We start from the raw sequence: 71564 nt of genomic DNA on the forward strand, positions 1-71564 counted from the left end.
AAAGACCCGAGGCAAAGAAGAAAACTACAGAGTGAGCAAAAGTTACTTTCCATGTATAATTGGATAAAATTGAATGCGTCTTGTTTGGCAAGCCCTTTATTAAAAAGTTTTCCCCAGAAACTTCTTGCAAACAAGTTTGAGAGAGAGCCAACTTCTAAGTGCTGGGATGCCTGTGTCCCTGGTGGGTAGGGGGCAGCTTAACTTGGCAAATAAAAATGTTTACAGGACTGGATTTTTCCCCCCCTTTGGTTTTATATGAAGCAACAATACTGATTTAGGGAACAAGCACTAAATCTTCCTTTAGTTCCCTGCAACTCTCCTCCTTAATCACGGGGAGAAAACAAGAAGGAGAGCCCTGCATTGCCATAACCGAGAATATTCAATGGAAGATTCGTGGCTCACATGCGGTATCTGCAGTCAGCCTAAAAGGCAGCTTAGCTGTGTTTATAGGCGTGCATGGCGGGGCTGCTCCGAGGCAATTACAGTGTGGCCAGGAAGCTCATGGAAAGCTACCGCCTCCAAAAAGGTCAGGCAGAAATCCTCTTGGGAACACACCCAGGCCACCCCAACCCCAGTGGGATCTTGCCTTAAAAATAGTCAATGTGACACCAAAATCCACAGGAAGGGCTGTGTGATAACAGAACAGGTTCCCTAAAGACCTTCCTGCAGCAGGACCCAATTCAGGAGACTTCAGAGCCCAAGCTGTCCCTCTGATGCTGAACAGAGAAGGGAGAGTGAGGGTCAGAAGAGGGCGGGGGCCTGATGAGGCCCCAGGACCAGAGAGCAGCTAAGCCAGGACAGCCTGCAGCCACCTCAGCTGGCCCGGCTGGCCGGAGGCTCCACACTGCAGGAGTGAAAAGATGTGCAGGGTCGCACTCCCCAGGAGGAGTTTTCAGCTCAGCAGGGAAAAGTCACGTGTGCAATTATCTACAGTAAAGGCAGCACCGCGGTGTTCAAAAATACCACAGTAAACATGGCATTTGTGATGGGCTTCGGAAGAAGGTGAGCCTTTCAAAGGGCTCTTCAGACCAGAAGGACAGCCAGAGGAAGGCCAAGAGGTCTGGGGACACACAACCAAGGTCTGCAGAAGGTGGATCGTTCACTCCGTGAACAAAAAATCAAAATGAGGCCAGTATTGCTAAGCAAGCACTCCCAAGGGCAGCCACTAAGGAAGGGGCTCAGCAGGGATGGAGTCTGACTTGTTGACCTGATGCAGTCATCCAGAACATCTGCCAGAAACTCGTGACAGTTTATCTACTTGTCAGACCCACACCCTGAGACAGTGCATGATTCCTTGAGGACAAATATTCTATGACTGGAGTCAGTCATGCCTTTTTGTTTTCTTAAACCTCTGACTCTTTCTCTTCCTTGGAATGCTCCTTTGGGGTTACTTGACTCTTGTCTCCCGAATTGCAATTCTTGAGACCCCCATAAACTCTTTTCTTCTTTGCACCCCTCCGCATTATTTTCTTGGTTGACAACTCATTCAATTAGTATTTATTGGGCAACTACTACAGCCCTGGGAATATAGAGATTAAAATGCCCAGGCCCCTGAATTCCAGCACTTGGTGGCCTGTCCGCTGACAGAGACAGTAAACAGTCATTATAACACTCCATGACTCTGGTGTCTAAGACAAGGATTGATGGTCAGTGGGGCTCCATAAACATTTGTGGAATGAATGGTAACCCCATAATGAGGTCTCTGAGGACCCTGCAGGTGTACAGGAGATTTCCACTAAGACAGAATGTCCTATGGCTAAAGGGACAGCAAGCTCTGTGAATTCAAAGTGGGAGGGGTTATCGTGGGGTTGGTGGGGGTCAGCCAGCCCCCATGAAGGTCATCAGGACCTTGGGGAAGGGTAGAACTGGGAGAGATGGGGATGGAGATGGATAGGAGGGCTGACAGAAGCAAGGGGTCTAAAACCAGAAAAGGTGTGATGTGTTTAAGACCATAACAGATCGTTGGGTGAGGCCAAGACACATGCAAGGTTCATGGGGGATGAAGTTGGGAAGGAGCTTTTATTTCCTCCCGCAGGAAGCCGAGAGCCACTGAAAGTGCCCTCCAGCGGTTGGTGTTGGCATCAGAATGGACTGGGCATGAACATGAGGAGATATTCTGGGGTGATGGACAGAGTTTATATTTTGATAGAGGTGTGGGTTCAGTGGATGTTTGCATTTGTCAAAAGTTGCTGAATGGTACTAGGCTTTGTGCATTTCACTACATGTAAACTTTACCTTAAAATATAAAAGAAACATAATAAAATTTTAAAAATTTTAAGTGCCCTATAACTAAGATCAACTCAGAAAACAGTCAACATACACCCATGATTCTCAATTGAGGGCAATTTTGCCCTCTCCTCCCCTGGGGTCATTTGGCGATATCTGGAGACTTTATTGGTCGCGATAACTGGACAAGGGGCAGGGGAGGGAGATGTCGCTGGAACCTGGCAGGTAGGGGCCAGGAGTCTGTTAAGCAACCTGCAATGAACAGCCGCCCTGCGATGTGAGACCTAAAGTTTCGTGTTTGGCCTTGACCGCTCCGAGCCTCACAGGGCCCCCAAGGCCTAACCTCGATGCCCTTGCTCTTGCCTGATATGCCCCCCACCCAGCAGGAAAGTATCCCACCTGCCAGACCAACTGCACCCGCCTGGTCCTCAAACTCTGCCAGCTGTGAAATCATTCAAAAATATCCAATCCCATCCTCCCCCAGGAGCAGGGGTTACCTACCCTCTCGTCACTGTGAAACCCCTGCCAGTTCACCCTGCTCCCAATTTGGTGGTGGGGGGAGTCCCCCCCTCCCAGGCTGTGGGTGTGACTAATAAACTGGTATTGAGCTCATCTGTCAGGTTGGGTGTTGTGAGTTCAACCATCCTATACCGTTCAGGGCAGGGGTCCCGCCTCTACCGGGGGTGACCAGGAGGTGATCACAACATCCTCCCCCCAGCTGCAAAGAGGTATCCATCACAAAGCGCCCACGGTAGACAGTGCCAGGTACAGCATGAGCGGTCAGAGGGCTCCTTGGCTTAAAATCTCCCTCCCAGCTGTGTTCTCGGGACCTGACACCTTATCACTAGAGGATCATTTTATCTGGGCTCTTCTTACCCAGGTCCCTTAAAAATATTTAAGTCTCTGGGAAGTAGAAAATGTTAAACAGAAAATTTTCTTTGCTGAGAATGGTCAGTAGCCCCAGGGAGTCTGAGCGCACCATGGTCGGGTAGCATCCGAAAGGCGAGACCGTGACGGCAGCAAAGCCTGGGACCCCCTCTGCTCGCCTTCCCAGGTCCAGGCCATGGGCTGCAGAAGGATCTTTCAGCTGGTGAAAGACTTGCATCATTGCACTAACTGGTCAGATGGGTGTTTTTGTTACCAAGTCCAAAAGCATACTGCTCACCACACAACAGGCCAATAAATCGAGAGACAAGTTGTTGGGGAAGGAATAGCAACCTTATTCAGAAAGCCAGCAGACTGAGAGATGGTGGACTAGTGTCCCAAAGTCACCTGAGTTAGAATTCAGGCTTGTTTTTTACTAAAAGGGGAAGGGGTGTGGCTGCTTGTTGCAAACTTCTTGGTGCCAGAATCCTTTGTTTTTGCAGCTGTCCACAGGTCAAGTCACGATGTTCCTGTAAATCTCCAACAAGACAACTGTCTCTTCTGCAACTTTTTACCTCTGTATGAATGCAAAGGTGTTTTACCTTTAAAGGTCAGAGACAGGTGCTGTCTCTCTTGGAACATTAGGTCATTAGGATAGAATGGACTATCCTGTATATTTCAGGCTACAGGCAACATTCTTTTGCAAAAGGTGCAGAGCCTGCACTACTCAGCACAGGCAGCAGAGCGCAAGGGTTAGAGCTAAAGGAATAGATCTGATATGGAGTCAGGTTTGTTCTTCTGTGTTACATTTTCTCCGTGCTGCTGGGGCTGAAAGATAGAAGTGCAGAGGCTGCAGGTTAGGAAGGGGTGTGCACTGAGGCCAGCCACTCCTGACAGCTTCACAAGCACAGCCTCCTGGGGCTCTCGGGCTGCCTGCAGAGAAGCCAATCACTCTGTCCCAGGAGCCGTCCCTCCAGCCGGTCTCTGTCATGTTTCCTCGTTGGTTTCCTTCGTGGCACCACCTCCACCTGTACTGACCCACTTGCCTGTCGTCTGCCTCCTCCATGAGAATGCCCCCTCCCCCAGGACGGGGGCCTCACCTGCTGGGGACTGGCTCAGTGTCTGGAAGAGACGCCTGGCTGACCCCACCCTGAAATCTCCAAGGCAGCCCCTTGTCTGAATTCACGGTGTGAAGCTTCTCCTCATTTCCACATAACACAGAGCTTATGGAAGATTAGAAAGTAGGGATGCTTCCTGAAGGAGAGGAGGCCCAGCTGACTACTTGAGGACCAGGTTAGGTCCTCAGTGATCTCCAGCCTCCTAGTGTCTGCCTTTGGGAGACCCCTCCCCTTGAGTGGGGTGGGGGACCCATGCCCACCTGGCCAGGGACTGTGGGTGGCCTCGAGGACCTGAAGGCGGCCACCAGCCTCCAGCCAGCAAGAAGCCAAGCCTTCAATCCTGCGGCCACCAGGAAGTGACTTCTGTCAATGACCGAGGAGCTTGGGTGCAGATTCCTCCCCAGTTGATCCTTCAGGTGAAGACACAGCCCAGCCAACATCGTGATGGCAGTCTTACATGAGACCCCATGCAGATGACCCAGCTAAGCCGTGTCTGAGCCCCTGACCCACAGAAGCTGTGGGATAACACATGGGTCTGTCATTTTAAGCCATTAACTGTGTGGCAGTCTGTTATACTGCAATGAAAACTAATACAAAACCCCACAGATCTGAAATGCTAAGGCCACAGCTGGCCGTGGGCCTGGGTGGGAGGGCCAGTGCATCAGCTGTGAATGACACATAAAGTCTCCTGAGCCGGACCCGGGTTGTGTTAGCAAACAAGGAACCACAGCTCCAGAAAATAGGCCTTGAGGGTGGCTCTTCAAACTCCCTCTCTTTCCCTTATTCCACAACACTTACTAGCATTGAAGTTGGCCTGGAGATACGGTGATGAATGAGTCAGACATGACCCTTACTGGGGTTGCAATCCAGGGTCCTTCTTTAAGTGACTCAAGTGGCCAGCGTCCCTCACATTCCAAGGTTAAACTTCATCCAGGTCTGACACCTGCTTATTTTTATGTCGTGTAGACAAATGTAGGTGGTGAGGCTGAACTATGCTCAGTACATATTTGTTAGACGGAGCAGGAGGGGCTCACAGGCTTCCTGCCTATGGGTCGGTTTCCCGTTTTTGCTTCAAAAACACCTGCTCTCTGGGGCCCCCTCTTTCACCACCATCTTCTGCTCCCCTCCGTCGCTCCTCTGCCACCAAAAGTTAGTAGAAGGGAAGCGAGACAGGGAGGAAAAGGCAGAAACAGCCCCAGCACTGACGGTGTTCCTGCTGACGTTCCCATGTGAAATTTCTCTGAGAAATGGTGAGTCCTCCATTATAACAAATGCTTTCTGATTATCTGTAATATCCCAGAGATTTCTTTGGAACATGAGGTCAAGGCTACTCTGCAGTTTCATATAAGTCCACTGATTAGGGGAATATACCCAAGATCTGGAATGTGATGATGATTTATGATTTACTGATAGATGTGACCACAGACAACCTCAAAGATGGAGGAAAAAAAACACGTAGATTTTTTTACAGTGAAAGGCAAGTACGTTTCTGCAGGAGAACAAGGGCACCAAGTGGAGAGAAAAGAAGTTTTGAGAAGCAAGAGAGACAGAGGTGCTCTCATGGCAGTAAAAAAAAAAAAAAAAAAAAAAAGCCTAGGTGCTCAAGATGCCTTCAGAAGTCTCCTCCTGGTGCAGCAGGAGAGGCAGGCAGACTGGCTGATGCTGACACAGAAGGAGAAAAAGACTTTTTGCAGATGGGAAGGGCTTGAGAACACCCCTAAGCCTGCATCCACAACCCCCCATAGACTGGTGTCCTGACCAAGTGGCCCGGTAACAGTGGAGATAAACAGCTATCAAAATCCATTGACTTTGAGCATAAGCCAACCATTCTCCTTGTTTGGCCCTGCAATAAGCCTTCCTCTGCTAAATAAATAAATAAATACATGCATACATACATATATATATATATATATATATATATATATATATATATATATACACACACACACACACACAGAGATATATACACACACATATGTATGTACACACACACACACACATATATATATACACACACATATATATGTATTTACACACACATATATATATACACACACACACATTAGGAAAAAGTGGTAAAAAAAAATCCATCAAGTGGACAGGGTCCCACGTGGCCTCTCCAGGTAGTGTCCCCAACAGAAACCCTCCTGGGCATATTCCCCAAAGGGATGTGTCCTCTCAGTGACTCTGGACTGTGAGCTCCTTCCTAGGAAGCCAGGTCAGACACGCTTCTTCTAAGATCATTTAGCTCCACACAGACCTGGGCCTTCGAGGTATGTGAGGCTGCTTCTGTCTGATGCTGACATCAATGCTTGCAGGGGAAAGGGGAAAGGGTCAAGGCCCTCGAACCAGTGATGGTGGAGGGAAAGTCCCCCAGAAACTCCTTCTCAAACCCTCCAGAGCAGAGAGCTCTTTCCTCCAAGACACCAGTGCCGTGCCAAGGAGCTTTCACCTGCTCCAAGACCGTCACCTGCAGTTCTGACGCTTGAGTGACATTTTGAGGTTGTTTAAAGGAGAAGTTACAAATAGAAACAATTTGGGCCTCTTGACACCCATGAAATGATTGGTACTTTCTACAATTATTTATGGGAAACTCGGAGATCATTTGTGGACTGTTTTCTTGGCTGACAGTCAAGTGAAGTGAGAGTTTTGCAACTTGTTTTTTTTTTTCTTCTCTCTGTCTCTTTCTTTTTTCTTTTCCTTTCGTTAGTTTGCTTCTTTGGGATAGCTGGCACTAAAAGTGATGAGACATGAAAGTTTCCAAATGGGAAGAACTTGTCTTCTTTATGGTTTGGAATAAAACGAAGGATGATGGATGGAGAACAGCTTTGCGACACTCACAGTGCTGATGGGTTGGTCTCACTTCGTGTCCTCTGCCCTTCACTCCATCAACCACAGCCTCTGCCTGTCAGGGTCCCCCTCCCCATGCAGGAGTCTTTGACACGTGTCACTTTACCCATGTGCATGATTTTAGTCTACGGACCCTTTCACCCCCAGGCTGTTATTCACGAAGGGTCTTCATGAGAACAGTGGGCTTTCCAGCAACTGAGGTGTGCACTTTGGCTCCTGCAACCAACCCCAGCCCAGAGCACCTGGTGCCAAACACACACCGGAGAGGACCCGATCCACAAACAGAAGGACCATGAGGCTGAATAAGGGAGAGGGCTGGGTGGGAAGAGGGGCCTAAGCTTAGCCTTGCGTACCTTAAATGTGCTCAGAACAGTTACATTAGCCTACTGTTGCGCAGAATCATGTAACCCAATCCCTATTTTATAATAAAATCTTGAATATCTCATGTAATTTATTGAATACTGTACTGAAAGTGAGAACAGAATGAGCACAGAATGGTTGTTTATCCTCATGATCTCAGGGCTGACTGGGAGCTGTGGTCCTCTGCCTCTGCCCAGCATCACAAGAGTATGGTACCACATATCACTAACCTGGGAAAAGATCAAAATTCAAGATTTGAAGTACAATTTTTACTGAACTTGTATCACTTTTGCACCATCTTAAAGTGGAAAAATCATAAGTCGGACCATCGTAAGTTGGGGACCATAGAACAAGTTCAACAAGATGGCAAGATTTAAAAAAATACAAAAAAATCAATTGTATTTCTGTACACTAGTGATGAACAATCCAAAAATGAAATTAAGAAATCAGTGTTATTTACAATAGTATCAAAAAGAATAAAATACTTGGGAATAAATTTAACAAAGAAGCACAAACTTGTGCACTGAAAACTGTAAAACACCACTGAAAGAAATTAAAGAAATATTTAAGTGAAAGACATCCCAAGTTCATGGATCAGAAAACTTAATATTGTTAAAATAACAATAATCCCCAAATTGACCTACAGATTCAATGCAGTCCCTATCAAAATCCCAGCTGCACTTTTGTTTTTTTGCATGGAGTGACAAGCTAATCCTAAAATTCATATGGAAATACAAAGAAACCAGAATAACCCAAAAAATCTTGAAAAAGAAGAAGAAAATTGGAGGACAGACACTTCCTGATTTCAAAACTTCCTACAAAGTTACCCTAATCATGACAGTGTGGCACTGGCATAAGGATAGACATACAGATCAATAGAATAGAATCCACAGTGTAGAAATAATCCTTTACATTTATGGTCAATTGATTTCAATAAGGGTGCCAACACCATTCAGTGGGGAAAGGATAATCTTTTCAACAAACAATGCTGGGACAATTGGATATCCACATGCACAATAAATAAAATTTGACCCCTACCTCACATCAGATACAAAAATTAACTTAAATGGATCAAAGACCTAAATATAAGAACCAAAACTATAAATCTCATAACTTGGGTTAGGCAATGATTTCTTAGATACAACACCGAAAGTACAGGTGACAAACAAGAAAGCTAGGTAAATTGGATTTCATCAAAATTTTAAACTTTTGTGTTTCAAAGAACACTGTCAAGAAGGTTAAAAGACGAACCAAAGAATGGAGGGAAATATTTGCAAATGCTGTATCTGATAAAGGACTTTATCCAGGTACGTAAAGAACACTTCCAACTCAACAATGAAAAGATACCAATTAAAAATAGGCAAGGGTTTTGAACAGATATATCTCTGAAGAAGATACACAAATGGCCAATTAGCACAGGACAAGATGGTCAACACCATTAGCCATTCGCGAAAATGCAGATCAAAGCCACTTCACACCCACACACAGGTACCCGACAAAGGTTGTGGGTTCAGGGGACAGCCTTCAAATCCCTATTACTTGGTCACCCCAGTGAAAGGTAATGGGGCGGGGGGTGGGGTCACAGGGGGGTGGGTCAATAGGCCTTCAACCAACAGAAAATAGCAAGTTAAATAAAAGTACAAACAAAACAAAGATGTCTGCTCTCACCACTTCTATTCAACATTGTACTAGAGGTTTAGCACTAATGGTGACCATCATCATCTGTGGACCCTAAAGGAAGTGTGGATGACCCCATGTGGGTGCCTCTCTGCTCCCGAGGGTGGGCAGCAGGCATTTCAGGACACAGCTCTGGACGTGATGAGGAGTCTCTTTCTGCCACATGCTCCCTGCTTGACCTTGGCAAGTCCTGTCCCTCCTGGGGCTAAGGCCAATTATCTGTGAAAGACAGTCTTGGACGAGGTGACCCAGGGCCCCCTCCACCTCAAACACCATCATCCTGCATTTGCCGCTGCTCTTGGTGACTCAATCCATCACTTGCAGCCTGCAAAGTGGTCATCCCTAAGTCCCCAACGGCAAGGCACAGCTAACTAAAGGCTGGTGGTGTCAATATACTTTGCAAACCAGAGCCACGCACGGGTTATTTTTGAAAGATTCCATCTCTTGTGATTCACAAGAGCTTCCTGCCAGAATGTCAGGACAATAGCAAAACCGCATACTCCAAAGCCCCAGAGCCGGACAAGGCCTCCCTGCTTGGTCCTGGGGCCACACTCTGGAGTGGGTGGGCTTCCGGAGCAGGTGGTGATGGACCGCCGCGGCCCGGCCCTGGGAAACAAGCCATCACCTAACTATTCGTACTCAGAGACTCATCTATACATCCATTACCCCGCAAGCCAAAAACCCTTTCTGGCAAAGAAATATTTGATACTGACTTCATCCACCCCGCCGAAAGCTGTCGGATGTAGTTTCCAGCGTCTGGGAGAAGGGGCAGGGCGACTGAGGCCGGGCGCCCCCAGCTGACCGGCCATGTGACAAATGCTCCCTACTAAGGTTCGATCCCTGAGAATGAAAAGATCAAAGCCATTTTTGTGTCATCCCGGCACACAGAAAAGAGGCTTTTTATCAGCTGCCTCCGCCTATGTGAGTTCATTTACACTCTGCAGGTGTCCCGTGGAGAACCCAGGGGAAGAAGGATGCCGGCTGGGTGACTCGAGTCTGAGTGGGGTTGAGTCACCTTGCTCAGTTTGTCAGCGGGATGACTTCTCTGATTGGGGTCGTTTGCCACCTCCAGGAAGATCACACTCCATTTCAGACGACATCTTTTATTATCTCGCTTTCCTGCGCTCCACTGTTCCACCAGGATACGTGAAGCTAATATCTCATCCGGTGTGAGATCACAAACTCCAGAGGGGCCCCGGACTCTCCAGGCGGGGAGGACCGTGATAGAAGGAAAAGGAAGGGCAGTTTCTTATGGATGTCAATGATGTCTGCAACCCTCAGTGGATAACACTTTTAGAGCATCGCCCTCCCGCTCAGCTGAATTCAAGCAGCTGTTGAGTGCCCAGGCCCTGGCACATGCACGGAGGCAGTTAAACCCACTCATCTCCGAAAGGACCCAAAGTGAGGGAATTAGGTCTATGTTAGCGGCCACAGGAAAGGAATCTGCTCAACACAGGGCTGGGGTCTGTACTCTGGGTGCCGCAGCTTGGCAAATGCCTCTAACAATAGCCGTGCACCCTGGCAGGGGGGCCACTCTGTCCCAAACCACAGAGGGGAAATTTTCTGGAGGCAGGTTCATCAGAGGAGGAGGAGGCAGATGTGGGAGACCTTTGTTTCCCTCCCCCTGACATTTCCGGGGCTCAGTCATTTAGAGGCAGAAACAGCAGGGTGAAAGGAAGGTGCAGGTCCTGCCCATAATAAATGCATTCTCGACGTGTGCCGGGAATATAATCAAATCATCTGATTTTATTTTCACAGCAGCCCCGAGAAGCAGGTCTCCTGCCCCTCTTCTAGAAGCAAGGCAGCTGGGTCTCAGAGAAGTGAGGTACCAGCCACAGTCACACAGCAGCGACGTGACGGGGCAGGAGCCAACTTGGATGGGATTCTAGCACAAACTTCCATTCATGCTGTCGGCAAACCATCACCAGTCACTTCCTGTGGCCACACCGGGACAGACACTAGGCGTTCCGCTGGTGTGCTCATCGCTCCCGGGGTTGTGAGTGCAGGGGTTTGACACACGCTAGGCTGCAGGGGACCCAGAGGGGTTGAGAGAGCTCCGTCCTCCCTCACAGAGGTGCAGCCTCGCAGGGAAGACAAGACAGAGGCCACGAGGTCAGGGGTGTGTTCCCGGCACCTGATCCCATCTCAGAATGAAGGAAGGCTGCCCGGAGGAAGTGGTGCTTCCACTGAGACAGCCGCCCAGGAGTTGACCAGGAAAAGGATGGCGAGAGGGGAAGGCGGGGTGCTCCCTCCAGGCTGGGGACCAGCGTGGGAATGGCCGAGAAGGGAGAGTATCATCGTCCATCAGAGAGTGACGAGAGGTGCCGCCTGGGGCAGAGTAGACGGGAGTGCGGATGGGGCTCAGAGGTCAAGGGCATCTGAATGCCCACGGGAGGCACTGGGGAGCTGGCGGGTTCTTACATTGTGGGGGGAGGGGGAGAGGCGATTAGATTTGTGTGCTCCTGCCATTTCTGTCGGTGGCACCACCACCACCCCCAGCGGCCAAGAGCCCAGAGGCCCCTCTGGCCCTCCCCCTGCTGGCCTCTACCCCATCTGTCCATCAGCCCCTCAGGGGCCATAAAGGGCAGCGACCCTGGAGCCAGCCTGCCCCAGGCTGGAATTCCGGCCTTGCATGGTTTACACGGACAAATGTTCAAGCCTCTTTGGGCCTCAGTTTGCTTACCTGTAAAATGAGGACAACAGGACCTATCTCTTAGATGGGTGTCCAGCAGGTAATCAGAACCTCGGGGAAGCGAGGAGCATAGCCGATCCCCGTGTCACCCCATCCAGCCACTCCTCACCACCCACACGGCTGCGCCATCCAAGTTGCCCCAGGATGCTCTGCACGCCGGGTAGCGTTTCTACAGTCCTTCCCTGAAGATGGCTGCCCTCCCAAATAAACAGGAGAACGAGTCCAATCAGACCCACAGAGCCTTCCCATCATGTCTGAAATCTGAATAAACTATAAACTCCTCCTCCTGCCTTCCTGGCCTCAGACACCCAATTGTCCCTCCTCCATCTCAACTCCTGCCCCTCCCAGGATCCTGCTTTGTTCCCAATTCAGGGCTTTTTCTCTTTCTGTCTCCGCTGCCTGGGGAGCTACCCACCCATTCCCAGAGAGGACTTTCCTGACACCCTGAAGCCCCTCCCCGCTCCCACTAGTGCTCCTCTCGCCCTTCGTCCTGCCTTACTTTCCCCGGAGACAAGCCACCACTCAGCACTATATGTTGTGTTGATTTGCCAGCATGTCAATCACCCCCATGATGGGGAACTCAGAGGTCACTTCTCAGCCTTGTTCTGCCGCATCCCCAGCTTTGAGCTGCATCTGGAGCACAGAGATCCTCTAAATAGCTTCACCTGAAGTAACCTCAGGAGGAGATGGTGGCAGTGATGTGGGCAGAGTGGTGATGAGGACCTGGATACAGGGAGCAGGGGGAGAGGGAGGTGGGGCTGGCCGGGCGTGGGGACTGGTGGGAAATGAGGGATGAGGGGAAGAGAGAGATTCCCAGGCTCCTGGGTGGAGCCACTGCACAGAGGCCGCTTGTTGTGGGTTGAAATGTGTCCTCAGAAAGATAGGTTGGATCCCCCATACCTGTGGATGGGACCTTATTTGTAAATAGCATCCTTGCAGCTGTGATCAAATGAAGATGAGGTCATACTTGATGGGGGACGGGGGGAGCTTAATCCAATAGGACTGATAAGGTCCTTATAAGAAGTAAAAATAGAATTACACAGAGAGGGACTTCCTGGCAGTCCAGTGGTTAAGACCCCATGTTTCTAATGCAGGGGGCGCGGGTTTGATCCCCCGTTGGGGGACTAAGATCCCACATGCTGCATGGTGCGGCCAAAAAAAAAAAAAAAGGAAGAATTATACGGAGAAGGGTTTGTGGCCACAGGGACAGAGGTTGGAGTGATGTGTCTACAAGCGATCATCACCAGGCGCTGGAAGAGACAAGAAGGGAGCCTCCCCTAGAGCCTCTGGAGGGAGCACGGCCATGTTGACCCCTTGACCTTGGACTTCTGGCCTCCAGAACCAGGAGTGAATAGATTTCTGTTGTCTAAGCCCCCAGTTTGCGGTGCTCTGTTTTGTCAGCCCCAGGACATGAACACGGACCACCCTTCACTGAGACCAGAAAAGAAAGGGGTAAAGACGGTTTGTCGGGCGGGAGGAGGAGGGAAGAGAGAGGATGCAGCCTTGGCTGAGTTTTGGCCACATCGCGTTTGGGGAGCAGGAAGCACCCCATGGAGCGCTAAGAAACCTGCTGACCACAGGGGTCGGGGCTCAGGCTGGGCGGTCAGAGGAGAAACTGGGTCCAAGAGATCAGCTCATCCTGAAACTCTTCAGCCAGGAAAGCCCACAGCACAGGGACCAAGCACAGAGGCAGCCCACTTGACCATCAGTGTGAGTCTCCGGAACCTCTTAAATGAGTGAGAATGATATACTAGCCCCCTACAGGGTTGTTGTAGGATCAAATGTGTTAATCTGTGTAAGTGCTTAGCCTGGAACCTCATACAATAAGAGCCCCATAAATACTATTTATCATTGTCATTGTCATTTTCATGATCATAAATTCCCAAACCAAGATGCCCCAAGATCAAAGTGATGTATGATATAATATAGGCAACATCCCCCTTTTGGAAATTCACGATGCAAACATACATGTGAAAGGCTCTGAATTCCTGCACTGAAGAAACTCACTGGAACCCAGAGGGTCCCAAACAAGTGACATCAGTTCAGCCTTTATCTGAGCCTTTGATGAGCCTGTTGTGACTCTCTAAGAAGGGGGGGCACAGAGAGATTAGGCAGCTTGCCCCAGGTCACACAGCTTGCAAGTCTTACTGGTATGGGATGCCAGGCTAGCTTAGCCCAACTTTTTGCTGCCGTTATTGATGATAGAGTCTTGTATAGAATAAGCTCCATCTGGGATGGATCTAATTGCTGCTATTAGTTGGGCAGGGGAGAGGGACACAGAGGGAGGTATATAATCCCATTTCCCTTGACAAGTGACAAAGAGGTGACTCCATGTCCAGGACAATGTAGATGTTATTTTTGGTTGAGCGGGACACTTGCTACTAAGGCATCACTCTTGTGTTTACATGTGTCACATGCTACCCAATGCTTCTCAGCTCTTAATCTAAAATGTGAGTACCCTCACTTTGTTGCCACATTCATTCACCTAGTCCCTGAACATTCACTGAGCCCCTCCCACCTACCAGGGCCCATGCCAGGTAGAGACTGAGCAGGACCCTGTGGGGCTCCTGGACACAGAAGCCTTTCTGTGTCCCCCATTTCTTATTTGTAGGGAATAGACTCCAGCCTCCATGACCTTCCCTGAGCTTCAAAGGGCAGGTTCAAACAGTTCCTAATCAGGGAAGGGAGGGGATGCAGAGACAAGGGAGAAGCAGTCAAGAAACAATGGTGCAGCCTTGGGGCAGGGTCCTGGTTCTGCCTCAAGGGATGCACATAACAATATCTTTGAGCTCTTTATAGAACTAAAACCCTCAACAAATGGAAGATGTTAATTACTTGATGAAGCATTCTTCATTCAAGAGAAAAGGTCACAGTTTGATAAACTTGAGAAGCTCATCAGGAGACCACCTGAGGCCAGATTAAAGGGAAGCAGGCCCTGCACACACCCTGATCCTTATTGGCAACACTGCCTTTGAACCATTGCTATAAAACCTCTCAACAAATCCCTCTGGGTTGGGACACACAGTTTTTCAAAGCACAAGCCTGCTGCGTCCCCCTTTGTCTGGCAAAGCAATAAAGCTATTCTTCTGTGCTTCACCCAAAACTCTGTCGCCAAGATATGATTCGGCACTGGTACACAGAAGCTGAGTTTTCAGCATCAGGTGGAGACTGAGGTGCAAGGAGGCTTAGATGTAATGCTGCTTCATGAGCAGTGTCTTCAAGGCCATTGAGGCCCCTGCTTCAAAGTCATGACTGAGTGACTTCCTAAGGGTTGCGTGGAAGGGAGAAGAGGTGGAACCCAGTGTTACAGCTGGGGCAATCAGGGAAGCCTTGCAGGAGGTGGTGCCATGCGAGCTGTACCTCACAGATGAGCAGGAATGTTGAGTGAAGGTGAGGAGGGAGCTCCAGGTGAACAGAGGATCACAGGAAAAGCCCAGCGACCCGAGGGAGCCAGGCCCACCAAGAGGAGGGTGTCGTGGGTGGACTCCAGGGAAGGGGGCTGCCCTGTATGGGGGTGGGGGTGGACAGAGTGAAGAAATGAGACTAGTGAGACAGGTCTGAGCCAGGCTGAATTTCCTGCCAAAACCTGTACCTCCAGGTGGAGGTGGCACAATGCCACGGGGCCCCCAGATGCCCTCAGGCCAAGGAAGCCTCCTTTTACAAGGTAAGAAATACCTAACGTCTGCAAGTGTGGGCTTTGGGGTCAGAACAGACAGGAGCTGTGTGTCCTGAGGCAAGTTACTTCACCTCTCTGTAAAATGGGCAACACAGCACCCACCACCTGGGGCTGTTGCTGGGATTTAAAAAGATAATGCATGTGGAATGCCTGGTGTCCTGCACTGGTGCGGGCAGTGGTCGTTAGGAAGAAACACAGAGACTGGAAGGGAGATACAGCCACAGAGACAAGTCACTTCATCAGTCAGTTATTCACAACCATCCTTTATTCACTGAGTGAGGGCCATGTGCCAGGCACGGTGACAGGTAGGAAAAACAGGGACTCCTCCCACCACAGAGCTCACAGCCCAGGATGGAGGGAGAGGCTAACCCAACACTCACGCCGAGGTCAGGGAGGAAGAAATCCTTTTCTCTACCCACCTCAGTTTCGTTGCCTAAGGCCCTGAAAATTAGATGGACAAAAGACAGATTAACAAGAGAAAAACAAACAAGTTTATTAAAACACTCAGAGATGAGTAACTCAAAGGGGTGGTTAGAACTCGGGCTTACATAACATTTAACAAGAGAACAATAGATTCCTAGACAAGTGACAAGACAAAGGAACTAGTCCTTGAGTTTCTAAGGCAGCAAATGGTGAGAGGGCAAATACATGGGGGACCTAGTGGGAGACAAGGGCCAGTGAGTAAGCTTTGTGGTGTAGATTCCTCTGGGCTGATCAGGGCCCAGAGTTGCCTCCAGTGATTAGCTTCTGTCCTTCCTGGCTTGGGGGAGGGGGACATCTTCACGAACGTATAACCTGCTTCTAGGCAGATAGCAGAGGGCAGAGAGCTTTTCTTGTATCTGCTTCTCCCCAGTTTTCTTCAGCTCAAGATAATCAACATGCCAAGGTGGCCTATTTTGAGGATGCCCATTCTGTGACCTTCACCAACACCTGGTAAAGGTTGAATTCCACCATCCAGGTGAGACACGCAGACGGCCTGCATCCACCACGGCAACAGGAGTGGAGCTGGAAAGAGGAGGTGGGCTGGGAGCCATTGGGAGGAGCCTGGATGGAACCGATGGAGATGTGGGGAAGGGGTGCTGATGGGCAATGGCTGAGTGATGACCTGGGTGTGGGGATGGGGCAGCATAATGTATAGGTTCAGAGAGATGAGCTAAGCTTTGGGCAGGTTGAGTTCAGGGGCTGCAGGTCCTCAGGTGAGTGATGTATAGAAAGACAACAGCATTTGATAAAGAATAGAAACCCTCCCACCTGTCCAGCCCATCCGTGTGCGGGAATGTGAGCGAGGATGAAACAGGATACTTCATATGTAGCACGTACGAATGCTGACTTGCTGTCTGCTTTTATTTCTCTGTGGAGGCTAAGGGCCCAAGAGTATGTGATGCAATTCCATTTCCCACGCAGCACCCGGCCATGTTTCCCGCTCTTTCCCAGGGGGATCATCGCCTACCAGCTCAGCCAAGTAGAAAAGCTTGCCAAGAGGTCTAAAAGCCTCCATTGCTGGCTTCAGCTTGGAAAATTCCAGTAGATGAGCAGAGACAGGAGACAGGAAGGAGGGGCCAGAGGAGGAGGCGGTCGGGAGGGACTGAGTGGTCCCCTTTGCCTCCTTGAGCTGCTCTCCACTTTGAAAAGTGAAAGAACGGCTCCCAAAATGCAAACTCCTGTTCTGGAAGAGGAGAAGCCAAGAAGGCTGGTGACTCCTTTACCCGTGGGGTACCTGATGCCTGGAAGAAAAACAGCAATTTGCCTCAAATCCAAGATTCCTGGCTCCAAATCCAGGCTGTCACCACTGCAGATCATCAGAGTTTTGGGGACTAAAAGGCAGAAATTCTTGGGTCTCGCTGTCATCGGCACCCCTGCCCCGAATCAAGCCCTCTGCCATACGCTGTGTTTTCAGGGAGGCCACCACGGTCCCCACCCTGGCTGTCAGTGCCCCGACCCCTACAGCTCCCCATTGGCAAATGATTAAAAACTGGGCCAAATTATCACTGGTATGATGTGCATCAAGAAAACAAATTAAGTTTAACATTTGTGCGGTGACAGCTGACCTTTGCATGATTAAAATGAACGGCTGTGAAATGAGTCAGATTAAAAGATGTTTAACTTAATGGAGGGAGCAATCCCCGAAACCTGAATAAGTTTCTGGAGAAACCGGTTCTGGCAAACCTGAAGGAAAGACACCAATCACACGCACAGCCTATTTGCCACCTGCTGGCCTGAAGAGGCGCTGCTGGCCTGGAAGAAGGTTGAGGGCATGGGCTTCCTGACCAGCAGAAACAGGATAACCTCTCTGTGGCCACTGAACAGACCCACACACCCTCAGCCCCAAAACACCAGCCTTCTCTCCCACCTACTTACGTGGAATGCGAGGGGCGGGGCCCTTGGCTCAGTCCTCCTGAGATGGTCCCTTAATTATGCGGGACAGTCTCGGAGCTCCGGGGACAGAAGCAGCCCTTGGGGCTCCCCCCGCAGCAAAGATGGAGAGAATGATGTCCCCAGGCGTCCATGTAGCTGCCCTGCTTCCCAGGAGCTCAGAGAACTTTGTAGACAAATGTCTTCATCTTCACCAAGCCACCCCCTTCCCAGGGCCTTTCAGCTGGAACGTGAGCTTAAAAGAGGCAGAAAAACATATTTGGGACCCCTTCCAAGAAGCTGCTCCTGACGCTCTGGTGCTTGGAGCCGTGGGCAGGCTCTGCTCTTGAGACAGATACACAGAAAGTGACTCCATGCTGTGCACTCCGGGAACATTTGCTGGGGACACGGGGAAAGCTGCTGGCAGCCAGGGGCCCTGCGGATAGGAGGGTTCTTATAATGGCATCTCCTTTGCTGTGTTGCTTGGCCATTCAGGGGCTGACCTCTGCTTGTGAAATTAACCTTTATCAAAGGTTTTGACCCTTTATCAAAAGCTCGGAGACTTCCAGCTTTGTTTTGTTTTGTGTTTTTACAGGGAAGTACAGAGTTTGCAATGTGTGCCTTCCTGTACTCTCTAAGCCCACTCAGTGGCCAGGATGACAAACATTTTAGTCTTAGGGTGTCATGGTGGCTCCAGAACCAAGAAATGATAACTGGAATTGTTGAACCTGTCTGTCCCCTAGATCCCAAAGCACCTTGCCACCTGCTATTCTTATAGGAGGCAGCATGCCAAGCAGCGGGTCTCATCTGGGGGAGGAGCCATGGCCAGGTAAGGTGCACTCTGCAGACAACAAGACAACAACACATTTAACCTCATTACATGGACCAGGAACAATCTGGCTAATTACTGCCAAAGGGGGTGTATTATATATATTTATACTTATATTTATATTTATATATATAATTAAATTTTTAAGAAAAAATTATGACACAAAACTAAAGCCTAAGGAAATCCTATCTGTGACCTTAATGACTTCTGTAATTTGAAGAAAGATGGCCACAATTGCGTTTCTCTAACCAATCTGATTTCTGCCAAAGCTTTGACTATTATTGTCCACTTTTGATAGAACGAGTTTAAAAGTGTGATATGAACTTTCCTGCCTTATTCATCTCGGTGGTGTGTGGCCTGAGAACCACGGTGCTAGAAAGGATGGTCACCTGGCCGGGCACACAACTGTTAGTGACCTGTAAAAGCGCAGCATCTGGGACCCTCTGTTCTTCTTCCTCCCTACTCACCCACACCCTTCCCAGGGCACCAAGTCCAGCCTCCTCTGGAAGCCTCCCCTGACCAGCCCAGGTAGACACTCTGTTTACACTGACAGCCACTGCCTCACATGTGGGTGCTATGTCATCACCCTAGCTGCTCCTCATTCCCATTCATTCGTGTTTAATTTGTCCCTGCGTGCCCTGGGACTGGCACAAGTGGGCCTCAGTGAACACTGAATGAATGAATGAGTCAAAAAGTCCTCAAGGATGTTGTATATTTCTTTTGCTCTCTCTGGGGGATGCAGCCCTGAGCTGGGCAGGTGTGACCCTCTGACATCCCATAGAATCTGTTTCTACCTCTAGCAAGCTCTTCTCACATGGCTACTTGTCCTGGAGAGGGTGGATAAACATCTGCTTCTTCAGGAGAACCTGTGTTCCTTGGCCAAAAAGACTGTGTCTAAGTAATAATTTACTTTTCTCTCCATAACTCACCACTCAGAAAGCAGGTGGTCCAATCATTTTAAGTGAACAGGGTACAACAACAGAGGTATCTTGGTTCTCCGACTGCAGTGAGGTTAACTTGACACTCACGGGAAGCAGAGGGCACAGTTCTGGTTCTACGTGCAGAGGCAGTGGGAGGCGGCTGGTATTGAGTATAAGGTGCCAAAAAGGACCTTCTCTTCAGTAGTATTTCCCTATTTTCCTTCTCCCAAAGCCTTCCTCACTTCCTGTATTCATAGAAGTTCCTTGTTAATACAGATAATGATGATGGATGATGATCATGATGGTGATGATGGTGATGACAATGATGACGGTGATGGTGGTAGTGATAGTGATGGTGATGGTGATGGTGGTGAAGACAATGATGGTGGTGATGATGATGGTGATGATCATGATGCTGATGGTGGTGGTGATAGTGATGATGTTGATGATGATGATGGTGATGATGAAGAGGATGATGATGGTGATGATGGTGATGATGATGATGGTGATGGTGACAGTGATGATGATGATGGTGGTGATGAAGAAGAGGATGATGATGGTGATGATGATGATGACAGTGATGGCGGTGATGATGTTGATGATGATGATGGTGATGATGAAGAGGATGATGATGGTGATGGTGATGGTGATGATGGTGATGACGATGATGATGGTGATGGTGGTGGTGATAGTGATGATGTTGATGATGATGATGGTGATGATGAAGAGGATGATGATGGTGGTGATGGTGATGACGATGATGATGGTGATGGTGATGGTGATGATGAAGAGGATGATGGCTAAAACCTGTTGAGTACTTACTATGAACACAAAGTGTGATTTTGCATCTGCCAACTTCCTTATCCACCCAGCAGCCCCAGGAAGTAAGGGCTTGTTAAAGGATGAATTGTACCCCCCCTCCAGAAGGTATGTTGATGCTTTAACCTCCAGTACCTGTGAATGTGACCTTGTTTGGAAACAGGGTCTTTGCAGATGTAACCAGTTAAAGATGAGGTCATTGGGTGGCCCTAATCCAACATGACTGGCATCCTTATAAGAAGAGGAGAGAGACACACAAAGACGGCCACATGACCACAGAGGAAGAGATTGAAATGGAGCTATCACAAGCCAAGGAATACCCAAGGGCCCCCAGAAGCTGGAAGAGGCAAGGAAGGATCCTCCCTTGGAAGCTCTGAGTGAGCACAGCCCTGCTGACACCTTGATTTCTGACTTTCCGCCTCCACAACTGTGAGAGAACCAATTTCTGTTGGTTTAAGCCTGTAGTGCTTGGTTACAACAGCCACAGGAAACTAATACGAGGCTGCTATCATCTCAGTCTTTTTTTTTTTTTAATTTATTTGTTTATTTTTGGCTGCGTTGGGTCTTCGTTGCTGCACACTGGCTTTCTCTAGTTGCGGCGAGCGGGGACTACTCTTCGTTGCAGTGTGCAGGCTTCTCATTGCAGTGGCTTCCCTTGTTGCAGAGCACGGGCTCTAGGCACGCAGGTTTCAGTAGTTGTGGCATGCGGGCTCAGTAGTTGTGGCTCGTGGGCTCTAGGCGCTCAGGCTTCAGTAGTTGTGGTGCACGGGCTTAGTTGTTCCAAGGCATGTGGGATCTTCCCAGACCAGGGCTTGAACCAATGTCCCAGGTATTGGTAAGCAGATTCTTAACCACCGTGCTACCAGGGAAGTCCCTCATCTCAGTCTTATTGATGAAGAAACTTAGGCTCAGAGAGGTTATGCAAGTTGCCCAAGGTCACGGAGCTCATAGGTTAAAGCATAAATGCAGAAATACACTGAGAAGGAGCAGGGTGTGCACCTACCACTCCATGGATTGTCTGTCATACTTTTGGGCTTCCAAATTTTGTCCCAGGTGGGTGGAAACTATTCTGAAATAAATGATGCACTTCCCTGCCTCCATACCCCAGGAAAATAATTGGGCCTTTGTTCAAATGAGTAAAATTCTCTGTGAACGTATATGCACTGGTTTGGTAATAGAAAGTGCAGTCTGGAGGCTGCTGTTAAATCATTTCTGTTTCTCTCTGTGGTGTCAGACTGACACCCATCATGTCTCACAGTGTCTGCCACTAACAGGCTTTTTGATGATTCATTCAGGTCTATGACAAACCAAAAGCCAGCTTGCAGGGATTTTGGGTAATTATGTGTTTAAAAAATTCATTCTGGTAAGAAAAATGATAACAGCTAAGACTTATATGACATCGACTATTGCACTTTACATTCATTAACTCATTTGATCCAAACACCAACCCTAGTGGACAGGTGCCATTGTCATCAGCAATATCATCATCATCACCTGCATCCTCACCATCCTCACCATCATCACCATCACCACTATCATCATCATCAGTATCATCACCACCATCACCACCACCATCATCATCACCATCATCATCACCTGCATCCTCACCATCATCACCACTTTCATCACCACCACCACCATCATCATCATCATCATCACCATCATCATCACCTGCATCCTCACCATCATCACCATCACCACCACTATTAGCATCAATATCATCACCCCCACCATCACCACCATCATCATCATCATTGTTGTCAGCACCCCCATATTACTTATGAGTAATCCAAGGTCCAGAGAGGTGGCGTGATTTGTTCAGGGAGGCAGTTATGGGCTGAATTGTGCCCCACCTCATTCTTATGTTGAAGTCCTAACTCCAAGTGCTTCAGAATGTAACTGTCTATGGAGATGAGGTCTTTAAGGAGGTAATTAAGGTTAAACAAAGTCATTGGGGTGGACCTTAATCCAACCTGACTGGTGTCCTTATAAGAAAAGGAAATTTGGGCCTGCAAAGAAAGACCAAGAATGTATGTGTGCAGAGTGAAGACCATGTGGGGACACAGGGAGAAGACAGCCGTCTTCTTGCCAAGGAGATAGGTCTCCAGAGAAATCAACCCTGTTGACCCCTTGATTATGGTCATCCAGCCTCCAGAACTGTGGGATAATAAATGTCTGTCATTTAAGCCACCCAGTCTGTAGTATTTTGTTATGGCAGTCTCAGGAAACAAATACAAGGACCCAGCCAGCCAGGGGCCAAAAACAAAATGATACCTGGGAAGGGTAACAGAGAAGCCGCTTTCACTCCTGAACTGTAGTGTAGAAAGAAAGGGCTTCCACAACAGAGGAGCCGGCCAACCACGGATGTGGCCTGGGAGGGAAGGAACAATCTGGCCAACTAGCCGAGGCCCAGGGAGATAACACAGCACCCACCTCAAGTGCTCACTCAGCCCCCTCCCTGCCAGGCTCCCCTGTCATCCGTGGGCACTGCCTCAGTAACCTCTTAAGACTGCATGGTAAATAGCCTTGCTCAGGGCTTGACGTCACTGACCTAACGGTTCTGGAAAGTGATTTGTCCACATCCAAACAGCCATAGCAGCAGGGCTGGGATCCAGACCCAGAGGCCTCTAAGTCTCCCGACCCAAAGAAATGAGCAAGGGCAGCCCACACAGCAACAACCCAGCAGATCTACTGGGAGGTCAGAGTAAGGGGCTCGTGCACTGAGAGAAGAGGGCAGGAGTCGCTACTACCCAGCTCTGTGCTGTATCCTCACCCCTGCAGGGCCCCAAGGCCCCAGCTAGAGTTGTCCCCCAGTTCCTAGCTCCCTGTGCACTCCCCAGCATGAGTGTCAGTGACTCGGGGAGCGATGGGGGGATGGTGCCCGCCTTCCACCAGACACTCCACAGAGGGGGCCGAGTCCCCGGGAGGATTCCAAGGGGAGCCTTCCCAGACCCAGTGTTGATGCAGGCCGTCTGCTTTCAGAAGGAGCTCTTGGCCATGAATAATTCAACCAAAATTCCAGGTAAAGACAGGCTTTTGTTGACTCTTCCTTACCCTGGTGCTAATCTGTCTTTAAGCATATTAAAGATAAAACACGGACACGCGCAGGAACTTGGAGGGTTCATGAAGTTCTGTCCCCACCCCCCGAGGGGCTGGCAGGCTGTGGGGTTCCGGGAGACATCTTCCATCCGTCTGAGATCTCGCCTGGAGAAGGCGAGGCGGGGAAGGGAGAGCTTGTCGTTTGTCAGGAACATGGATGTAACCAAGATAACAGCTGGGAAGACCTCGCAATCACAGTGAGAAAAGGGGAGCGCGTGGGGTCTGTTCCCATGACATCTGGAAGGTTGTTTGTTCTTTTTTCCAACGAAATGTAGTGACAGAATGAGCCTGGGTTTCATCTTAGGCACAAACTTTCAGAAAGTGTCTAGACTCAGGAAGTGTAGCTAAATTAATGGATGTTCTAGAGAAGTAGAGGGAGTTGGTGGGAGAAGCCCTGGGCCTCGGGTGGTGGGGGGATCTTCAAGCCGGGTGAGCAGTGCTTGCGGCGCCCTGAGCCCACCTCCATCCGCAGGTGCCTCTGGGAGGCCTGGTGGGGTCAGGTCCCCTCTGGCTTGCACCAGGACACAGAGGATGCGGAGGATGTGCAGCATGCGTGAGGCCGGAGCTTGGAGGCGATCTGGGTGGGGCCGGGACCTGAGGGAGCCACAGGTTCAAAAGCTGGTTTGTCCTTGGAACTGGCAGGACAGCAGCATCTCAGGGACTCAGGGTCAGGGAGGTGGCTCTGCAGGGGTCCCAGACAGGCCCAGGGTCTGCAGACACGGGTCAGGTGTGGGGAGAGGAAGAGGGGTGCAAAGGGGTGTCCCAAGTGCAGTCACTAAGGCATGATAGAATGCCCCGTGTTTGCAGGACCAAGCTCTGCAGAGGCCAGAGCTAAGGGAGGTGGGCCTGGGTGGGCAGGGGCGGGGCTATGTGGGGCGGGGCCTGTAGGAGTGGGCGGGGCTTTGTGAGCAGGGCCTGGTGGGGCAGGGTCTTCGTGGGGCAGGGTCATGTAGGGGCAGATTCTGCAGGGGCACGGTTGTGGGGGCGGGGCCTGGTGGGCAGGGCCTGAAGGGGGCGGGGTCTGCAGGGCAGGCCCAGAAGCAGGTGGTGCAGGATCTTCCAGTCACACTGGGGGTCCGGACTAGCTCCTGCAAACGCTGGGGGTCACTGAAGGGAGCTAAGCACGGATGTGACATAATAAAATGTGTACTTTTGAAAGCTCTCTATGGCTTCAGTGTAAAGGATGATGGGAGGAGATGGGGGATCTAGGAGATTATGACAAGTGAACACATTTGGAACCTTTGGAGACACAGAGTCCCCAGTGCTTGGGCAGAGGAAGGCTGAATCCAGAAGGCCCCAGAGTGAACCTTAAGCCCTGGACAGATGGGCAATTCCCTGAGCTGGGAGCCCTGGGGAGGGGCGGGTGCGCAGAAAAAAATCCATCCAGTGTGGACAGGTCACCTCCGAGGTTTCTGCAGATCCCCAAGCAGACGTGACTGGCTGGTGGGTACATGGCTTCCAGGTGTCAGCAGTTGGCAGAGAAAGTCGTTGGCAGGAGGCAGTTCAGGTGAGAGGAGAAGGCGTGTGGGTTGAAATCTGTGTGGCAGACGTCTTTTGGTTCTGTGACGCTTCTAAGAACAGCGGGCAGATAGAGGCAGAGCTCGAATTCTCTGCTGCTGGCGTCAGCCTTCTTAGACGCACTAGGAAGGGTGGAGGGTGAGGAGGGAGGGTCGCCGGGAGGTGCAAAAGCCCTGTAGAGAAGCCAGGAGACACCAGGCGAGGCTGCAGGAAGCCCAAGGCCATCAGGACCCCAAAAGGCATTAATTCTCCTGCAGAAATAAGTGACAGCCCTTCATGTTTTTCCGTTCTCTGTAGAAACTTGGGAGTGTGTCTGCACACCCCACACGCGCACATCCTCTGCCTGTCTGAAGATGACGAGGGAAAAAAATCTAGGGACTGTCATACAGAGTGAAGTAAGTCAGAAAGAGAAAAACAAATATCGTATATTAACTCATATATGTGGAACCTAGAAAAATGGTACAGATGAACTGGTTTGCAGGGCAGAAACAGAGACACAGATGGAGAGAACAAATGTATGGACACCAAGGGGGGAAAGTGGTGTGGGGGTGGTGTGATGAGTTGGGAGATTGGTATTGACATACATACACTAATATGTATAAAATGGTAACTAATAAGATCCTGCTCTATAAAAAAGTAAAATAAAATTCAAAAAAATCATGCAAATGGAAAGAAAAGCGACAGTTTTGTGTCTCTCTTGCTTCAAGAGAAGTGATGGAGGAGCCCTTGCTCAGTGGCCCAGCACTCCCCCGTTCCATGCACAGCATGTCCAGACACCACCCCTGGTGCCACGGGAGGTCCTCTGGTTCCATTTGCTTTTATGTGTGAAGCCTTTTCTTTGCAGTTTAACAGACGCCTGGACCCAGAGCAGGGAGTGGGATAGGACCCCCGAGAGGAGGTAACCCTGCAGCCTGCCTGGGTGCCCACAATTCCAGGCCTGTCCTGTGAGTTAAGGGGCCAGGTCTCTAGGCTGCCTTTGGAGGGGGTGACATTTTCAGCCTTAAAGATCATAATGTTGCTGCAAAATGTGGCGGAAAATTAAAAGCCCAAACCTGGGTTTGTTTGTCCTGTTAGTGGGACAGTTAGTGGGAGAGCAGGGCCTGGGGACTAGGTCAGAGGCTGGGCCTGGGGCCGGTGCCTGGAGCCCAGGCCAAAGTCAGCACCTGAATAGCAGCCCTAACGGGGCAGCCTCGAACGAGGGGCCTCGCCTCCGCTGTGATTCCCTCCCACTCCATCGGCTCCCAGCGTGATGCCCCTGATGTCGGACAGAAAGCAAAAGGTCAGCTGCCCTCCTACCACGCTCCAGACGATGGGTCAGCCAGCTTCTACCTGGACAGCTGACGACAGAGACCTCACCTCCCAAAGCAGTTGTTCATTTTCGATAGTTCTTAGAGTTAGAAAATTCATCCTCTGATGAGCTGAAGAGAGGACGAAAGTTGTTAGTCATCAGTATCAATTCTGAGGCATGTGGTGTAATCCCCCTCCTACACTGCCTGGTTGTGGGGTAGTTATGCCCACTTGATAGATGAGAAGACTGAGGCTGAGAGATAACAGTGGCATCTGACCTTGTCCCCAGCACCGAGCAGGAGGCTTCCGGCACATCGTCGCCTTTAAAACTCACAGCTCAGTGTCACCATCCCCATTTTACAGATGAGGAAGTTGAGCCTTGAGGGGCAACCCAGGTGCACAGCCCCCTCAGCACGCAGGTTCGATTCCGACTCAGATCGGCAAGCTCTGGAGATGCCTTATGGGCAGTCTAGACATTCCCAGCCAAAGGGTTAGCCCCGCCCTGCTTCCAACTGGTCAAGCGTAGCGATGGCCAGCATGTTCGTCCGCCTCTGCTCTTTGCTGGGCTAATGTCCTGGGACCACTCCCCTCCTGTTTCAGTGGCAGGATCTGGGGCTCAAGGGCTCTGGGGGAGCGGGGTGGGGGAGAAAGAGAGAGACAGTGATGGGGGAGGAAGGAGGACAGTGATGCCTGAGTTACCTGAGCCTCACCGGGATCCTTCCAGAAGCTGGGAGGCAGCTCACGCGTGCAGAACTAAGAGTCAGTACTGATGTAGAAATGCCTTCTTCTTCAACGCACCATCTCTCTAACCAGCCCCCCCTTCTTAGACTCCTCGGAGCTGCCTGGAGAGACCCAGGCAGTCAGACGGCAGCTCCACCCACAGAAGACAGAACCGAGTTAAAGAGCCAAACTCTGCCGTCGGAGTGAAGTTTACTGTCATTAAGTGTTATCTCAAGTATACCTGAAAGATGTGTACGTATGTGAGTGTATATATATATATATATATATATATATATATATATATATATATATGAATATATAATTGAGGGCCCACTTTGCAAAATACTGAGGAGAGAGAAATAGACATAAATAAAGACATATATAGGTATAGATACAGAAATAGACATTGTAGACACAGATACCGATATGGACATAGACACACACACCCTCTCTGTAGCCCACTCACCCCACAGCCCCCTGACAGAGCCACTCGGTGGTGAGAGACAAGGACCCCAGCAGCCTGGAGCCCCTCCAAGGTCCTGACCCACCCCCCAGCCACAGCATCTCTCTCCCAGCTGCGTCTCGCTCCATCTTGCAGACAGGGAGAGAAAGTGCAGCCAGTTCTGAGACGGCTCTCGGCAGAAACCCAGTTCCCTGGCTTGTTCCCCAGAAGTTCCTTGTCAGCCGCAAGTGAGGAAAACCCCCTGCAGGCCTCGGCTCCCACAGCTCCCACGGCTCACCACGGAGGCGGTGGGGCCCCAGGAGCCGCCCAGGTCTGGACATAGCTGCGGTGCCCTTGGTCTGCTCTGCTCCCTCTGGGGTACCCCAGCCCCAGGATCCAGACACAACACTTTCAGATGAAATGAGCATGTAAATACGTGACTCTGAGTAAAGCAGATCACCCTCCAGAGGTGGGTGGGCCTAACCCAATCAGGTGAAGGCCTTAAAAGAAAACAACTGAAGTTCCCCCACCGTGGAAGGACTGCATATTTCAGGCTCAAGACTGCAGCATCAACTCTTCCCTGGGTCCCCGGCCTGCTGGACTGCCCTTGGAAGCCCTCACACTCATGTGAGCCAATTCCTTAAAATAAATCTCTCTCTGTCTCGCTCTCTCTGTCTCTGTCTCCCTCTATCTCTTCTCTCTATATAGATAAAGGTATATAAATATACGCATACACATACATATACATACACATGGATACATGCACATGCATATACATATGCGCATACACATATACACACGCGCATGCATATATATGCATACACATACGTATACATATACACCTACATATATACACATACATATATACATACATATACACATGCATATATATAAACAAACACATACACATATATGTACACATGCATATACATATGCACATACACATATACACATGCGCATGCACATATATATACATACACATACGTATACATATACACCTACATATATACACATACATATATACATACATATACACATGCATATATATAAACAAACGCATACACATATATGTACACATGCATATACATATGCACATACACATATACACATGCACATGCACATATATACATACACATACGTATACATATACACCTACATATATACACATACATATATACATACATATACACGTGCATATATATAAACAAACACATACACATATATGTACACATGCATATACATATGCACATACACATATACACATGCACATGCACATATATACATACACATACATATACATATACACATACATATATACACATACATATATACATACATATACACATGCATATATATAAACAAACACATACACATATATGTACACATGCATATACATATGCACATGCACATATACACATGCGCATGCACATATATATACATACAAATGCGTATACATATACACATACATATATACACATACATATATACATACATATACACATGCATATATATAAATAAACATACACATATATGCACATACATATACACATACACATATACCTACACACATACACCTATACACATACACATACTTATACATACATATACACATACATATATACACATACATATACGCATACACATATACACACATGCATCTATATACTATACATATACATATATACACATACACACATACATAATATATATATATACACATGTGCATGCACATATATACATACACATACGTATACATATACACCTACATATATACACATACATATATACATACATATACACATGCATATATATAAACAAACACATACACATATATGCACATACATATACACATACACATATACCTACACACATACACCTATACACATACACATACTTATACATACACATACATATACACATACATATATACACATGCATATACGCATATACATATACACACATGCATCTATATACTATACATATACATCTATACAGATACACACATACATAATATATATATATACACATGCATTACACATACATATACACATACACATGCATATACACATGCACATATATATATACACATACACACATATATATACATATACCTCCCATTGGTTCTGTTTCCCTGGAGATCACTCACTGCACAGGGGCCTTCTTCTCCAGGGTGAGAAATGGGGACACAGATTCACTCTCGGGTTATCAGGACGCCCCCTGCCCCAAGTCCCCTACCTGTCCCCATCAGAGGCTTCACATGGACCCAGCTGGCACCAGCACGGCCACCCTGGCCCCTATGGTCACTGCCCCAAAGAACTTAAACCCAGCTGGACCCCAGGCCACGGTGCCCATCCACACCCTGCACCCCCCGCCCGTGCCCGGTGGTGAAGCCCAGACTGCTGTATACAGTGCCCACTGCCCCGCAAGGGCCCTGGCTGTGCCACCCCGGAGTCTTCTCTGAGGTCAACCCCAAACCCTGCCCTGCCCCGTGGGCGAGTGCACCTCTTCCCCCAGGGAAACCAAATCCCCACCTCCCTGCCTTTGAGAAGCCCCGGGTCAGCCCGGCACTCACAGCCCATGTTTCGCCATTGTTATTGCCGTCGTCGTTACTGCTGTTGCTGCCACCATCTAAGTTAAAATGCTCATTACTAGACCCCGCCCCACTCCTGGGGGACACCCTTCCGCCTGGGCCAGGCATTGAGGGTCCCAATGCGGGGGCTGTGAGATGACATGGGAGAGACACAAGAATGGCAAGAGGCTTCTCTGGTTACGAGCAAAGGTAGTGGTCCTGCTGAAAGCAACTTTCATGTCCCTGTCTGATCCCCAGGTCTCCGAGAGCAGAGAGCACTGTGCCAGGGGGTAGGACAGCGTGGCATCGGAGGGAAAGACCCCAGGTGCACAGGGTTGCTGGGAGGCAGGTCCAGAGCCCGCCCTGCGGGTGTAATGCCCCCAAAACCGTCTCCGGGGAGGCAGCAGTTTGCGCTGCTTTTGAAAGACAGTTCTCTGTCTCTTAGACTTACCTGTGGCTCCTGCAGCTCCGAGGAGGGCAGGTAAGAGCCAGATGGCACTCTTGGAGGGGGTCATCGAGAGGATGTGACCGCCAGTGGACCCGAGAACCAGACGCAGCCTTGGGAGAGTCAAGCGTTGAGGCCATCCGGATGGTGTACGAGACTGAACCCCGTTAAGGCCTCTCTATAAACTTTTATGATTCGGGCAGGTGGGCAGGCACAGGGATCCACTCAGACGAGCGTCGGCAGTAAGATTCCCGCTCACTAACCTGCCTCCTGCCCATCTGCAGTGCCGGCCTTGCTCTTGGTCTCTCCCCGCCCTCCAGGTACAGGGCTGGTTTTCAAACCAACAGGCACAGAAAGAGTCAGAAGGCCGGACTCTGCCTACTTCTTGGTCGTGTGGGGAGATTCCGGAATCCCTGCTGCCTTGGCACAGACCTAGCTGCACACCCGGGGAGGGGTGGTGGGTCTCCTGTTTTACTAGTCACCACTGATGTGCGGTCCAGACCCTACATCCTCCTTGGGGCAGGGCAGAGCAGAGCCCCAAGGCTCCGAGACAGGGAGGAGGGCTGGAGGACACGAGACAGGACGGAGCATCCTCTGCAGCCTGGAGAAAAGGCCAGCTCTCCTCCCCCGCCCCTGTCTTGCAGGACGGACCAGCGACCTGCCCTTCTGCTCCTTCCTGTACAACCCCCGACCCCCAGGAAGACAGGTGGGCTGCTTATAATCAGACCAGTGAATAAGCGATATAAAGACAAGACGGTTTTCAAACAAACAAAAATGAAACCTTCTAGAGCTCACCTTCACGGTCTGACACCAAACTGCAGATGAACACACTTGAAATGGTTTATACACATCCTCCAACAACAGGCCAGAGGTGCACTTCCTGTGCCAGGCGCTGCGGGGAGAGGAGGAGGAGAGGGGAAGGGCCTCGGGTCACACCCCTGTCGGGAAAGAGGTGGACGGATGTCGGGGTTCCTGCCACTGTCTCTCGGGGCTCCCCGATCAGGAAAGAGTAGACGCCGCAGCCCAGGTCGTCAGCTGCTATTTTCTGCAGGGGCTCGTATGACTGTCAGAAGCATGCATCTCGTGTAAGATGCACCATCAATACCTTCACAGTTAAGTTGAAAATTCCTACCCCTGTCATGGTGGTGAAGATGAGCTGGACCAGGAATAAGCCACTTAATAATAAGCCACTTAATAATAGACCCTGCAGTGCCCCACTTCCCAAGGCTCTCCTTTCTCCCCACTCGGAGGAGATGGGAGCAGACGCTGTCACTGGGCATCCTTGTTGGACGGGTGTCAATGTGGGCCCTGGCAATCCTCCCGGCTCTCACCTCTCTCATCCAAGGTGTCCCAGCTCCGGGGAGAAAAAGAGAGAAGAGGCCTCTCCTGCACCAGTGAGCCTCTAAGAAATAGGCCATGATGCGGGTTGAATTGTGTCCCCCCAAAATATATGCTGAAGTCTTAACCCAGTCCCCAGACTGGGACCTTATTTGGAAATAGGGTCGTTACAGAGGTAATCAAATTAAAATGGGGTCATTAAGATGGGCCTTAATCCAATACGCCTGGTGTCAGCCAGGGATGCTCATTGTGACTGACTTCCCTCCGTTCACTGCAGATGCCAAGGAACACCGTTGCCCGTTCTGTCCTCCAACGTGGCTACCTGAGCAGGCTTTCAGTGCCCAGGTCTTCCCCAGGTGCTGGTTGTGCCGGGTCCCTGGCAGTAGCTCCCAGGCTGCTGGGTTGTGACAGTGACACCCCAAAACTTGTTTGCAGGGTCTTTGCTGAGAGCAACGGCCCTGGCAAAGCACCTGGGCGTCTTCCATCATCACATGGCCTTCCCTTCTCCTCCGACCTCCCTTTACACCTTCCCAGGAGCCCCGTGATGACACAGGCCACCCTGACACTCCATGACCATCTTCCATCTCAGGGTCCAGCCACACAGTCCCTTTGCCATATAAGGGCACATACTCACAGGTTCCCAGGACTAGGGTGGGGACATCTTTGGGGCCATTGTTCTGCCAAGCACAGGACCAAAAGAGGTCACCTCGGGGGAAGGCGGCTGTCAGAGAAGAGAACTGAGGCTTGGGTGGCACAGGTGAGCCGGGGGGAGGGGCCCGCACAGGAGACAGGGGGTCAGGGAGGGGCTGCCTCGGGAGGGCCGTGTCCCGGGGGCCGCCTGGGGTGCTTCAGAAACAGGGGTCAGCACAGCATCAGCTGAGATGCAGACGTGTCCAGGGTTGCCTGGCAGCCTGGTGACAACCTACAAGAAGGTCCCGGGGGAGGGCGAGGAACCGGCAGCAGGTCAGGCGACTCCTTAGAGAAGCATCGCTGTGGGGTGCCAGGAGACGGGCAGAAGTGGGAGGGGCCTTTGCTCTCACCGGACACTCCTGTCAACTGTCCCGATGCCGAAGACCACCCTCTGGCCTCTGGGCTTCCGGCGAGGGCCCCAGCAGCCCGCACCAGAGTGTACACAGCCGAGCTGCCTCTCAGGGAGATGGAGGAGCCGTTGGCCGACATGGGACCACGGTGACCTCAGGCCTGGTCGGGGTCGGGGAGCCGTTCCCCAGCCCTTCGCCCGCTCAGAGGCCAGGATGCCGGTGGCCACCTCTTGCCGTGGGTGCTCGAAGCCCCTGGGTTCTGTCTGGTGCTGCTGTGGCCTTTGCAGCCCAGGGGAGGCTCCCGCTGCTGCTCTGGTTCCCAAACCTCAGCTCGCCCAGAAGCAGCCCCGGAGTCACGAGACCCTGGGCTTCTGAATTAACAGAGACCCTCCCCCGAAAAGCCCACCCGATTCCGCTCATTGCCCCGCATGCCCAAGATGCGCTCACGCTGCCCTCACCGTGCAGGTTCAGGGGACCTGCAGGAGATTCTTTTCAGCAAATGCTAGAGAAACTGTTCGATATATGAGGAATGAAATTAGGCCACAGGTTGATGGAATATAAATAGTCTCAATATAAATACATGTGTCCCGTAAAATGGGTGCCATACGACAATCACGGGCACCCAGAGTGATTTCGTGTCATCTTAGTCCTAAGTTTGTGGATTTAAAGATTGAGTTTGATTGCGTGTCAAGTTTAACCTGTGGCTAAAGCTCAGACATTCTCGTCGAATGAAAAACTGGGCCACCAGACAACAGACGGGGACCCCCGTGTTTGCCCCATGGCTTTTCCCAAATGACAGTGGCTGAACTTGAGGCCACGTCTGCTGGGAGGCATGACATCAGTAATGACAGAAAACCCATCAGGTGAGATTTTCCTTCTTAAAACTAAGATTAAATGGTTTCATTCAGTGTTTTCCTCTTAAACGAGATGTGGTCTGTTTGTTTATTTTTCTACTGTGCCGAAGCTGGGAAGGTAAGATCCTGACACATTTGATACGGAAGGAAACGCTGGCCCCTGACCTCGGACCCTGGGGCCACCGGCCGTCTGGTCCCACCTCCTCTGGTCACCCAGAACGGCTTCTGCCCAGGGCTCCTTGGTCAGCATTCCTGGGGACGTGGCACCTTTTCTGTCCTGGGCATTCCGCCAGCCTGTCAGGTGCTCCAACCTCCCTCTGAGACCCCACGAGAATCTGTGGGTGGCCAAGGTTGGGGGTGGAGGTGGGAACCACGCCAACACGCCAGCCAGAGCCACAGTGGGAATCTCTGGGGGGACGTCAGGTTACACCGATGTTGACGCTGAGAGGGCAAAAGAAACAGCCAAGAAACAGCAAAACCACACCAAGAAAGGGTGCAGGCAGCAGGCGGTGACTTCCCTTCCTTCTGGATCATTCCCAGTGATTCCTCTGCAGCCCAGTCCCCAAGCCTGCCTCCCCAGCCCCAGGGAGGGTCCTCCATCCTACCTTCTACTGACATCTCCCTGGGGGCAGAGTGTGCAAGACGCCTGCCCCCCTTTCCAGAAGGGCCTGGTGGGGAGGGACAGTTCTCTCTGGCCCCCGTAGGGAGGGTTCTGGGACGGCTCTCAGGATGGGAGAAAAGGGAAGGCCTGTCAGAATGGAGCCCCCCCGCACTGCCGTGGTGACAGCAGGGGTCAGGGCAGGGACGCTGGAGCCCCTCTGGCCCTCCTCCATGTGTCCCTTACTCTCGGTCCCACTCAGGCAAATCTCAGCCTCCTTCTCTGTGCAGGACACCTGGCCCATCCAGGCCTCCCTCGCCACCCATCCCCCAGCATGGGGTCAAGCCCGTGGAATCTGGGAGAGGGACTTGTCACCAGGGCAGCCATGCCAGGGTCTCTTGACTTGAAGGAGGAATCACACCACGTAGCAAGATCTGTCCTGAAAAATGTCACAGGTGATAAGACAGGAAGTGTGGAGACACCAGGGCCTGGAGGGAGCTGAGCGCAGCCCTGGACACCAAGGTCCTCTGGTGAAAACCCGGAGAACTGTGTGTGAGGGGCCCAGGCAGAGGTGCCTACGCTCCCACCTGATGGCCCAGACCGAGAAGTGAAGCCGCATCCCCACGCTGCCTCCCCAGCTTCCCCCCGCCCGGCCCCCAGCAGGGAAGAGGGGGACTAACATTTACCAGTCACTCCCGTGAACTAGGCGTCCCCAGGCATTTTGTCACCGAATCCTCCACACAGCGGCCAGGCCTCAGGCATCTCCTGGCGTGTTCCCGGCACCCTGGAGAAGAGCTGCTGTGCCCATTTTCTGATGCGCTCGGAGAAGCCACCTGCCTTGCCAAGGAGGCCCTGCCCCGCCCGTTTGCCCTGGGTCTCGGCCCCGCCCCCGGCTCGCCAGCCGACCCGTGGGCGCCCCCCTGCCCCCCCGGCACAGCCAACCTGCAGCCGGGGCAGCACGTGCCAGGGATGCCCCAGACGTGAGCAAAAATCCCCCCAACTGGCTGTGAGGCTGCCAAGGAGACGGGAATGTGGGGCAAGACGGCCGGGCCGTGGGTCAAGGCCTTTGTGCTGGAAATTATAGAGGAAACTTCAGGCAACAGGGGTTTTAAAGGAAGGAATCCGGGCCCTAAAGAGTTAAGGAGTTCACAGTACAGGTGTCTTCTGGGTGATGAAGAAGCTTTGAGCGGGAGAGAGCTGGTGGTTGCATAACATCACACCCTGGATTGTGTGTTACACGAATTTCACCTCCATGAGAAAAAGTGAAGCCCTCCCCCTGCCGCTCTCCCCAGTGGCCCCCCCCGCCGCTCTCCCCAGTGGCCCCCCCAACCCCGCGCACCCTGCCCTCTGGGGAACAGACCTCCTCAGAGGGGACCCAATGTCTGCAGAGCACCAGACGCCTGCTTGGTCCAAACCCCTGTGACCGCCCCGCTGGGGGGCCGGCCAGCCTCCTGGCTGCTTCTGCTCAGCTGGTCCCTAAGCCCCCCTTGTCTGGTGCCTGCATGGGAGCCTCCAGGGATTTTGGAAGAAAAGGAAAGGGATCAGAGAGCATTCACTCCCTGGTCAGAGCCTGAGGCTGGAGGACCAAGGTGAGACCTGCTTATCAGCCACCACCCCTGGCCCTAAGAGAGAGCTCTCCGGGGGAAGTCACAGAGCATCTCCAAAGCCTCCCCAGGACGTCAACACTGCCCATCGGGCAGAGGAGCTGACTTCTCTCAAAAGGACAGTTGGAGCCAGGGCCCGGGTGTGGGGGGAACAGTCTGCTGAGAAGAGTAGTTTTTCACTAGCATCACAGGATCCCAGCAGGGCCCTGAGGGCGGGGGCAGAGGGTGGGTTTGGGGCTCCTCTGACCTGTGGGGTCTCCCGGGGCGGGAGACTTCTCCTCCTCTCTGCAGGCTCGGCTCGGCTTTTCCTCTGCTCTCAGGCCACTGCTGCAGGTAGGGCGTTCACCTCTTTCCCTGGGAAGTATAATTATCATTTAAAATAAAAAGGAAATTTAAAATAAAATGCCTGTTATTATGCCCTCTCAACCTTTATGAGCTGACAATTAGGCAGAAGCACATCTGTGGTCACATACCTTCCCTAAGCCCTACAGGTCTCTGAATTAAGGTCTGTTGGATCAGCCTTTTGTGAAATACTTAATACTTCCATGTTTGTGCAAGCTTTCACCCACACCCTGGCCTTTCCTCTGGCTCAGGTCTATGTGTGGCTTTCTGGGTAAATACACACATCACACACACAGACACACATACATCCCACACAGAGACATGCATCTCACACACGCACAAACACACAGGCACAACACATACACGACTATACCCCTATCACACACGCATGCACACACACACACACACACCCATGTTCTGATCCCTCCGAAGGCCACCTCCTGTCGCTGCCACGCTGTGATATTTCATGAAAGGCAAACAAATTGCATCTCCTTGATTACATTTCCTGATTTCTTAGAAAGCAAAATTGTAGTAATTGGTTTACATTAAGCATCATGCTATTTGAGAGAGGGAAATTAAATAGAATACCGTTAGTTTTGATTCATAGGCAAACATAGTTTAATGAGAGCAGCCACAGACATTTGGAAACGCTTCTAAACAACATCTTTGCAGGCAAATTGCAGTTTACATCACTGGCTACAGTGAAAAGCTGTTCCGAGGATGGGCCTGGGAGGCTCCTGGTCCTGGGATCTTGGGACCCTCCCGGTCACCCTGTGAGGCCTCGGTCTGTTATGAGGCCAGACTTCCTCGTACCCTATGGGAGCACAATAGAGGTGTAGGTTCTGGAAGTCTGCTCAGCAAAGACCACCACCTCGCTCCTGACCAGACTGTCCTGGGGTGTGGGCTGTGCGCAGCACTGAGTGCGATGGGCTCGGCCTTAAAAGTCACCCAGCCATCTGCCACCATTGCCAGATCCCAGACTCAGGAGAGCCCGCTGCCAAGGGCCTTGCCCCTGGGGCAAAACTCAGCTTGGATCTTCATCTGGCTGCACCCCTCACGGCTGTCCATCATTTGCACCCTGCGCCATGCTGCTCCTTGAGGGCTGGGTCTCACATTTCCTCATCTGCGTATGCCAGCCACCTCCTCTCAACTCTGTGTTCTGCGCAAACCTGGAGCCTGGTGTGACTGAAGGAGACACACATCCCACTACACCTGCTACTGGGAGAAGTGCTTATGGGATAACAGATACCATGTCCCCAGGCTCCATCAGCACCAGACCACCGTGGGTCACAAGACCAATAGCTCTGGCAACACTGGGTGAAGGGGAAGGACAGGGGTGGGGGGGGGCAACAGGACTAGGTGATGCTCTTCCCCTGCATCCCAGAGCAGAGTTGTCACTCCCAGGCCTCACCCTGAACACACAGGCAAACACACACCCAGTTAGGTAGAGCTCAGTCCCTGTAACCTCAGCCCGAGCTCCCTGCCTGCGTTATTGACCTGACTCTCCCCAACCTGGGGCACTATGCAGAACAGATCCTGGCTTCTTTCCTGCCAGAGGGAGATAATAGGTCTTGGTCCTGCCTCTTTCTAGCTAAGTGACCTCAGGCGAGTCCCCAATCCTCCTTAGAAGACATGGGGTCGAATCAGATTCCCGATTCGCTGCTCCTTCTCCTGGAGCTATCTCTGTCTTTTTAAGTTCAAGCCACATCAATAAACTTCGTACCAGGGACGGTGCTGTGCTGCCTTTGTGGGGGAGAGGTTGGTGTAGTTAAGAGAGAAGAAAAAGAAAAGCTGATGGTGGCAGCCTTTGCATGTGTGAGAAACCAGCAAGAAAGAGGAGCCATTTTTAAGAAGTTTTTTGCTCTGCTATCCTTTGAAATACTTAGGTAATCATTTTGTGTGCTCAGATTGGTATTTCTTTGAATGCAAAGGTGGCTTTAAGGTGCGACTGGTCTGGCTCAGCTTATGCGGGTTACATCAGATCAAAGTATCCACAAATACTGGTACCCCCTTCCCCTGGTCCCTGTCCTCCATCCATTCAGGGTACAACAGTGTCACCGAAGCAAACTTGGGTCCGCTCACCTGCACGCAGCAAAGCCAACCTGCTGACACTGGGTTGTGGTGAGGGAAAGTACAGTGTTTATTGCAAGGCACCCAATGTGGGTCCCAGCAAGGAGAATGGGCAGCACATGCGCAAAAGACCCAAACTCCCTAATGGCTTTCAGGGAAGTGTTTTTAAAGCCAACACTAGAGCGAGGGTCATGAGGTGCCTGATCAGCTCGTGGACTTTGTTCTAACTGGTCGGTGGTGAGGTAATCGGGAGTCAACATCACCCACCTTCTGGTTCCATCTGGTCTGGGGTCTACGTGCTGGTGGGCAGCATGCCGGTAACTTCCTCCAACTAGTGGGGCGGTGGGGTTCCAATATCTGCACAACAGCTCAAAGTCATGGCTCAGAATATTATCTTTTGCCCTTGAGGAGGAACTAAAGGTCCTTGACTTTGTTTTATGGTTTAACTATTATTATTTTGTCTTGCTTGACTGTTTTCCTTCGTCTCTGCATTTTCTCACTTCTCTCATTAAATTTGCTCTTTGGAACTCAGGGAAGGCCTAGGAGGATAAAGTTTTCTACAAACAAGAGGCAGGCGGAGGACATGGGAAGGAGCATAATATGATGTCAAGGGCTAAAGGCACCCCATCTTCTCCCCTTCCTTCCTCTGCCTCTCTAGTACCTTCTCACCCAAAGTTCTAATTATCTCTTTGTATCTCCTGTGACACAAGACCTTTAGAAACCCCAAACCACCTCTTCCTCTCTCCTCCACCTTGGGCCCGACAGTCGGAACAGAAGCCTTTGGAATGATAAATCTTCTTTATTAAAGATCCTTTGTTTAAGAGCATTGGTCCCGCCTTCTGTGTCAGGATGCTGCAGACACACACAGAGGAGAAGGGGGCAGACTCACATCACAGAGCGAAATGTCTTAAAACGGGTATTCATTTTTTAAAAATGTTAACTGAATGAAAGATATTCTCCACTTTTGTTTCTTTCTTCAAGTTGTTTTCCCCCAGTAAAAGTGAGTTTCTGTTTAAACCTTGGGACAGAGTCCCAGAAGTGAAACCCTGGTGACCCCTTCATCCTCTCACTCAACAGCATTCATCCAACACCTGGGACAGGTATTGGGTGTCAGGTGCCGGGCTGGGCACCAGAACCCGGGGTGGCCCTTGCCCTTCCAGGAAGCTGAGTTTACGCCACACTCCAGGGGACCGGGGTCCACGGGGACCAAAGTCCAGGGGAGGACCCAGAGGAAGCCGGTATGACCCAAGCTGAGACAGTTGTCCCACATGGGGCTGCCCTTCTGGTCATGACAGAAACAAATGCCCCAAAACAAAACTCTAAAGGGAAACTTCCAGAATCCAGGGCTCATACGTTTCCCATGGAATATATAATCTCTGCTGTAAATAAATTTATATTTTAAAAAATATGAAAGATCATGTTAGCAATAAAAATTTGGACTCCAAATTCCTCGGAGGAACAGGATTGGAGTTTCAATTTTCCAATCAGCCCCACCCCAGTCTACCTGGGCTGAGTTCCACTTCCTCCTGTGGCCAATTAGGCCACCTGTCCCAGTGGTCCTTCTCTGGGCAAAGGTCAAAGCCCCAATCACCCAGCCAGCTGGGCTTGAGACCTCACACCCTTCCCTGCACAAACATTACAGCCAAAGACTCTGGCGTTCGGCTCTCTTTCCAGACTCACAACTCTGCAGAAGACACCTACAACTCACATGCTTACTGTCCCATGTTATTTTCTGGCCCAAGGCCTTCCTTTTTGTTCTGGTGAACCCCTCTGTATATTTTATCAACTGTTCACATTTCATCTGATGCTCATTTATGTTTTAGAAGGAGGAGCTCCACGTTACCTCAGGCCACCGTTTCCCTGGAACCAGGCATTTTGTTTGTAGAATTCCAAATGTATTCACAGAGCTGATGTATTTTTCCAATTATATAAAATAATGTGCTCTCATAATGTTTGGGGAATGGAAAACCCTAAAATGAAGAACAGAGGAGTCATTGGAAAGAAAGCTTTAGAAACTGAAAGCATGGCTGCTACTGGTAACACTGTTTCATTTGTAATGATGACAATTAAGGAAATGGCAACAATGGGTCAGAAGCCACTAAAGACACAGTATGACCCTCCACTGCCCTACCTAATAGTCTCCAGGTCCCAGGCAGGGTGATGAGCAGATCCGCAGCTGATTACATCTGCCAAGGGAGAGAGAAAGACGAGAGCAGCAAAATCCTGAACCAGACCCCACCCTGGCCATGAACTGTCCAACGACTTTAAACCCGGACCAAGCAGAAAAGAAAATTTCACAGGTCAAAAAATATCTCCACAAGCTTCAGCCAAATGGTAACTTCAAATCACACCTTCCTAGTGCTCTTGGGAAAAGATCTATAAATGTTAGAGTGAGATTTCTTACCTGGAGGACGTCTCCCGTCCTCAAAGACTGCTCCTTCCACGTGAGCAGACCAGAAACTTTGATGAACTGTCATTCTGAGTCGCAAAATTATTAGCAAGATGGTCAGCTTCCATTGAAAGAGGAGCTTTTATTTAATTTATCTTGTAATGAAAGCTTGTAACAGTACTGTATATAAACACAAACAGCACAATCTTATAAAAATTTCATCTTTATCTATTTTGGGGAGAAATAGCCCTGTCTGTCTAATTGAAGCATCTGTCATTCTGACATAAAATAGTGCATCCTTGGTCCTTTTATTATATTGTGGTACATTTCTCACACGCTGTTAAATTGAAATAACTCTGCTCACTTGGAGATAAAGAGAGATAATTGGTATTTTATAATGAAGGGGAAGGAGATTCATCTTGAATCAGAGCTGAGAATTGTTTTATCTTTTTCCTGGGGTTTGCTGCCCTAAAGGAAGTTTCAGCTCGTCACATCTCTCAAGGCTCCAATAAGAGAAGAATCAAATGAGAAACATGTAGACAAGCACTAGAAATGCAGCTGCCAGCAGTCAGTCTTGTGTGTGTCCTGGGAGCTGCTTTATGAGCAGCTCAGATGGGAGGGGCCTTGGCCTAGCCTCCCACGCCGCTTCCATGTTGAAAACTGAATCCCACTGACTATCTTTTAATAGCCAAATATCTCTCCCCAGAGCATCCCAGTCTTTGTTTACTAATCTAGGAACATGTTTCAAAATACTTGACCCCCTTCACTCTCTATTTTGCAGTTGGCTACCTGAATAAACAGTTTCCATAAAATCATAGACTTTCAGTGGTTGAAATGACTGAGTCACTTACTTGAAGCATCTAACTGGGGCTAGAGTCCCCCTATGCAGTCGTCCTACAGAGCCATCCTCTTTCGAGGACTCAAATCTTTCCAGGGTTAAGAGCTTGACTGAGATTTACTGACGTTGTATCCTGACTCCTCTTTGTGATGCTGGGCAGGTTCATCTCTGTGCTTCAGCTTCCTTGTCTGTGAAATAGGAATGATAATAGCACCTAATAATAGCACTAATATTTCTTTCATTATTTACTCAGGCATCCATTCTTTCTTTAATTTATGATAGTCATAGTTGATTAAACCTCTCTGCGCCTACTACCAAGTCAGGTGATACATCATGAAAATCATAATAATAGTGGTGGTGATGATGATGGTGGTGATAATTATGATGATGATGGTGGTGGTGGTGGTGATGGTGATGGTGATAATGATGGTGATGATGGTGATGATGGTGATGGTGATGATGATGGTGATGATGGTGATAATGATGGTGATGGTGGTGGTGATGGTGGTGGTGGTGGTGGTGATGATGATGATAGTTATGGTGATGGTGGTGGTGATGCTGATGGTGATAATGATGGTGATGATGATGGTGATGGTGATGATGGTGACGATGATGGTGATGATGATGGTGATGATGGTGATGATAACGATGATGGTGATGATGGTGATGATGGTGACGATGATGGTGATGATGGTGATAATGATGGTGATGGTGATGGTGATGGTGGTGGTGGTGATGATGATGATAGTTATGGTGATGGTAGTGGTGATTACAACAAACCAACGTTCACTGAGCACTTGCTAAGTGCCCACACTGTTTTAAGAGCTTTCATACATTCATTCATTTTCATCCCCACAACAATCTTGTGAGGGAGGGATAATTACTACAAATGAGAAAACTGGAGTTTGCATTTGTTCATAACTAGCCCGAGTCCACCCACCTGGCTGGTGGCCTGACTGTATTCAGACTTACGCAACGCTCCTTTGATCAGCTTTGCACAAATTCAGCAATCACACCATCTGGCCCCCTCTCCCCTGAGTGCCTGAGGGCAGCAGCCTGAGAGCTGATTGGGAGCCTCCTCTTGGCATCTCAAGGAGAGGAGACCAGATCCAAGGACAGCCTGACTGCCAATGCTCTCACGCAGCACACTGAGGTACTAAATAGAACGGCAAAGCCAACGGCCGTTTCCCAATCCGTGCTCTGCAGGAAAAGGTTTATTCTGAGAAGGAAATGCTCATGTAAAAGATGAGCTATGTTATATCGTTGATACCACATCCTGAGTGGATGGTGCCTCCTCTCGTGTACCCACAGATATTTGAGCAAAGAAATGGGCTGACCCATCACCGGTTTGTGGAGTGAGAAGCATCAAGTCACCAGTGGGTCCTTCTGCTGAGATGTTCTGCTGTGTTGTTCCCAGCACTTCTGTCCAAACCCACTCACTGACCAGTCAGTGGGTGGAAGTTGCAAGTCCAGAACACTCAGTTTAAGTCTTTAACTTATAGTTTCAAGTGCTGAAATTATACCAACATTTCTCCTAGTCTACTCTCTGTTATGTAACAACCACCTTTATATTCTCTAAAAGGAACCGAACGTAAATTTCCCTGAACTATGAACCGTGAAAACAATATCACTGCGTCTTGGGTCTAACGGAGAACGAAAGACGGATTTGGCTGGTTTGTCCAGTAACCTGTGGGTAGCAGGGGTTTCATAAGATAAGTCACTCCACTCAGTTTTTCAGAATAATCACATTAAGTGTGTGACCCTAGAGAGTCTTGCGCTGGAGGTGAAGACTCTGTGAAATAGACTAACGATCACAGCTCCCACCCAGTTCCTTCCAGCAGATGGAAGCCGGGCTCAGATGATAAGCCAGGAGGTCTCAACCCCCAGAAGGCAGGATTCCACTTAAGAACTAGGTCTGCACTGTAACTTCGGAAGGTCAGAAGCCAGTGAGGGAAGTGTTCCCACCCCCGTCCCTGAAAACCTCAGACGTACACGCACTTGCACACATACAAATATGCGAGCACACGTGCATGACCACCTTCACAGCCATGTGCACACATGGGCCCTCATGTGCATATGCACACATGCACACACGCTTTATTCACACACATGCATGCACACGTGCATGGCCGTCTTGCTGTGTTTGTCTGCACCATCCTTTGGCAGCAGGAGGCTGGGGTTGCCTCATTAGAGAGCTCTGCCAGCAGCTTTATTCTCCCTTGAAGGCCTCGGGAGTCAGATCAAGTGGGAAGAACAATCTGGAAAGGCGGGGGGTGGATATTTTTCATGAAGAAACATCCGTGCTGACTTCTGCTTCTGCATCCGTGCATCTCAGAAATGGAATGGGGACATCATGGGGGCCGTGGGATCTCCAAGCTCCATCTCTCCCAGCAGCAAGAAGGAAATGGGAAGGATGATGTGGGCAGAGCTGCAGGGCTACTGAGAAGGTGGTGAGGGCTGACTGCCCGTGAGAATGGCCACGAGGAACCAGGGCAAACCAGATGCTTCTGTGGCTGGCTCCCTCCCCGAGGACAGGTGGCCCTGGTGTAGCAATGCTGCAGTCGCTGCCGTCCCTGTTGCCAACCTTGCTTACCCCGGGCCCAGATTGGAGCGAGGATGAAGGAACATTCAGAGGAAAGTGATGGAGCTTCCTTGAGAGTTTCTGGTCCCAGCTGTGTTAGTTTCCTGTGGCTGCCATAACAAATCCCCACAAACCCAGTGGCTTAAAACCACACACATTTATGGTCTCATGTTCTGGAGGCCTGATATGAGTTTTACGGCGATAAAACCAAGGTGTCAGCTTTACTTTCCGGGGGCTCCAGAGAACCGGTTCCCTGGCCTTTTCCAGCTCCTAATGGTGCCCACATCCCTTGGCTCGTGGCCGGTCCTCCACCTTCAGAGGCAGTGAAAGTGGGTTGAGTCCTTCTCACAGGGCATCACTGACCTCCTCTCCTGCCCTGTGATGACATTAGACTCACCTGGATCACCCAGGTAGTCTCCCCATCTCAAGATCCTTAATTTAATCACATCTGCAAAGTCCCTTTTGCCAAGTAAATAACATATTTACGGTTTTCAGGAATCAGGATGTAGACATCTTTGGGAGGGCATTGTTCCTTCTACCGCACTGGCCTTAAGAGTGTCTACACAGCAGGCCTGATGGAGCCGGGTGTAGAGTGGCCTGGCCATGCAGATGGAGAGTGGGCTGGAGCAGGGAATGGGACCCCGGAGCCTGGGCAGGGGGGTGGGCACTCCACCCAGGACCCCTCCCCAGACTAATCCTGTCCTCCCAGCTTGAACCCCAGAGGTCCCACTCACAGTAAGACACCCTACAGCCATCTCCCTCCTCCCAAAAATAAATCTATAAAGAGGCAGCTGGAGGTCTTGGGGACCTCCAGGTGGCAGTGGGGGACGGGAAGTGCTCCCTGGAAAGGATGGAGCACGACCAAGTTCAGTTCAGAAGGCACAGCCGGGGAGCCTGGGATTTGGACCACCCGTGACTCTAAGAACCCAGGGAGGGCCCAGCCCAAGACCACACCTCAGCAGGGTGGCTGGGGGCCATGAGAAGGGAACCCCTGCCCCTGCCCCTGCCCCTGCCCCGCACACTTCCTGCCTGGGGCCCTGCAGTGTGGCAGGCTGAGCGGGAAGCACAGAAGGAGGCAGGCCGCCCAAGCCTTGTGGGCTCATCATACAGTTCCTGCATCCTCCCGCCTGATCCCGGGCCACAGAGACCTGGCTCAGAAAGAACCAGAGGCCTGGGTCCCTGCCCCATCCCCAACTCAGGCACCTCAGGAGCCAGGGTGGGGGGCAGAGAGGGGGACCCCGGAGGCCCCTCAGCTGAGGGATCTTGCTGTGCCCTGAGGGGCCCCATCTGGAGACCCAGGAGTCTGCTGGGGAGACAGACTCCAGAGCCCACCCTCTCAGGGCCTCCAGGCCATGGCTCAGACTAAGGGTCAGGGCTGCGAACAGCAGGAAAACAAGGGGAAAGGCAGCGGGGTCAGCACCTTGATGGCTTCTGTCCAGGAGCCTAGAGTGTCCGGGGGGGGGCCGACAGTCACCATTGTGTCCCTTTTGTGGGACGGGGCCATGGGCCCCACGACGTCCTGCGACCTCTTCTCAGTCCAGCCTCCAACAGGCAGCTCTGCGCTCTGGGGGGATGTATGAAGTCCCCTTGGGGCCTTATGTGTCTTCCCGACAGGATGTCGATGGCTCCAGGGATGGCAGGCTGTGGGGAGAAGGGGACCCGGCTCACCTCAACCCAGCGTCCAGCTAGGCAGAGTCTGTGCTTGGAGACAGGGCCCGGACAGCCAGGGAGCGTCCAGGCCCACAGCCTAGCAGAGGCTCCTGCAGCAGCACCTCCCCCTGATGCAAAGCCCTTTAACCCTCCCTGGGTGGGAGCCCAGGTAAGTGTATCCATGTCCCACCTGGAGCTCCAGGTGTGCAGGGCCTGGCAGCAGGTGGATGGGGGCCGAGTGACCTCTGGCGGCCCTGACGCAGATGAAGCCCAGCCAGTCGTGGGTCATGTTCTATCAGAGCGGAGATCTCCATGAAACCTTGCACGCCCTAGTGTGTAAGTCGAGTGAAGACTCCCGCCTTCCCAGCTCCCAGAAACAAACCCCTTCAATCTTCTGATTTCCATGGAGATTTGTTCCCTTCACTTGTTTCTGAGCCCAGTGCCTCTGCGAGTGTGGCAAACAGGAGAAGAACACATCTGCTTCCATTGCTGCTGGGTGATCACAGGGCCCTGCTGGAGGGGGTGAGGGGCTCACCCCGAGCAGGTTGTGGTGTCAGCATCACACCTGAGCGTGGAAGATGTGTGCTGAGCTACCGGTTAGGACAGCCTGGGGGGCACGCGGCATTGGGGCCCAATGGCACTCAGTCCTTTCATTCTCTGCACTGGAGGGAAGACACCCAGGATCCCCGGACTTGGAAACCTTCCCACTGAGAAGCTGATTGTGTAAATGGACCACAGCCAGTCCTGGCAGAAAAGTAAAACCCTGACCCACGTCCTGCAGGAACCAGCCCAGGAAGCCAGCCCTTTATACACAGTGACCAGCCCAGGAAGCTGGCTGCCCTGAGTCAGACTCATAGGAAGTCAGATTATTATCTCTAGTAACAATACAGGAGACCAAACAATAACTTCTGTAACAAGTGTCCCCAAAATGGCCAGGACTTGATTAATAACTAACAGCTCCTCTAAGTTTTGTCTCTGCTTCCAACTCAGGACCAGCCAGAGAAAGCCAGGTGTGCCCCCAACCAATCCCATGGGGCACCCCCATTCTGGTCAGTGCCTGCAGATCCCCCAGGCCCTTGGCCCCAATCAGGGCAAACTTGGAACACCCCCCTTTTCCACCATGAAGTTCCCCCACTCCTCCCCCAAGTCAGGCTGTTCAGTACGAAGGTGGGAGTGTCGCTCTGATGTCAGAACCCAAAACACAGCCCTGGGACCCAGCAAGCAGGAGGAGAGATGAGCTGGGTCGAAGAAACATCTGTCTCAGTCAGCTCAAGCTGGGTAACAAAAATACCACAAATTGGGCAGCTTAAACAACAGACATTTAGTTCTCAGTCTGGGGGCTGGAAAGTCCAAGACAAAAGTGCTGGCAGATCCAGTGTGTGGTGAGGCCCCTCTATCTGGTTCCAGATGGCTGTCTTCTCACTGTGTCCTCATGTGGAAGAGAGGTGGAGGAGATTCTCTGTGGTCCCTTTTATAAGGGCACTAATCCCATTTATAAGGGCACTAATCCCACATGACCTAATCACTTCCCAAAGTGCTCACCTCCTAACACCATCACATTGGGGGTTAGGACTCCACCATGAATCTCAATGGGACACAGACATTTCATCACTACACAGGGAATGATGGAGTCCAGCCTGGTCCAGCCCCAGGGAGGCTGGGCCAGGCGGCCAGGCCAGCCCCGGCCCAGGAGACCCCGTCACTCTGGGACCAGGCTGCAGGAAATGCTGGTGGGAAGGGAGCAGCCAGTCATAGGAGGACAGGCGGTATAGTTAGGGCAGGGAGGGCCATGGCAGGAGCATCAGGGGCAGAGGAGGGAGGGGGTGGGTCATGGCAGGATCTCAGGACCCAGAGAAGAGATGGCCCAAGGGGAACAGTGGTCAGCAGGAGGGGCCCAGTGTGAGGATGGGTTCCTGGAAAGAAGTGTAGCAGAGCCAGGGGTAGCGGGTGTGCGAAGGAGGTGTGGGGGAGGTGCTGGCAGCCAGCCAGGGTGTCAGAAGGAGGAGGAGGGAGGGCCGAGGGTGGAGGTGGAGGGGCGAGTGCGAATGAGTCAACCAGCTGCGGCAGGAGTGGGGAGGGAGAGAGGGTGGGCAGCCTTACCACTGCCCTTCTGCAGATGGGAAGCTGTCTGACCCCCGTCTCTCCACGGCACCGTTGAGAGGTTGACATGGGGCGCCCCCCTGTCAGCCCTGGAACACAGCCTGCGCTGGTCTACACCGCCTCTGACTCAGGGCCATGTGGGGACGAGGCTTAGGCCACTGTTCACTCAGTGACCCCTGCATCATCTACAACCACCACAATAATAATAATAGAGAATTCCCGGGGTAGAAGCGACATAGGTTGCTTCCTGGGACACAAAATCCAGACAGAGGCGTTCATGTTAACAGGGTCAGGCGGAAGGCCTGGAACACAGCTACAATTAACCCCTCGCTGGGTGAACAGAGCAGAAAGTAGCTTCACAACCGAAACGGGCTGGGTTGCAATGAAGAAGCATCACGTCCACCATACACCCACACCCACGCTGCTGTAGGCACTCGACAAAAGTCTAATGATTGAAACTTCTTGATTTGGAATAAGTGATAGCGTCCCACCTACTTGGATGTACAGGAGGAGAGCTGGTTGCACATAAATGTCCACGGACCCACATTCAAGCCCCCACAAGTGACGCTGAGCCCCTGGAGACTCTCTGTCCTTAGGAAGGAGAGGCAAGAGGGCAGTAAGCATCCTTGATACTTTGGGAAGCAAAGGAGCCCGTTTACTCACTTCCCCATTCCTTCAACAAGTGTTTGTGGAAGGACCATGCACAACAGGCGAGATGCTTGTCGTCCAGTGTTGCTGAGACTGAGTAGGTTCTGAGTGAGTGTCTGCTGGAAATTTCCAACAGCTGTTCAGTTGGTCGAGACAGGCTGTGACCTCTTCTATGTCCTCACTCTGTTTCTGGGGCAGAATCAAGGTAGGAGCTGACCGGTCGGGACCACAAGGCCTTGTGCTCTGGGGCTACGTGGCTGCAGCATCCTTCTTAGCGGAGGAAGTCGGGGAGGCAGGGGGAGAGCAGGGAAGTCAAGTGGCCAGATTTCAACAGGTTCCAAGCTCCCTCTTCTCCACTCTGAGGACACAAAGTCAAGAAAGATAATCTGCTGTTCCAGTTATTATCTGTGGTTGCCAGAAGGGAGTATTATAGATTTAAGGAAGAAACATTTATCAGCGGGTTTTGGAGCTGGAATTCCCTACTGGGGACTGATTTCAAACAACAGACTTGTTCTATGATTCCAGGAGTTACAGATCTTTTGGGGTGTTCAGGGACCGAGTCCCCAGCTCCCATCTCCTTATTCTTTCAAATAAAGTTCATTTCTCACACGGATGACTTAAATTAGGACCCTTGAACAGCTGTGTGTATAAATAAATTTAAACACCAGGGGAAATGCTGTCAGAACACGGGCTTTAACATTTGATTTAAAAAAGATGATCTCTGTGTTACATTGATGGACGTCGCCTTCCAAAGGGGTCGTCTGTTAAATAAACGTTGTTTGGATAATTTCATGATCTATGGACATAACTGGAGACCCAATGGAGTAGCAGAAAATTAGGTTCAGGAGTCATCTCTCTGGAGAGTGAGCTTCTTGGAAAACTCGAATGGGTCCTGCCTGAAGTGTTTGGGTGCCAGCGACGGGTGATAAGCTTCATCTTAAGGGCAACAAAATAAAGAGTAAATGTTCCAAAAACAAGAACAAAATAGGCTTCTCCACCTCGCACTCACGGGCAAAGCCTGATGGATGTTTCCCTTCAGAATCAACAGAAAAGTTTATTTAGAGACTTGGAAGGGATTTGGGGGAGGGAGTGCAAACAAATATTCCCCCAGCTGTTTTGCCCTTCTGTTGAGATCTGTAAATAATATTCTCTAATAACAAAACTTATGAACCAACAGTTCGTATGGAGAGGAGAAAATATTGGCAAATAAAAATGCTCGGTGCCCAGAATATAAACCATCATTCCTCCTGGGACTGACCAATAAAAACACTTTTCTGGTCCACCAAGGTGTACAGCGATGGGGGAATCAGGCGGGTGGGGAAGGGCGGAGCCAGGAGCACAAGCTCAGCCTTCAACCCTGGGTATAAATCCATTTGCCAGCTGAGCCCTCCGTGGACCCGCGAGAGGGGCACTTAATTGCTCATAAAAATGATTTGCTGGGTGTTTCGTTTTTTAATCAACCTAGTGGGGGTGGGACAGGGAACAGGAAGATGAAGTTCCACAGAGCGTTGGCTTTTTACCTTTCAATTTAATAAAAAAAAGAGAAGCTCGGGGTGAGGAAAGAGAGCCCGAGAAGGAGTGGGCAAGAGAATGGATAAGAGAGAGGGGGCAGACATGGAGGCACCATGGGGCTGGCACCAGGATGGCCCCAGCTGGTGCCTCCTTGCGTCCTGAAAGCCTCACCTGGTTCCATGCCCTCCTTCCAGGCTATGCGTCCATGAACAAGTCTGTCAACATGGTTGTCTGTCTGGCATCCTCCCCACTTAGGGCGGAGGATGCCGGCTCCCCACAAGCACTGCAAGGCAGAGGGATTGGGAGCTGCAGGGGTCCCCGTGTGCTGCACATCTAGGGATGCTAAGGCGGATCCCAAGGCGGGGGGAGGAATCTGCAGGCAGGAGCCCTGTCTGTCTTGCACACGACTTCTCCCAGGACATCGTGCAATCTGGGCACACAGCAGGTGCTCAATAAATAGTGTGTCAGGTATAATGGACACCCAGGAGGAAGCCAGCTCCCTTTTAGGGAAATCACACTCAGAATTTGAAATCAAGTGCAGAATTCCAGGACCGGAAGGACCGGCTGGTCGGCATTCCCCATCATCCCACAGCCACATCAACTCCACCGACCATGCACCAAGCACCCAGAACCCACAGACGGACCCCAGACCTCCTGGCACCTCCTCTTGCCGCAGGCTTCCCACGACACGTGTTCCCGAACACAAGCCGCCCTTCCAGCATGCTCACCTTCTCCCGGCCCACACTGAGCCGCCACTGGGCAGAAATGTCAGCTCCTAAATCAAAGACGTACATCACCAGCCGCCCAAATTAACACATTTTATGGAGCCGTAAATGATTTTATGATAAATAGGAGCTGAGGGTTATGAATCAGGTTACATTACCACTTTCCTCCCCTCGACCCAGATCCCCATTGCTTTCAATTGAGAAGCAATACAGGGGGCGTGGAATGACATTTTATTACATTAAATTGCGAGCGTGCCTTTTCTCCCTGCTGTTTTCCCTGCGTGAAATGAGGATGAATGCCCCTTCAGCAGCTCGGAGGCCAGGCTCGGCTGAGTGAAGGACTCGGGTGAGCTGGGTCACTGTTAGTTAATTCATAAGGCTCTGGTCCAACTCCAGGAACCCTGAAGGCCACAGCTGGATGGAACCGGGCAGAGCAGGCCACTGGGTAGCCAAGCCACTGGCAACACAAGAGGAGACGGTGCCTCAGAACATGGTCCACACACTCGAGTGGGCTCAGAGGGCTAGCCAATCCCACCACGCTCCTGCCAATCAGATGTAGGGATGCCATGGGGAGAGCAGGACTTATGAAGGACTATTATCCTGCAGAGAGTGGGAGGGGAAGGGGGAGGAGGGGGAGAGGGCAGGAGGGGAGGCGTAACTAAGGAGACACGGTCCCCACTCAATGGTCAGCACCAGTCACAACGAGTGAAAGGCTCATTCTGGAGACTGGTGGGCGTCTTGGCTATACTACTTTCCTGAGATCTGGAAAAGACATCCAACTTCATCCCTGAGAAAACATGTGAAGACTCATTCCCTCAGCTGGAATAGAGGCCTCTAACTTGGGAGATGAGGGAGGGGAACATTTTTTAAAGACAAAGAGAGATTAAATACAAGTTAAGCGTCTTGGGTTAACAGATGAGCTGTCAAGGACAAAGGAAGTGGGAAAGAGTCACATGACTTACATGGACAGGAGAGAAAACATTTCCCCCATGTGCAAATTTCCCCATTAAGTGAAAATATGGCTCCAATTTGTTCCAGAGACCTGGAAGAATAAGTCCTCTCTCCTGTAGATTCTTTTTTTTAATTTTTTTATTGAAATATAATTGATATACAATATTATATAAGTTATAGGTATACAATATAGTGATTCACAATTTTTAAACTTTATACTCCATTTGTAGTTATTATAAAATATTGGCTATGTTTCCTGTGTTGCACAATATATCCTTGTAACTTATTTTATACCTCATAGTTTGTACCTCTTAATCCCCTATATTGCCCCTCCCCCCCTTCCTTCTCCCCACTGGTAACCACTAGTTTGTTCTCTATATCTGTGAGTCTGCTTCTTTTTTTATTATATTCACTCATTTGTTGTATTTTTTTAGATTTCACATGTAAGTGATATCACACAGTGTTTGTCTTTCTCTGTCTGACTTAGTTCACTAAGCATAATGCCCTCCAAGTCTATTCAGGTTGCTACAAATGGCAAAATTTCATTCTTTTTTATGGCTGAGTAATATTTCATAGTATATATGTACTGCATCTTCTTTATTCATTCATCTGTCGATGGACATTTAGGTTGCTTTCTTATTTTGGCTACTGTAAATAATCTCATGTAGAGCCCTGAACAGTAAATAAGTCAACCATATTCTTCACTCTTCTTCTTCATCCTGCCCTGTGCCCCAAAGAACCTGAAAAAATATCTCCTTGGCCAGCCAGTTCCAAAAGAACTGTCAGTTTTTTGACTGAAACTCTTATCTTTGCTAATAACATCCCACATCCCGAGTGTGCCCTGGACAAGGGGGTGCAGAGGCCCCTCTTTCCCAGAGAACAAGGTCAGCTGAGACGTGGCCAGTTTGGAATGCTCCAGAGGTCCCGGAGGTGTCAGTGGACACCAAGAGCTCCAGGAGGCCATCCCCTTCCGGGCGGTCCATGGACACAAACACATTGGTTTCCAGGCACCTACTTAGCCTTTGCTAGTCCACGGTCTATTTCAGAAACAGGAACAAGAAATGAGAATTCCAAGAGTAATAGATGATGACTTAGGCTCAGAAAGAAAAATAATTCCACCCTTTTGGAAATTAATTCAGGTCTTGGGTCTCCACTTGAATGCTGCTCCTGGTCTTTCTAGGTAACAGGAAAGTGTCATGCCCAGCTGACACTGCTCAGAGAGACAATTGAAGGAAAGACAGTGACAAATGTGGACAACATCAAGATAAAGCAGAAGTTCGTGATAAGGGCCCCCAGCACGTGTTCCCCCATTGATGGGAACAGAGCCTCTCGTTCCCGTCATCAATGCCCAGGCCTTGTTGACATTTGCAGCTGGTGTAGCAACAAGCTAACTTGAAAGTCTGAGGCTCTTTCTCCGTCATTAAGAGACATTTACACATGGTTACCACCTGCTCATCTGAGTAAGTGGTGGGGAGAAGGAGAGAGCAAGGAGTTACTGGAGATCCAGGTACTGAGAGGTGCCCCGGAAAATCAGAATGTGCCCACAATCCCATTTTCACCGATGACTCTTAGCTGAGCATCAGAAATTGAGATATAAACAAACACTCACATTCTAGACAGCACCTCCCCTCCACTTCTGCCTTTCGCCAGCTCTTCAGGAAAAACAAAACCTCCCAAATCAAAACAGGCTAGTGTGTACACAGAAGACTTTTTCTCTAATCCTTACCACAAAGCTGTTGGGTCTCCAGAGGCCACAGGAAGTCAGAAGGTGCTGGAAACTAGGAGAGCCCTGGGTGGATACGGCCAAGACTCCATCCATGATGCCTGCAGCCAAGGAGACAGGAAACGCCGTTGCTCCAGGCCAGCTTCTCCCAGCACACCAAGCCACTCCTGCTCCTGTACCATCTGGACCACCTGTCAAAAGTGAAAATTCTTCAGACCCAACCTAGCCCTTCAGGCTCAGGACCTCTGGACGTGCATCCTAGAAGCTTTCATGTCAAGGCTCCCAGATGAGTCATCTGCAAACTCGGGCTTAAGAATCCTGCCTCTCAGTCCTGCGGCTTCCTTAGGGTCCACGCCTGCACAGACACAAATGTTCCGAGACCTTGGAGATGCCATGCGCTCCGGGCATCTCCTCTGCCCTGGAGGAAGACACAAGCAGCCTGCCCAAGGCTGTTCCCAGGATCTGCTCAGCAGGGTGGCGAGGCTGGCACCTCTCCACAGTGCCGACTCCGAGGGCGCACAGGGGAGGGACCGGCTGAGGCTGGCACAGCAGGACCCAGCACGTGATCCCTCCATCCCTTATAGAGGTTTCGCTTGAGCAGTTCAGGGGCCTCGTCCTAATTATAGACATCGCAACACAGATGCCCCCGTCCCCGATCTCCCAGATGGAGGGAGCACTCACGGGACGTAACCATAAATATATATACACACAGAGACCATGGGGGAATGAGAGAGACATAGAGCCTGAGAGACAGAGAAACAGAGAGAGAAAGCTACCTACACGAGGCTGCAGGTGGCATCCAGAGCATCGGTCACGAGAGAATCCCAGCGAGAAAATGTGTTTCAGTGGAAGTTCATTCATTCAGACAGAATTCAAACAGAATTCTGTTTGAATTCAAACATTCAAACAGAATCTCCACTGCACGGCTGAGAGGGCCGATCTGTGGCGTGACAGGAACGGGAGGAACCCAGGGGACCCCTCCCTTACAAAGACAGATCACTGAGGTCCAGAGGGGAAGAGGTGCTTCTCCAGCTCACCTTCTCAGAGGCAGAGCTGTGGCTGCAGACCTGCCATTCTCCCCTCATCCACGCCCAGTGTAGGGTCGGCCAGGGGGGCCCCAACCACAGCGGCAGAAGCCACATCGAGGCATCGAGGCCTAAATCCAGCTGCCATTCCTGCAGCACATGGGTGAGCTGGTGAAGCTCTTCACATGAGGGTGGAAAATTGAAGACGAACAGTGAGCAGCTGCTGAGAGAGCAAGATTCGGGGGGGCAGGAGCTCAGAGGAAGCCCGGCCACCGGGCTGTGATGACCGAGAGTGGGCTCCCAGCTGGAAAGACTGGGAGGTCGAGGGGCAGCATTTCAGGCAGACACAGTGGTCCAGGCAGCGGGGCTCTCCACCCCGGGGTCTCCTCTCCTTCCAGGCACCTCTGCAGCCCCCACAGGTTGGCAGGCCGATGGGCCACAAGCAGAAGGGATGCGGGGTGTCTAATGTCCCATGTGTCCCAGGTGGTGAAGCCGCAGCCTGGATCCCCAAGTGGCCATGCGGAACAGGCCTCCCCCAGCCCACCAAGGACAGCGGGCGCAGCTACCACAGCACCGCCTGGCCTCGACGGAGCAGCAAAAAAAATGGTCAATGTTATTGTCTCGACCCCGAGTTTTAATATTCTCTGCGATTAAATGGGAACCATGCCTGGAACTCCATGCCTCAAACCGGAGTGGACTGTTCGTCTCAGGAAAAGCACCTGAGTCCTGAGCTGAACCAGCCGCGTTTTCATGGAACCGTGTTTACCTAAAAAGAACAGCTAAGAAATGAACTGCTGTCATTCAGACTCGGGCGATCGGTAGACAATCTTCAAAATACATAAAGGGAGCCTGTCACTCCAAGGGAAACAGCAGAGAGGATTTGTTGCCAGGAATAGAATTCAGGCTTTCGAGCAGGAATTAGAATTCTGGAAAATTTGTCTCCACCGCCAGGAGCTTGACAGCTTTCCAAGATTTAAAGGTTCTTGTGATAAGGTACATAGTGATATTAACCAATGTGATTTCTCGAATAATGAACTGTGTTGATACGTGCAAAACACAGCGAAACAGTATTTTCCAGGTGACCAATGTGCAGCATTACAAAATCACACACGGGGGAAGAATGGGTTTTGATGCCACAGGAAAGGAAAAGTTGTCAATATGGTTTCTGATTCCACACTGTAAATGAGCTTTAAAAAAAATGCCACTTGTTGACATTTGGTTTAATATCAAAGCAGAATAGCTACAATTATTAGTAAACTATCTGCAGATTATCTAGAAAAGCTTTTAAAAGACCCCTCGGTTTTCCAACTCCATACTTGTGTGAGGCCACATTACCTTCATACACAGGCAGCCCTCGTTTTATTGCACTTTGCAGGTCTTTGCAAATTGAAGGTTCCTGGCAACACTGTGTCTATCGATACCATGTTTCCAAGGCATTTGCTCATTTCATTTCTCTGTGTCACGTTTTGGTAACTTTCGCTGTATTTCACTGTTTCATCATTATTTTCCTGTTAAGGTGATCTGTGAGCAGTAATCTTTGATGTTACTATTGTAATTTTTTGGGGCACCACGAGCCACATCCGTGTATGACGCTGTGTGTGCTCTGCCTGCTCCGCTGACCAGCTGTTCCCCCATCTCTCTCCCCCTCCTCGGTCCCCCTTATTCCGTGAGACACAACAGTATTGAAATCATGCCAGTTAATAACCCTACAATGGCCTCCAAGTGTTCAAGTGTACGGAAAAGTCACACATCTCTCACTTCACATCAAAAGCTAGAAATGATTAAACTTAGTGAGGAAAGCATGTCAGAAGCTGAGATAGGATGAAAGCTAGGCCTCTTGCGCCAGTTAGCCAAGTTGTAAATGCAAAGGAAAAGTTCTCGAAGGAAATTAAAAGTGCTACTCCGGTGAATACACGAATGGTAAGAAAGTAAAACAGCCTTATTGCTGATAGAGAAAAAGTTTGAGTGATCTGGATAGAAGATCAAACCAGCCACATCATTCCCTTAAGCAAAAGCCCAATCCACAGCAAGGTCCTAACTCTCTTCAATTCTATGAAGGCTGAGAGAGGTGAGGAAGCTACAGAAGAGAAGTTTGAAGCCAGCAGAGGCTGGTTCATGAGGTTTAAGGAAAGACGCTGTGTCTCCATAACATCAAAGTGCAAGGCGAAGCAGCAAGTGCTGATGTAGAAGCTGCAGCAAGTTATCCAAGAGATCCAGCTAAGATCATTCATGATGGTGGCTACGCTAAACAATAGATTTTCAATGTAGACGGAACTGCCTTCTATTGGAAGAAGATGCCATCCAGGACTTACCTGGCAAGAGAGGAGAAGTCAGTGCCTGGTCTCAAAGCTTCAAAGGACAGGCTGACTGACTTGTTAGGGGCTAATGCAGCTGGTGACTTCAAGTTGAAGTCAATGCGCATTTACCATTCCAAAAGTCCTAGGGCCCTTGAGAATTATGCTAAATCCGCTCTGCCTGTGCTCTGTAAATGGAACAACAAGGCCTAGATGACAGCACGACTGTTTACAACAGGGTTTACTGAATATTTTAAGCCCGCTGTTGAGACCTATTGCTCAGACAAAAAGATTTCTTTAAAAATATGACTGCTCGGGGGCTTCCCTGGTGGCGCAGTGGTTAAGAATCTGCCTGCCAATGCAGGGGACACGGGTTCGAGCCCTGGTCTGGGAAGATCCCACATGCCGCGGAGCAACTAAGCCCGTGAGCCACAACTACTGAGCCTGCGCGTCTGGAGCCTGTGCTCCGCAACGGGAGAGGCCGCGATAGTGAGAGGCCCGCGCACTGCAATGAAGAGTGGCCCCCGCTTGCCGCAACTAGAGAAAGCCCTCGCACAGAAACAAAGCCCCAACACAGCCAAAAATAAATAAATAAATTTATAAAAAAAAAAAAAAATATGACTGCTCATGGACAATGGGCCTGGTCACCCAAGAGTTCTGATGGAGATGTACACGAGATTAATGTTGCTTTCATGCCTGCTAACACAACTTCCATTCTGCAGCCCATGGATCAAGGAGTCTTTCTGAATTTCAAGTTTTATTATTTGAGAAATACATTTTGTAAGGCAGTAGCTGCCATAGATGGCAATTCTTCTGATGGATTTGGGCAAAGTCAATTGAAAACCTCCTGGAAAGGATTCACCATTCTAGATCCCATTAAGAACATTTGTGATTCATGGCACTATCAAAAAAAAATCAACATTAACAGGAGTTTGGAAGAAGTTGCTTCCAACCCTCACAGATGACTTGGAGGGGTTCAAGACCTCAGTGGAGGAAAGAACTTCAGATGTGGTGGAAACAGCAAGGGAACTATCAATAGAATTAGAAGTGGGGCCTGAAGATGTGATTGAATTGCCGCAATCTCAGAATAAAACTTTAATAGACAAGGAGCTGCTTCTTATGGACGAGCAAAAACAGTGGTTTGCTCATAGATGGAAAATCTAATCCTGGTGAACATGCTGCAAAGACTGTTGAACTGACCAGAAAGGATTTAGAATATGACATACACTTAATTGATAAAGCAGTGGCAGGGTTTGAGAGGATTGACTCCAATTTTGAAAGAAATTCTCCTGTGGCTAAAATGCTATCAAACAGCATTGCTGCTTCAGACAAATTGTTCATAAAAGGAAGAGTCATTTGATGCAGCAAACTTCATTTTTGCTTTATTTTAAGAAAGCACCATGGCCACCCAGCCTTCAGCAACCACAATCCTGATCGGTCATTGGCTATCAACATCCAGGCAAAATCCCCCACCAGTGAAAAGATTACAGTTCACTGAAGGCTCAGGGGATGGTTAGCACTTTTTAGCAATAAAGTAATTAAGGTGTGTTCACTGTTTTTAATAGACATACTACTATTGCACACTTAATAAACTACAGTATAGAATAAACAGAACTTTTACATGCCCTAGGAAACCAAAAAATTCGTGACTTGCTTTACTGAGATATTTGCTTTGTTGCTGTGATCTGGAGCAGAACATGCATATCTCCCTGGTATGCCTATATTTCCAACAAAACAACATATTGAGACAGATTGAACACAGAAGTTGTTCTGAGAATTCAGCTGTCTTGTATTAAAGCAAACATGAAAGAGATTTGCTAAAAGGTAAAACAAGACCACACTTCTCATCAAGGGAGGGGAGAAGGAATATATGATTAGCTTTCTGAAAATATGTTATTTATGTTAACAAGTTATGGAGTTTGTTATTGTTATTTTCTAAATAATAACTATGTAATTTTTAAATTCCTTCATTTTCATCCTTAATAAGGTAAATATCAAATAGATATAACCACATAATCAGAAGCTCTTTGGGAACCTCCATAACTTTTAACAGTGCAGCGGGTTTCTTTGGTTAACTTCCTACATGGGTCCCTACATCCAGCTCCGACCAGCCCAAGGACCCCACGAGGGGCAGGACCTTGCTTCACCCTGGTGTCTGCGTGGGGTCTACTGTCATGACCATGGTGGGTGCTACACAAGTGAACAGATGACAGGGTGTCTCCTTGGGTGGGACACTTCTCAAATAACAACCTCCAATGAGATGAGTGGGAGTCCTCTGGACACTTTCCTTCTGGACCCCAGTGGGAGAAAGAATCACAGCCCTCCAGACCCCCCAGGGTCTCCCAGAGGCACACAGTCCATCAGAGACAGACGACCCGGTGGCCATCCACCTCCCAAAATATGAGCTGCTAATTGAGATTTCACTGAAACCAATCAGAAACAATCAGTGTGCTTTTTAAATTTTTGAAAAATAATTAAGAATACTGGACTAACCAGCTACATTGTAGGGTAAGCGGCATTTAATTGGCCTCGAATAATCACAGTTAGGTGTGACTGACAGAGCAGTAAGTAGATGATTAAAGATCTCCCAGCCTGAGCTGCTACAGAGAAAGTCCTCGAGGGTCCTCGTGGACTGGGTGCTGCGTCTTGTCCCCAGGCCTGGGGTTCCAGGAGTTGACAGTCCATCTGGCAGTGGGAAAAGAATGATTATGACCAAGAAAACAAAGGGACTGTGCCTTCATGTGGCATTCCTAGTTAGCTGTCTATTACCTGCTGTTTCCCCCAGAAGGATTAAGGGGATCTTTTTACTTTCCTCTTAACATTATTTTATTCAGTTCTTTTAGACTTAACTCAAGAGAAGATGTGACTTGTGTAAGAAACGGAAAAGCCAAAGCCAACCCCAAGTTCCTCCCACCCCCACTGGCCACAGGCATCATAGAACCAGGTCCCCTTTCTGCATCCAGAGAAGTTGAGACAAATGCCTTCATTTCCCTTGACTCCCTTTGCCATCTCTGCCGGGCAGGGTGTGGGAGATGTATTAGTCAGGGTAACACTCAGCAGCTGCTGTAACAAACAGCACCTAGACGTCTGTGGCTTAGCACAGTGAAATGTTTTTCTTGAAAACCAGAGCATAATTCAGAATAGGCAGTGATCCTGGTGGCTCTCCCTGGTGATCTGTGTACCTGAGCCTGTCTCAGGATCCCCTCTTCCATCCACAGCTACGTCCCATCAGCCAGGCTCCATCACATGGTCCCTGACTTACTTTGAGGGAGGCTGGGAGGTGGAGTCTTCCATGGAAGTGGCCACAGTCTCTGCCACAACCAGCCTCTGGTCCCAGTGTTCATTCCTCCCACACAGAGAAGCCCCAGAGCCCCACAGGTCACAGCACGCAGCACAAACACAGGCTCTCCGGAGAGGCTCGGGGTCTCCGCCAGCAGGTTGGATGGTGACCTATGAACAAAAAGGAGCCTTCTAACCCCTCTCCGACTCTTACCTGAGATCCGATGGGGGAGCAGGGTCAAGTCAACCCCATTTAGAAATGGGGGTGGGGGGATGAGGGGCTTTAAACCAGGAATCAGATCACATGATTCCCTGTTCCAAACCCTCCAATGGCTTCCCCCTGACACACCCAAGATAAAATCCCAGCCCCTCTCCAGGCATGAGAGGCTCTAAACATGTCCCCGGTCTATCATCTACCTGGCTCCCCCTCACTCACAGCCACCTTCACCGTCCCACCTCCGAGTCTTCATACTCACTTTCCTTCCCCCACCCAGGAACACCCTTCCCCAGATTCTCCATGTTCCTTCTCACTATTCAGGGTCCCACTCAAGTGTCTGATCTTTGAGGGGACATCTCTGGCACAATCCTCCCCTTCCCCACATGCTGCACCCCTTCCCTGAATCTGTTTCCTGTACAGCAATTATCACAACCCAACACTGTGTTGTGTGTGCATTGCTGGTCTCCTGTGCCCTCCATGAAGGATGGCAGGAACCATGTCCATATGTGTCACAACTGTGTTCCTAGAACACACCTGACACTCAGCAGGAACTCAGCAAATGTTTGCTGAGTGAATAAATGAAAACCAAAAGGGGGCCTCACTAGACCACTTTCTCAATCTGTTGAGTGTATTAACATATTCTAAAAGTTGGCTCCTCAAAAATTACAAATTTTGTACATCAAAGAACACTATTAAGAGAATGAAAACACAATCCACAGAATGGGAGAAAATATTTGCAAATCATGTATCTGATAAAGGACTAATATCCAGCATATATATATTTTAAAAACTCCTAAAACTCAACAACAAAAAGGCAAACAACCCAATTCAAAAATGGACAAAGGACACCAAGAGACATTTTTCCATAGAAGACATACAGATGGCCAACAAGCATATGGAAAGATGGTCCACGTCGCTGATCATCAGGGAAATGCAAATTAAAGCCACAATGAGAGACCACCTCATACCCATCAGGATGGCTCCTATCAAAAAAACAGAAAACAGCAAGTGTTGGTGAGAATGCGGAGAAATTGGAACCCTTATCCACGGTTGGTGGGAATGTGAAATGGTGCAGTTGCTGTGGAAAACAGTATGGCTGCGCCTCAAAAAGTTATGCAAAGAATTGCCATATAATTGAACAATCCCACTTCTCTGTATATGCCCCACAGACGTGAAAGCAGGGTCTCAGAGAAATATATGTACACCCATGTTTACAGCAGCATTAGTCACAGTAGCTAAATGTGGAAGCAACCCCAGTGTCTATCAGCAAATGAATAAGATGGATAAACAAGATGTGGTCCATCCATACAATGAACATTAGCCTCAGAAAGAAATTAAATTCTGAAGCCTGCTACAACGTGGATGAACCCTGAAAACAGGCTAAATGAAATAAGCCAGACACAAAAGGCCAAATATTGTGTGATTCCACTTATATGAATTCCCTAGAGTAGGCAATTTCATAGAGACAGAGAGTGGAGGGAGGGGTGTGGGCCAGGGGCTGGGGAGGTGTTATTATTTAATGGGACAGAGTGTGTGTTTGGGAAGATAAAATAGCTTTGGAAATGGATGGCGGTGATGATTGCACAACATTGTGAATGTACTTAATGCCACTTAAAAATGTTTAAAATAGAAAATTTTATGTTATCTATAGTTTACCTCAATAAAAAAAAGAAAGAACAAAAGTCGATTTTTCAGTCAAACAGGTAAGAGAAACGCCACAGGCTTTCAGTAATAAAACTCTGGGAAAGACTATGAGAAAGAAAACTACTCAGCTCTGTATTATCCAGTGTTTCCCAAAACCACCTGACCACATCACTGTTTCCACTTTTGCACTGTGCCTACCTAACACACCGAGGACCTTTCACCCAGCACAGCCTCCTAAGTGCCAGACCCTGGGGAAGAAATTTCTGAAACATCAGACCTGGCCCTGCCCCTCTGGACTTCACAGTTCCAGCCGGAAGCTGGGACCCAGGAAGCCCATTATCTTCCTGGCATGATGTAGGATCACTGTTTTCAATTTCATGCGGATTCCGAGTGGGGCGCACGGAGGGTTCCTGCCCCCACCCCCGGCCTTCCCCGCACGTGGAGGGGCCGTCCCAGCCCCTGGGAGCCTGCATCTGCAGCCCGGGGACCCCCAAACCACACGGAGGCAAGCAGGGACAGGCAGACAAGTGGTCTCTGTTTCTTCCTCCCAAGTCACCTTCACAAGGCTCTTGGCACAGCTTGTGGTCAGCAGCGTCCCAGCCAGGACCAGGTAGCAGACCTTCTGGGCACCCAAGGTCACGGCAGGTCACAGGACCTGGGAACAAGCCGGGCAGTGGTATCTCAGAGCCTGCTTTGAGGGTGAAGGCAAAAGAACTAAACAGAAGCTGCCCCACACCGTCCCCTCCACAACCCCGGCCCATCCAGCAGCTGCCAGGATCACTGATCCAGCCCACACAGCCTGCGGTGACAGCGTCCAGGGCTTGCGTGGTGCCCTCGGCCACCCCAGGAGCAGCAGCAAGCTGCCTTCGGCTTCCCGTTGCTGCCCGCCCCTTACCAGACAGAGAATTGGAGAAAACAGCCATACTCTACCCAAGCCTGGAAGCTTCTTGGCTCAGAGGGAGCCGGTGGAGGTCCTAGGCCGGGGAGAGTTTTGTCGGGCCCAGGAAGGGCTGCGGGAAAGCTGCTCCAGGCTGATCCCCACCTCGCCCTTCTCCCTCCTTGCAGAGGGCAGCCCTCCTTCCAAGCCCCTCTGGAAATCTGATTCTTCAACATCTTTGTTTGACAAGAGATATATGATGCTTTCCCCAATTACTAAAATGAGGACAGTTCAGCAGTATCTACTCAAGAGAGACCTCTGACAGTGGAATGGGGCCACCTCTGCTCAGCACATAGTAGATGCTTTATCCATGTGCATGGGCAAGACCCATGAGGTCACACTGGGTGCCTATCCCGTCAATCTCTGAAGCCCTGAGCCTGGCGCAGAGGTGGCCTTCCGTAAATGTTTGCTAAAGGAAATTCGTGGAACTGCTTCTCCTGGGAATTTCAGCAAACTGAGACCCAAGCTGTGACTATTCAGCTTTTCTCTGATGTTGCAACGTTGCTTTGGTCTGGTCTCCCGTCCTGGTTTGCAGCGGAGGCTTAGATGCTTTATCCCCTATCATCACAGAAGAACCAATATTCCCTCCAATACGTGGACCGTTTGTCATGAAGGAGATGCAGAAATCACAGGGCACGCTTCTCTGGACCTTGCAGTTTACCAGCTGCTTTTGCTGGCTGTCTCATGTGAGCCTCGAGACCCAGGACCAGCAGAGCAGCTGGTGTCTCTGCCTACATTTTATAGATGATGGAGCTGGGGCTCAGAAAGGTTAAGTGATTTGCCCAAGGTCACCCAGCTAATTAGGGAGGGCAGTGTTGTCTTCCCGAGCCAGGTCCTTTCACTTGGGTCCTTTCTGTCCGGAGCTCTTAAGAGCTGCTTCCACCTGGGAGACTGATCTGAGGTTCTCTGGGTCATGCTCAGGATGAGAAGCTGGCATTCCCTTCCGAAACATTTCAGGGGGAGGCACCTGCTCTGGGAAAATAATAATTTACTGCATCAGACTCGAAATGGTGTGTAAGGGCCACATACACATCCCACGAGGGATGCCAAGGGCTGTTCAAAATGTGCTTCTCCAAATCAGGGACTGAGGACAGCTGCTCTGTCCAGCTCACTGTGATATTGTGATTTATAGGAAAATATATATATATATTTGGTCATTCAGATGGCCAAATACATATTTCTCATATATATTTGGTGTTTATCCACACTTCCTGGCTCACAGCTCTCAGAACCCTTAGAATTTCCTGAGCTATTGGAGCAGTGGGATAAAATTTGGTCTCTTGTCCTCAGTTCCTGAAAACCGTTCAAGGAAGGTGACCTCTGAATCCCACCCAAGGGTGGGGCTGGTCACCAGGAGAACCCGCCCTGTGATTGGAGGGTTGGAACTTTCGTCCCTCCCCTGATCTCTTGCAGGGCTGGAAGTTGAATCAATCCCATTGGCCGATGATTTAGTCAATCATGACCATATAATGAAGCCTCCATAAAAACCCAGAAGGACAGCTTTTTGCCCCTTTTTTGGAGAGTTTCCAGGTTGGGGAAGCAGAAGGCTTCTACATGCCATGGTGCCGGGCCCCAAACTCACCAGGACAGAACCTTCTTTGTTTGGGAACTCGCCCTGTGTATCTCTTCATCTGGCTGTTGGTTTGTATCCTTTAATACCCTATATAATAACTCGGTAATCTAGTGAGTAAATGGGTTTTCCATTCCGGCAAATTAATCAAACCTGAGGATGGGGTATGGGAATCTGTGCTTTATAGCAGGTTGGTCAGAAACACAGGTGACAACCTGGGTTTAGGACTGGCGTCTGAAGTGGAGGGTGGTCTTGTGGGACTGAGCCCTTAACCTGTGGGCTCTGATTCTCTCTTGGGGTGAATAGTGTCAGAACTGAGTCAAATTCTGGGGCGCTCTGCTGGCATCTGAGAATTGCTTTTTGGTGTGGGGAAGCCTACACACACGCACACATGCATACATGCACACACATACACACACAGACACACGTACAGACACACACACACATACACACACACACACATACACATACACACATGCACACACACAGACACACACACATTGGAGGCTTGGGTCGGGGGGCCCTTTTACACTCACACCTGCTCCTATCCACTTGTCCAGCTCATTCCATGCCCCTGAGACATCAGCAAGGGCAAACAGCCCTGAGGGTCGTCCGCAATGCGTTAACAGCCTTGCAAAGTCTCCTCCTCGTGCCCCCCTGCCCGGCCTCCCCGACTTCGCCAAGCTCGCGGGCTCAAAGTGGGATCAGTGGCTGCCTTGCAGTCCCTTAAAGAGCAGTGTGATGGTTTCATCCCACAGACCTGATGTTTGACTTCAGACCCCTTGGTTCTGGCCAAACAGAGTGGCTTCCGGGATGGCGGGCCCACACCTCCTGAAGAAACTCACACGCCGGTGGGATGGAAAGGCAGCTGTCCGCGCGAGGCTCGTGGGTCTGGACACCATCCTAATGAAGAACAGAGGCACCTCCTCTCCCGCCGGGTCTGCTGTCGGGCCGCGGTCAGCCTGCCCCCTGCCTCCCCCAGGGCCCTCCTGCCTCCCCCAGGGCCCTCCTGCCACCGATGCCTTGTTAAGTGTCTAAAATAGTGAGAGCAGCTTGAGAGGCTGCCCAGCTGAGGATCCGCTCCAGGGATCTCCACGCTTCTCTGAAACGTATTGATTTCTATTCCACAGTCAAGACACCTAATCTGAAGCATAAAAGCCGGAGTGGCAGGCTGTGACCCCCGAGAGGGGTTTTCTGACGAGGGCCTCTCTGTTTGGAGAATTAGCCATTGATCTTCCCTGAGACGTTTCAGAGGAGCCACTGAGATGGTCCAAACTCACTCTGATGTGGGAAGACTGGACGTGGGCTGGCGCCCTCCGCAGGGGAACGAAGAGGGCTCCATCCAGGCCCGCCTGGGCCACCCCCAGGCCCACATGCTTAGCTGTGGCTTTGGCGACAGCCTGTGTCATAGACAGATGAGGGAGAGGCCCCCCAAGGAAGTTACTGACTCCAGGCCCCATGCACGGGCCCAGGGACGCATCAAGTAGCAGAGACTGTATTCAGCGACTACCTTCCGAACCCATTTCTTGCTCCCTGGACTGGCTTGAGCAATGTCCCCCTCAAATCATGTCCACCCAGAACCTCAGAATGTGGCTTTATTTGGGAAATTAGGCCTTTGCAGATATAATCAAGTTGACATTGAGGTCATGTTGGAATTGGGTGGACCCTAGTCCAGTGACTGGCGTCCTCATAAGAAGGGGAGACTTGGATGCGGACACACAGTTCCAGAGAAGGAGGCCATGTGACAACGGTGGTATCAACAATTCCAGGGGGGCTTCCGTGGTGGCGCAGTGGTTGAGAATCTGCCTGCTAATGCAGGGGACACGGGTTCGCGCCCTGGTCTGGGAAGATCCCACATGCCGCAGAGCAACTGGGCCCGTGAGCCACAATTACTGAGCCTGAGCGTCTGGAGCCTGTGCTCCACAACAAGAGAGGCCGCGATGGTGAGAGGCCCGCGCACCGCGATGAAGAGTGGCCCCCGCTTGCTGCAACTAGAGAAAGCCCTAGCACAGAAACGAAGACCCAACATAGCAATCAATCAATCAATCAATCAATCTTTAAAAAAAAAAAAAAAAAAAATTCCAGGGTCCCCACGGACTGCCCATCACAAACCTCAAAAAAGAAAATTTCTGGTCTCTTTTCATCTGGATCATTCAGTAGCATCTGGTGGCTCCCTTGGGTGGCTGACTGACATCTGGTAAGAACCACCATCTTCATCCTTATCATCAATAACAAAATAAATGTTAGCACCAGGAGCTGGGAGGGAGGCCTGGGATCTCTCCTCAGAGGAGACCAGCCCTGCCCACACCTCGATCCCAGACTCCGGGCCTCCAGAGCTGAGAGAGAACAGATTTCTGTTGTCTTAAGCCCCCCAGTTTGCAATGCTAATGGAGAAAAGCTAATCAGAGAATGAAACCCACAGAGTGGAGTTGGGCCACTGCATCATAGTGAGAGAGGCTGGGACCTGGGACCGGGGGCCCTTTGCTGCAGTGCTTGCACCTGGACAAACATCTCCTCAAGCAATGAGGGACTAAAAATAACTGCATGCATGCACAGTTGGGGCAAATTCTGGACAAAAGATACAAAAAGACCAAAACCCCAACTGCCACTTCTGAAAAGCCAGGAGCAAAAGCAAGGTACTGGCAGCCCCAGGAAACCCATGCACCCCCCAAACTTCCAAGACTCTCCTGTGCCTCCCACCCAGAGCTCAGCAAGACCCCTGCCATCTCTCCATATTCCTCCAGGATGCCCCTGGGCTCCCTCAACACTGACGGCCCCTCTACTGGGCCCCTCAGCCTTATAACCTTGGAGCCACAGCATTTTACGGCCAGGGAGCACCGTGAAGGTCATCTGGTCTTTTTCTTTTTCATTCAAGCAGTATTCAAGACCCACGTATTCCACACCCCTGGTAGGTTCCATCCTCGTAAGTGTAGGGAGGCCACGGTGAAGGACACGTCTGTCTCTGAAGAGGGTCCGTCCTGCACTACTCTTCTTGGGGGGCGAGACCCAGGAGGACACAGCGTCCAGCTCACTGCTCTCCTACTGTTACCGACCAGGGTTCTTGGCCTCCTTAATCAATAGAAATTGATAAGAGGCCAGACAAGAAATTCAAGCAAGGCTTTATGGGGGCTCCTGCTGCAGCAGGGGGGTAGTAAGAAAAAACAACAGCTTCCCTTGCTCTCTCCCCAAGGAAGGACAGGCTGATTCCTTATATGGGGTGAGGGTAGGGGTGTGTCCAGGTGTTGGGCCGGAGGGGTGGCTTAAAAGTCTGCCCACCCCTTTGGTGGTGTTGTGTGCAGGGGGCATGCACTGTACCCTGCTTTTGCTCCTGGCTCTTCAGAAGTGGCAGTCGGGTTTTTGGTCTCTTTGTATCTTGTTGTCCAGAATTTGCCCCAACTGCACATGTACACAGTTATTTTTAGTCCCTTATAGTTTCTTTGTATTTTGTTGCTCAAGGAGACCTTTGTTCAGGTGCAAGCTCTGCAGCAAAGGGTTCCAGCCTGTGTCACTACGATGCAGTGGCCCAACTCCACTCTGTGGGTTTCATTCTCTGCTTAGCTTTTCTGCAGGGGGGAGGGGCTTGCATGTCTTTGTTCCTTGAGATGAGTCCCCCTCCGTCCTCCTTTAGGAGTCCATTCCAAGGCCCCTTGCGATCCCCCAGGCAGGGTCCCCCAGCTCATCTGCCTGTCACGAGGGGTGGAGCTTCACTCCTCATTCCCGTCATACTTCCCGGTGGATGGGGAGCTTCAGGACAGGGAGCGGGGCTGGGCCAGAGGACACAGACACCACTCCCACCAGCCCTCGACTGTCACCTGCCCTAGAATCGCAGTAAGGAAACTCACTTTCCTCAATCCACCCTGAGAACTGCAGTGTTAAGATCAAGGGCAAACACGAGGGAACGGCCCTAATTTTGAGACCCCAAGTCGCCTGATAAATTGGCACAGTGGGAGGCCTTCCTCCTAAACCCCTGGCTCAGCGGCCTCGCTCCATCAGGTAAAGTGAACCTGGGAGGTCTGGTCCTTCCACTTAATTAACTGTCCCCCACCAAGGCCTGGGCCTAATCTGACAGTTCTGGTCAGCAATTTCAAGACCGTCTGGTTCTTGAGACACTGGAAACTCCTGCCAGCTCCTGAGATAACTCAGCCCAGCTCCGTTCACAGATGAGCACAGCCGACGCCAGAGCCTCCCAACCAGATGCCAGGTGGGGGGCTCAGGGAATGAGGTAGCGGGGCCGTGATAGCCAGGTTCGGATGCAGCCAAGTGCCAGCCTCCCTCACGGGGGAAGGGCCAAGGGTCTAGCCCCTGCCCAGAGCTGCTCTCCTCCCCCGACCACCTTCCTTGGATACAGGAGCTTCCTGACACCTAACAGGTCAGTGGTTTCCAGCCAACCTCTGACTTGCTCCTTCCTTCCTGGCCCTTCATGTCCTAACATTTTCCACCTACTCAGCCCCACTCAGCCTCCTTCCTCCATGGGGCATGTCTCGCCTCCCTCCCCCTCCCCCAACCCCATCATGAGCCTTTACATCCTCCTCTGTCCTCTGCTTACACAGAACCCCCAGGGCAGAGTTCAGTACTTCTGGGAGGTAAGCTTCCACCGCTGACCTTCCCTCACCTCCCATCCCCTCACCCAGAAAACCCCCGCCTTCCACCTTAATCTCTCAGGGTGGTAACCACATAGTCTGATCAACATCCTAAAATGTAAATGGATAGCAAAGGTAGAATAGGAGTTTCCATTCAATGCCTTAATGCAAGAGCTCTGTGTAAATTTCAGGAACCACTGAGCCAATGGGGAGGGTGTATGGGCAGGAGGGTCTTTGGTTACCCCAAAATCCCACCACCTGCTCATCTTGTACACGACAGAATGACTTCGGAGTCAGACAGACCGGAGTTCAAATCCTAGTGTCCCAACTAAATGGCCACGTGACCCTATTTATTTTCTCAGTTGCCTCCACTATGAAACTGGGATCCTCATGCCTCCCTCACAAATGCGGGGCTTTGGAACCTACCAAGCGCTGTCATCTGTGTTTGTAAGCCTAAGAGCACACCGCAGATATAAGAGGCGCTTTTATTCATTGACCAAACCTTTATGGAGTGCCTGGGCCTATACCAGGCAAGACTTGAACCCAGCAGGGGAAGCCCCCCATCCATCACTGCTGTCCAAATAAAGACCCTCTGTGTGGTCTCTGCACTGGAGGTCAAAGGTCTGGCTTCCCGGTGCAATCCTGGAGGCAAAGAGCTGGAAGATGAATCCTCTTTAGACCTGAATCACCCCAAAGCTAAACTGCCTTGGCACTTGGGAAGGATGAGTGGATTTCCAAAGAGCTGGCAGTCACCAGAGAGGGTGTAAGGGACCATGTCATAGTTCAGGATCCTGGACAAGACAGAGGGCATTGGTCTGCTTATATCAGGAGCACTTCATTTGTTCTTGCAGATCCCAGGATCCAGAGCCTTCAGGAGCATGCTGTTCCCATCCTGTTGCATCTCGCAGCAGAAACTTCTCTGAATAATTCATAGACAACAGTTAAGTCAAGTCTCATATGCCTCCATCCATGTGGGCCTCTAATCAAATGATGGTGAAGTTGATGCCGTTAAGCTCTTATTAGCAGCAATAGTATTTTAAAATAATAGAATGTTTTCATGGTGTGTGATGGAGTTCTTAAGTACTTATGTCACGTCAGATGGCATCTGTGGTTCCCTCCAGCCATTAAATATGCTGAAAATTAGCGTAACGGTCAGCTTCTGTTGCAGTAACACACATCCCGATATCTCAGGGGCTTACAACAAAAGCAGTTATTTCTTCCTCATTTTACCCAAGGGCTGTAGATTGGCTGTGGCTCTGCTGGGCTCTGCTGGGTCCTGCTGGACTCTGCTATGTTCTTCTGGGTTATGCAGAGCTGCAGAGCTCTATGTATCTTGTTTTTTAGAACCCAGGCTCAAGGAACACCCCAAATCCGGACCTGCTATCCTCATGGTGAGGAGTAGAAGCAAGAACCGCAGAGCCAAACCACATGTGCACATTTAAACTTCTGCCTGGAATAGGCTCTATCACATCCATTCACATTCCTTGGCCAAAGCAAACCCCAAGGCCAGGCCCAAAGTCAGACTTGGCAAGAAAGTGCCTACAGGTGAGCATGGCAAGGAGGAGGAGGTGTCACAGGATGAACTGTGTCCCCCAAAACTCATGTTGAAACGCTAACCCCTAGAACCTCTGAATGCGAACTAATTTGGAAATAGGGTCATTGAAAATATAATTAGCTGAGCTAAAATGAGGTCATAATGGAGTAGGACACCAATATGACTTGTGTCCTTATAAAAAGGGGAAATTTGGACACACACATACATACAGGGAGAATGCCATGTAGAGATGAAAGCAGAGATGGGGTGACGCATCTACAAGTCAATGATGGACGACTTTTGCCAAAAAACCACCAGAATCTAGAGGAGAGACGTGGAACTGATACTCTCAGTGTCCTCAGAATGAAGCATTTCTGCTGATCCCTTGATCTCGGACTTCCACCTTCTAGAACTGTGGGAAAATAAATTACTGTTGCCTAAGACACCCAGTCTGTGGTTCTTTGTTATGGTAGCCCCAGGAAACTAATTAATTCCCAGGAAGGAATGAGTAGCTGTGAGAAAATAATATTATGGACCACTGTTGAGCAGCCAGGAGAAAGTTTGAGACAGGGGAAGATCTACCTTCTATGCCATCAATGCTGGGCCTAAAATGCCATGTGAGCATAGTGGGGTGTGACTTGTCCTGCATTTTTACTCCCTAAGAGTTTAAGTTTATATGACTTCACCTAACAGCTTCTGACCTCTAACAGTGAGCTTTGGGAGCAGGATCTATATTTTCAATCTAGTGTTACTACTGGCTGGTGGTGACTCCAGATTTTTAATATTGCAGTTGTCTTGATGATTGCCCTTGGCAGTCTAAGACAATGCCATTGGGAATTCCTCTGGACCTCTGCTGTGGAGATGCTATGTCCCAGGGATGCACTGGGAACATCCAAGAGGCAAAGGGTCCCAGATGACCAAGTAGACTTTGAAGTCACACAAATCTGCATCTAAGCCAAGCTCTGAGGGTAAGATGGAAACGGTTCTCTCCACCCTGCCTCTCCCATGGAATGCAGCTCTAAACCCTGAGCAGAATGCATGGAGAAGTTCTGTGAGAC

At 50.2% G+C, this 71564-nt stretch overlaps 1 protein-coding gene and 3 long non-coding RNA genes across 10 annotated transcripts; all 4 read right to left on the minus strand.

Moving 5' to 3' along the window:
• Positions 1 to 11807: 11807 nt before the first annotated feature.
• Positions 11808 to 22861, minus strand: LOC309659235 (uncharacterized protein; the record flags this gene model as incomplete). Its single annotated transcript, XM_082458725.1, has 3 exons — positions 11808 to 20371; positions 20519 to 20828; positions 22830 to 22861. 3 exons carry the CDS (start codon positions 22859 to 22861, stop codon positions 19832 to 19834), a joined length of 882 nt encoding a protein of 293 aa, XP_082314851.1. The 3' UTR covers positions 11808 to 19831.
• A 538-nt stretch (positions 22862 to 23399) lies between these two features.
• Positions 23400 to 31646, minus strand: LOC309664391. Of its 4 annotated transcripts, none has more exons than XR_014265729.1 (4): positions 31259 to 31646; positions 26297 to 27129; positions 24884 to 25173; positions 23400 to 24076 (listed from the first exon to the last, which is right to left on the minus strand). It is a non-coding gene; the product is annotated as an uncharacterized lncRNA (long non-coding RNA). The 4 variants fall into 4 exon arrangements; XR_014265730.1 differs by lacking the exon at positions 31259 to 31646 and having other exon boundaries at positions 26297 to 26418; positions 26987 to 27292; XR_014265731.1 differs by lacking the exon at positions 31259 to 31646 and having other exon boundaries at positions 26297 to 27292.
• A 2123-nt stretch (positions 31647 to 33769) lies between these two features.
• LOC309664394 lies at positions 33770 to 35494 on the minus strand. Its single transcript, XR_014265733.1, has 2 exons — positions 34980 to 35494; positions 33770 to 34732 (listed from the first exon to the last, which is right to left on the minus strand). It is a non-coding gene; the product is annotated as an uncharacterized lncRNA (long non-coding RNA).
• Positions 35495 to 35694: 200 nt separating this feature from the next.
• LOC309646175 lies at positions 35695 to 44973 on the minus strand. Of its 4 annotated transcripts, XR_014255203.1 has the most exons (5): positions 42881 to 44973; positions 40153 to 41724; positions 39042 to 39161; positions 38577 to 38666; positions 35695 to 36251 (listed from the first exon to the last, which is right to left on the minus strand). It is a non-coding gene; the product is annotated as an uncharacterized lncRNA (long non-coding RNA). The 4 variants fall into 4 exon arrangements; XR_014255202.1 differs by lacking the exon at positions 38577 to 38666; XR_014255204.1 differs by lacking the exons at positions 35695 to 36251; positions 38577 to 38666 and having other exon boundaries at positions 39089 to 39161; positions 40153 to 40878; positions 41550 to 41724.
• Positions 44974 to 71564: the final 26591 nt, after the last annotated feature.

Source organism: Balaenoptera physalus, assembly GCF_965194825.1.
Source record: "Balaenoptera physalus genome assembly, chromosome: 1".
NCBI lineage: Eukaryota > Metazoa > Chordata > Mammalia > Artiodactyla > Balaenopteridae > Balaenoptera > Balaenoptera physalus.